Source organism: Juglans regia, chromosome 3 (assembly GCF_001411555.2).
Source record: "Juglans regia cultivar Chandler chromosome 3, Walnut 2.0, whole genome shotgun sequence".
Taxonomy (NCBI): Eukaryota; Viridiplantae; Streptophyta; class Magnoliopsida; order Fagales; family Juglandaceae; genus Juglans; species Juglans regia.
The window spans coordinates 14,965,012-15,037,100 of NC_049903.1; the positions used below are offsets into that span (position 1 = coordinate 14,965,012).

The following is a 72,089-nucleotide window of genomic DNA, read 5'->3' on the forward strand; positions in this document are numbered from 1 at the left end:
TATTTTCCAACTTTAATACTAAACCATTGCACTTCAAATATATAGAAACAAAAATATATATTTATATATGTATATATAAATATATGTTTATATTGTACAAATTGTGTATATATAAATATATACAAGTAAATTTTTTAGACTTGTTCACAAATTATGTATATAAAAACCACATAATTTTTAAATTAAAATCATATTTAGTTTAAATTTACAATTAAGGTTCAAACGTTAATTGCTAATGTTCAAACGTTGGCGCAAACCATTTCACGTTCGAATGTTAATTACTAACATTTAAACGTTGGCTCCAAAACATTTCACGTTCGCACGTATGTAGCCACAATGTTCGAATGTATATGTAACATTCGAACGTAAATTTTCCATACGTTGAAATGTAAAAAAAAATCTCATCTGTTTTTAGTGACGGTTTCTAGAAATCGTCACAGAAAAGGCTTTTTAGTGACGGTTTGGGGACTGTCACAATTTTCAACTGTCACTAAAAAACAATTGTATTGTAGTGATTTATGAGAAATTAAAAAAAGTTATGGGTCCCACATGTAAAGAGGTTTTGAATTGAGATGTGTTTAGTTATTTGAGAGTTTGATATTTGGATGTTAGATTCAACTTAAAATTAGACTGAATTGAATTGTCTAAGTTCCAAACTGGACCTAAAAATACCTTATAAAAATCCGTGTTTGCAATTTTGGGCGGCCAGCCAAAGCCCCCCCAGCATACATTTTGGCAATCTGTCCCTGCTATTACATTGGGACATTTTAATAACTTTAAGACCCATTATTAAAAACCATTGTTTTTATATTGAGCCTTAGAATTTTTAAAAAATGGTATTTTTATTGGTTCCCAACACAATACATTTTACAACGTTGTAAAATAAATTTTGTAAATTAATGATGTTACTTTTATATAATATTTTATAAGAATATATCTCATTTTAAAATAGTATTGTGTAAAGTGTTGTAAAAAGTAATGTGTGTTAATTTATCATTTTTTTTAATTAATATGAGTTAATTGCAAAAACTAGCATTAATTTGTGTACAAATTAATAAACTAATTATAAGATGAATATTGACTGCATGCAACATGATTGGTAAACTTTCCCCCATGGTTTGAAAATCATATTGATATCCCACTGTAGTCCGATATCATCTAGATATGTCCATTTTAGGATTGTTCATCCGACTTGGATTTTTTCCTAGTCCAGTCCAAAATTCGGAAAACTTGATCCAGATTTCGGGCCAGAACAAATCTGAGCTGGAACCCGGATTGCAAAACGCTGGTACATTCGGTACCCTTTTTTTTCAATTTGAATGTTTTATTTATTTATTTATTTATTTATATTCCTTTCTTTGTATATGATATAGGTTCAACCCGGTATTTTTTTTTTTAATTACAATGGTTTGGATTATTCTTAAATATAGGTAGGATGAAAGTGATATAAAGATATTGTGCGTAGGAGCTCTGAATTAGTCTGAATCGTCTGATTAAACAGTCTATAACTTTCTTTATGTAATGTATTGTCACCCTCTAAATCAATCTTTTACAATACTACAAGAGGCCATTAAGATTCAAGAGTCATTACTTGGAAACAACACCATGTGGGTTTTTTCCTTCCCAAAACGGGTACAATGCGCCAATGAATGTGGTATGGGCACATTGGGCAGAGAGTTTGCAAAGTGCTAGAGACTAGAGTCAATGGACAATGGACTAGAGTCAAACGTTTTCACTTGGGACAATGGACAATGAAGATAAGTTGTGCATCTGAAACATCAAAAGATTCAAAACATTGAAACTGGAGAAGAAAAAAAAACCAGGTTCAACCCGGAATATGGAATTCGTGTTTTAAAAATTTTGGATTCATCCGGGTTTCGGCCTGGGTCTGATCCAGGTTACCCCAATTCGAGTTCTGCCCAAGTTTAAAACATGGGTTCTGGTTTGAGTATACCCGAGTTTCTGGGCCAGAACCCGGATGAACAATCCTAGTCCATTTGCAACGAATATTTTTGTGACAATTGTAATTTTGTTGTAAATAATGGGTATTTCCAATGATTTTTTCATCTTTGTAAAAAAAATTTCTTTAATTCGTTACAAATAACAAGTTTTGCCAACAACTAATAGTTGCAACAAAATATGATTAGATGGTAATTGCAACCAAATTTTTCATGAAAAATACTAGCAACTTCATTTATTGTTGCAAACAAAGAGATGGTAATTGTAACAAAGTTTTTTTAACAAATACTAAAAAGACATTTGCAATGATTACATTTAGGGCCCGTTTAGATAGTGAGATGAGATGATCAGATGAGTTGAGATGATTTGTGAATAATAGTGAGATTATTAGTTGAAATTAGATGAAATAAGATAAGGTGAGTATTCAAATGGACCCTTATTATTACAAAAAAATAAGATGGATATTCCAATCAACTACTCCCTCGCAAATAACATGGGGCATTTGTAAGATTAATTAAGAACGGATCGAAGACATTCCGATATAAATTCTATTACATTTTGCAACCTCTTGCCTCCTTGCAAAGTTGGTGGGGGTATTACCAACTACAACACTTTTCTTGCAAATTTGATCATAATATCAACTATAACGAGTCTACGTGCAAATAAGTGTCTTCCATGATCATTATTTCTTTGTATTACAAATGGAAGGTTTTTTCAGGCAAATTCGATTACATTTTCCAGGCTAGCTAATACGCAAATTAGGGGTGTCAAATCGTGTTAACGGGTCGTGTTCGTGTCATGTCAAGGCATGTACATTACATTTAACGGGTCAACACGAACACGACCCGTTAAGGATTTCGTGTCAAAATTCCAAACCCAAACACGACACGGTAAGATAACGGGTTGACACGACACGACCCGTTATGACCCGTTAATGAATAATAAATAAATTGACACGACACGACACGACCCACTCTGTTTCAACCCGTTTACGTTAATGGGTTGAACAGATACGATACGACACGACCCGTTTGACTTAATTGATTTTATATAAATATTTAAATATAAATAATATCTATAAAAAATAAAAAAAATTAACTACAAGTCTAAAATTACAATCTAAACAAATATGATCTACACAATTTATAATAATATTCATTATCAAATATAATAAACAAAATATATAATGTTAATATATTAATGTTACAATCCCAAATATAATAAAAAATTTAAAATACAGATCTAAACAAATTTAGAACTTGAAGAAGAAAGTGGAGCATCCTCCTTGCCCTTTAGGTCTAAGGGTATAAAGGTAAATTTAATTTTCTTAACGGGTTATAACGAGTTGACCCGTTAGTGACCCGTTAAGCAATCGTGTCATAACGGGTCAACCTGTTTTGACCCAAACCCGTTAAGGCTAAACCCTAACCCACTTTTATCGTGTCGTGTTCGTATTGGGTTAACGGGTCGTGTCACATATTGTCACCCCTAACGCAAATGACCTAGGGCATTAGTCCAATCCTTAACACATTACCAGGCATCCATTTGAGATATTCTGCCATCTCTAGTACAAAATTGAGATAGTATGCAAAACCCAAACCACGAAATCTATCTAAGAAATCTAGCAGGAGCAAAACCCATAGAGAACAAAATATGGAGAGAGAGAGAGAGAGAGAGAGCACCTTAGTTGTTGGTAGATGGGGAAAGGGAAATAAGGGAAGTTGCCATTGGAGGAGTTTGCATTCGGACCAAATCGCACTACTAGGCCTACCATTACAAGAACAAGAATAGCTACAAGTACAAGAGGAAGGGGAGAAGATAAGCCTCAGGGAGAAGATGGGGGAAAATGAAAACGAAAGTGAAAACGAAAAAGCATCGCTTGTTATTTTGAATAAAACAAACCGTTTTATTTGTTCCACGTAGACAACGACTGAACCACGATTACCCCATCCAACTGCAAGAAGATTTTTCCTTATTTTTATTTCAAACCTACTTCATTTTTCTCTTCCCCCTTCCCTCGCTCAGACCCATCCCACTTGCCTCCCCCATTTTTTTAGTCCGTTGTAGCTATGTCAGTTGCTGACAACATGGAACCACCCCCACAGACACACCTACTCATTTCCATTTGACATATTCCTCTACTTCACCCCCTTTTAGTCTATTATAGGCACAACTTCAAGCTACCAAAGTAGATAATACTCCTACAAGTGCCACCTCAGGTATACTTCCTCTCTCTCCACTGTTATTTAGACATTTCGACTAGCTTAAACCCATGAGTCTCTCACCTCAATTTCCAAACCCTAACCCATTTGAAATTTTTATTTCTCAACTTCAGATTTGAAATATGTATGAATTTGTTTGGCAGATAATGATTATGTCTCAAACAATCCCTACTCTTGGATTGATGGTGCTTGACTTGGAATATTGATTTCAATATGTTTTGGTCGGAAAATCAGTACTTGGTGTGGGAGCAGTACTTAAGTTGAGAATGAATTGTAGAAATGTTGGTTTCTATATGTTTCAATTCTTGGATTATTGTGTTTGTGATTATGGTGTCCAGACTTAAGACCATATGATAGTATCATAACTTTTCCCTTGTACTAAACTTTAATACCAACAGGTGTACCTCTTTGCAAAGAGAAAAGCTCTCAGTCAAATGGGTTTCAAACCCATCCGACTGGGAGCTTTTCTCCTTTGCAAATGTTATGATATTTGCAACTACACTTATTAATAGCGAGAGCTTTTTCCTCGTAATTGGAAATTGTCTCTGATTTACAATTGTAGAAAGAGAAATTTTCGTTGATTGACCAGCAACTATGGGTGGCAATACATGACATAACCCGCAAACTCAACATAAAATTAATGAGTTTTGATTTTATATAAATGAGTATGATTTTAAAATGAGTTGACCCAATAAGACACGATTAATAAGCGAGTCAATTGCGGGCTAATCTGCAAAACCCGCAATCAACCCATATAACATGAATAAATTGTATTTTTAAATTTATAAATGTTTACTTTTACATGCATTTTTTTATTATTGGAATTTAATATTAATATTAGTATTTGACTACTTAATATGTCAAGCTATTGAACTTCTTTTTCTAATATGTAATTTATTTTATGAAAATATTAATTTTCTTATATATTATTAGTTTAGATATTGATAATAAAACATTTTATCATGAAACCAGTTGTAATTGTCAATGATTTTTTATAGTTATCATTGTATTATATATATATATATATATATATTAATTGAATTAAAAAATAAATATATAAAACAACTCTATCCATTATATGAAACAGGCTGAAACACATTTATAAATAGGTTAAAATGGGTTAAACAGGCTGTAGGTACTGTCCAGGATTATTAAACAAGTTAAGCGAGTCGTATCGTTTCACCTATTATGTAAATTGATGGTATTAGGATTTTGAAGTCTAACTCGTTTAATTAAACGGGTCATACTCAAATTGACCCATATAATCTAATACTCATGACTTGACATGATACGAACACGACCTCTGCAAAGTCGAATTGCCACCCCTACCAACAACATTCTTCTTTTCCTTTTCCCCCTCCCCTATTTCCATTTAAAACTCATTTTATATTTCTGTCTCACTCCCTTCGACGGATCCCCTCCGCTGTTTTCATTTCTCGCCCACTACCTTCATCTGACCCATAAAATTTTGACTGATCAGCCCACTCTTTTTCTTTTCCTCTTCTCATCCCATGTTTTTATTTCAAACCCACTTCACCTTTCTCTTCCCCCATCCCTTGCCCAAACTCTTCCTAGTCGCCTCCCCTATTTTTTTAGTTCGTTGTACCTATGTCAATAGTCGACGACATGGAACCACCCCACCGACGCACCTGCTCATTTCCATTTGATTGATTCCTCTAGTTCCCCCACTTTCAAACTGTTACAGGCATGACTTCAAGCCACTAGGGAAGATAATAGTCCAACAGGCACCACCTCAATAATACTTCCTATTTTGTCATGTGCGTATGGGCTGGGTCATGGTCTGCACAAAAGGCCCAGCTGTTGGTTTATTATTATGTAGTTTAGTTCAAATTGAGCCCAATTAAGGCTGGTTAGTTGGGTCCAATAAATGTACATGAACATCATAATAAGACTTGTTCTTAATTTGTTGGTTCACAGCCAAGTATTTTGGCTTAAGAATAGGTCTTCAGGTTGGGTTGTTAGCTGAATATCACCGTAGTTGGGTTGTTGAATATCAGTGTAGTTATGCTATTTTTATGGATTGAGTCATTGTAATCTGTCATTTGTTATTTCCCAATTGTCTTTAAGTCTTTCATGTTAATGAGAAAAGTATGAAAATAGTTGCAGTCAGTAAACCTTGGAGGTTGTGGATTTCCTCCAATTAATCATTTTCTTCTTCTAAACTTGAACTTGACAATTGATATCAGAGAGAGGTCATTCTAATGGCTAAGGGTGCAGGTACTAGATATTCCCAGCTTGCAGAGTCGTTGGAAACTGTCAAACAAAATCAAGGGCAGTATCAGAAAAATCATAATTCTTTGCAACAAGTGGTGGAGGGGTTGGCCCATCAATTAAAAGTAGTTGCCTCAAATGTGGAGGCATTGGTGCAAATGAAGACTAAGCATGATTTTGGTGAGCCAGAAGGATCTAACCGACAAGTGACTAACCCTTTTTTTAAGATAATGGAGGCATTCAGACTCGCGCAATGCGGTTGGATTTTCCAAAATTTGATGGAGAAGATGGGTGGGTCTATCGAGCTACAATTCTTCAATTACCATCAAACGAATCCACTTCACAGAGTTCTATTGGCATCCTTCCATATGGAAGGGAAGGACTTGGTTTGGTTCCATGACATTAAAGCTGCAGGGGGAATTAGTAGTTGGGTAGGATTTGTACAAGCACTTCAGACAAGGTTTGGATCATCACCTTATGAAGACCCCATGGAAGCTCTCATTCGGCTAAAGCAAACTTCAACAGTGGAGGCTTATAAGAGTCAATCTGAGGCTCTTTCAAATCAACTTAGAGGATTGGTTGAGTCTTACAAACTCAATTCTTTCCTAAATGGGTTGTGGGAAGATATTCGGGTTATGGTACATATGCTTAATCCTACAAATTTACATGTTGCTTTTGGATTAGCAAAAATGCAGGAAGAGAATGTGGATGCTCTAAGAAGAATTGCAAGGCTAGGATCTGTTACTACCTGTTTGGTTATTGGGCCCCCTAGCCCACCCGAAAAAATGGTCATTGTTCCGGTCATAAGATTATCACCTAGCCAAATGAAGGAGCGACAGGATAAGGGATTTTATTATAATTGTGATGACAAATGGGATTTGAGGCACAAGTGCAAATCAGCCCGATTGTTTATTATGGAGTGTGATGAATCAAGTGATTATGAGGTACCCAAATCTGAAGTTGCAGAAGGGAATGCGAGCAAATCTAAAGAGGAAACACCTATAGTGGAGTTAGAACTCTGAATATCCATATTGTGTTACAGCCAGATGCAAAACTAGTTTGTGTAGAACCTTATAGATACCCTTACTTTCAAAAATCTGAAATTGAAAAATTAATCCATGAAATGTTACAATCTGGTATTGTTAGACCTAGCCCAAGTCCATTCTCATCCCGGTCCTATTAGTGAGAAAACATGATGAAAGTTGGAGGTTTTGGGTTGACTATAGGGCCCTTAACATAGAAGCCATTAAGGTTAAATTTCCTATACCTATAGTTGACGAACTTCTTGATGAACTTCATGGATCAACCATCTTTAGTAAACTGGATTTAAGATTAGGATATCACCAAATTAGGGTCCACCCAGAGGATATACCTAAAACAACCTTCTGTACCCATGAAGGCCATTATGAATTTTCGGTAATGCCATTCGGGTTTACCAATGCCCCGGCAACCTTCCAAAGTCTTATGAATGACATCTTTTAACCTTATTTACGAAAGTTTATATTGGCATTTTTTTATGAAATTCTTGTTTATTGCAAAAACCTTTCTGACCATGTTCATCATCTATAAACTGTTTTGGTCATTCTAAAACAACACCAGCTTTTTACAAAAAAAATCTAAGTGTTGTTTTGGATGTGCTGAAATTGAATACCTTGGTCACCTAATCTCAAAAGATGGGGTACGAGCTGATCCTACCAAAATTGAAGCAATGCTTAACTGGCCATTTCCTACCGAACTTAAATCCCTCAGAGGATTCCTAGGTTTAGCTGGATATTACAGAAAATTTATTAAGGGATATGGACTTATAGTAGCCCCTTTAACAACCCTTCTAAAAAAGAATTTCTTCCAATGGACCGAGTTTGCAAAAGGGGTCTTTCAAGATCTTAAATATGTTGTAACTAACCCTCTTGTCTTAGGTTTACCAGATTTTTCTATTCCTTTTACTATATAATGTGGTGCTTCTAGTATTGGTGTTGGAGTTGTATTAATGCAACAGGGCAGGCCATTAGCATATATGAGTTAAGCAATTCAGGGAAAAGCCTTGCAACTATCTACCTACGAGAAGGAGTTGATGACATGGGTCTTAGCAGTAAATAAATGGAGGTCTTATCTTTTAGGACACAACTTTAAGATACAAACGGACCAGGAGAGCCTCAAGTACTTGCTGGAACAAAAAGTGGTCACTCCTCTTCAACAAAAGTGGATTACCAATCTTTTGGGATATGAATTTGTGGTAGAATACATACAAGGAAAGGAAAACAAGGTTGTTGATGCCTTGTCCCGAAAAATGGAAGATCAAAAGGAGGGAAGGCTATCTGCTATTATTGCCCCAGCTAATACTTGGTTGGATCAACTCAAAACCAGTTATGCTACCGATCCTAAATTACAAAAGATTATTAAAAAGCTGGAACAAGGAAGTCTTGAGTCCCAAAATTATAAACAGAGGGATGGATTATTATTTTACAAAGGAAGACTGTACATTCCAGCCGCAAGGGAGTTGAGAGAACAAATTCTTCAGTTGTTGCATAGTAGCCCACAAGGAGGACACTCAGAATTTCACAAGACTCTTCACAAAGCTAAATCTGAGTTTTATTGGGAAGGAATGAGGAAGAAGGTCATAAGTTTTATCAAGGAATGTAATGTATGTCAGCAAAATAAGTCCGAGAATATCCACCCTGCACGATTGCTACAACCATTGTCAATTCCTACCAAGGTATGGACTGGCATTTCCCTTGATTTCATTGAATGATTACCCAACTCTGAAAGCTACAATGTTATTATGGTGGTAATGGATCGGCTGTCTAAGTATGCTCACTTCATTCTTATTTCTCATCCGTACTCTGCCTCCAAGATTGCTTAGGTGTTCCTAGCCAATATTTTTAAATTACATGGGCTGCCTAATTCTATTATTACTTATAAAGATCCTACTTTTACAAGTGCATTTTGGAAGGAACTCTTTAAGCTACAAGGAACCACTTCGAAATTTTCATCAGTTTACCATCCTCAAACGGATGGCCAGACAGAGATTGTCAACAAGATGGTTGAGCAATATCTCAGGTGTTTCTTGGGGGACAAGCCAAAAGGATGGGTTAAATGGCTTCTATTGGTTGAGTGGTGGTATAACACTAACATTCATGCCTCTACCAAATTATCCCCTTTTGAATATGTCTATGGCTACCCACCCCCAAAATTAATTACTTATACGCCAGGAACTACACAACTCCAAGAAGTAGAAAATACCATGAAGACCAGAGATGAAATCATCTGCATCCTTCATGCGAATTTGTAGTTGGCACAAGATAGAATGAATAAATTTGTATATCTTAGAGGATTGAGAGAAGCTTCAAAATTGGAGATTGGGTTTACCTTAGGTTACAACCGTACAAGCAGCAATCGGTGGTGCAAAGAAGGAACTTGAAATTATCTCCCAGATTTTATGGTCCATATCGAGTGTTGGAGAAGATCGATGTTGTTGCTTATCGACGTGAGCTCCCTCCTGAGGCAAAGATACATTCAATGTGTCACGTGTCTTGCTTAAAGGAGAAATTGGGGGAAGGACACCAACTGGTTGTTACTCTTCCACCAATGTACAAGAATTGGGTTATTCAACCGAAACCAAAAGAAATATTGCACAGGAGGCTAGAGAAAAAGAAAAATCATGCGGTGACCGAAGTATTGGTGAAATGGAAGGGGCTCGGTGAGGAGGAAGTATCTTGGGTGGAATATTCTACCTTAGGCAACGAGTTCTCAGACCTTGTGGGCAAGGTCATTTAGGGGAGATAATGTCATGTGCATATGGGCTGGGTCATGGTCTGCACAAAAGGCCCAGCTGTTGGTTTATTGTTATGTAGTCTAGTAGAAATTGAGTCCAGTCAAGGCTGGTTGGTTGGATCCAATAAATGTAAGTGAACATCAGAATAAGACTTGTTCTTAATTTGTTGGTTCACAGCCAAGTATTTTGGCTTAAGAATAGGTTTTCAGGTTGGGTTCTTAACTGAATATTAGCGTAGTTGGGTTGTTAAACATTTCAATATGTTTGGGTTGAAAAATCAGTACTTTGTGTGGGACAGTAATTAAGTTAAGAAGGAATTGTGGAAATGTCGGTTTCTATATGTTTCAATTCATGGATTAAAACATTTGTGATTATGCTGTATGTTTATGGAGGAGGTTGGTTGAGATGTTTATCTTTTATTAAAAATTTTGTTGAGTAGAATATTATAGACTTCTTTGGACAGTTTTTATGCTTCGATAAAAACTATGTAACTTTGTTGGTTCAGTCATGGTTGTGTTTATGGATTATTGCCTTTGTGATTATTATTATTATGGCGTGTGTTTATGGAGGATTTTGCTTTCCTATACAATTTATGTGGTGTGAGGAAGTTGTGACCAAAAGAAAAACATTTGAGTTAAATTTCTTGGATAAATATGTTTAAGCAAAAGAGGGGCATTTAAGAAAACATATTTTGTAAGCAAGATTCTGGTATGTGTGGTAAAGTGAAATGCTACATTTTGGACTATGAATAAAGTTTTAATTGGTACATGATTTCGTTCTTCTTAATGCATTTATTAAAATAGTTGACCAAATGAATGAATAGTTGTGAATTATGATGTACTAAATCATCCATAGTCTTTAATTATGCTTGTCTAGTGGTTTTGTTCATTTTGGTTTCCTAATCTATGAGCTAGAATTCATATATATAATAAATTTTCAATTGTTTATCTTATCAAATAAGGCTAAGAGCAGTTAGCTTACTTGCTAGGGGTTTCATTTATTTTCAAGTGTTTGGTTCCAATTTTAGTTTGGTGGTTTTTCTTATTGATAATTACCTCTAGGTATTGGTTTGAAAGTTGCTGTATTTATTAAGGCTGGCAAAAGAGGTATTGAACCTAACTGGGTTTTCAGGCTGGAGTTTTGCTATGTACAAGCAAGTTTGCGTGCCAATCTGCGTACTAATGTTGTTGCCTTTATATTCTAAATTCAAATTAGTATTGTTTTCAATAAAATCTACTTTGTGACCAATCATATTGAATGGATGCGCGTATTAGTGCGCATAATCACTTACAATTAAATTTTTTCTTTCAAGTTAAGAACAGCTAGCTATGTACTTACTTGCTATGGGGGAAGGGGGGTCAATTTATTTTTAAGTGTTCTTAGAAGTTGGTTCCAATTTTAATTCGGTGGTTTTTCTTATTGATAATTACCTCTACGTAGGTTGGTTTGAAAAAAGTTGTATTTATTAAGGGTGGCAAAAGAAGTATTGAACCTTAAATGGGTTTTCATGCTAAGAACAGCTAGCAATGCACTTACTTGCTATGGGGGGCTTTTCATTTATTTTTAAGTGTTCTTAGAAGTTGGTTTCAATTTTAATTTGGTGGTTTTTCTTATGGATAATTACCTCTACGTAGGTTGGTTTGAAAGTTGTTGTATTTATTAAGGGTGGCAAAAGAAGTACTGAACCTAACTGGGTTTTCAGGCTAAGAACAGCCAGCAATGTACTTACTTGCTCAGGGGGGGTTTTCATTTATTTTTAAGTGTTCTTAGAAGTTGGTTCCAATTTGAATTTGGTGGTTTTTTTTTACTGATAATTACCTCTACGTACGTTGGTTTGAAAGTTGTTGTATTTATTGAGGGTGGCAAAAGAAGTACTGAACTTACTGGGTTTTGAAGCAAGTCAACTTGCCCAGCAAATGCTTGTCTATTTTATCGAAAGATTAGTGTGAATTCAATTAGTTCTAAACAAACTATTGCATAATAATACAGATCATGTATGTACTTCAATAAACTCAACCTTTGAACTTTGGCTTGCACAATTGGCTGAAGTTAGTTCACTACTATATATGGCGCTGGCTTGTTTGGAGAGTGAGATGAGATGAGAATTTTGTGAATAATAGTAAAATAGTTTGTGAATAATAGTGAGATAGTTTGAGTTAAGTCTTTTTTTGAGTTTTTGGAAAGAAGAGAGAAAAAGTTGAATAAAAAATATTATAAAGTTAAAATATTGTAATAATACAGTTTTATAATATTAGTTTTGTTTAGAGATTTGAAAAAGTTGAAATTATTTTTTATTTGAAAATTTGAAAAATATGTAATAATTAGGTTGAAAATTTTGTATTTGAATTATGTTTGGGAATAAGATAGGATGATTTGAAATGAAATCAGATGAAAATTTTGTGTCTTATCTACGACCCCAGACTTGCCCGACTTTTTTTTTTTATACTTTTTTACAATGTTTTTAGGTATATGTTATTGTTTCTAAATTGTGATCAGTTTGATCGAAAGCCTATACATTCACAAAAGTTTACTAGAAATGGTTGTGGGGTGATAGAGGTAGTTTTTGCTGTCGAGAGAGATAGGAAAACAATGATTTTCATATGGAAAATTTTTCTTGAATTGAGGATTGTGACCGACAAGATGTGAACTGATTCCCCTTCAATTTTTGTCTCCAGTCCTGAGCTCCCAATACCAGTAATCTTTGTAGACTCTAATTTGTCCTGAGCTTCCAATAGCAATTTCTTTTGGCCTTAGACTCTAATTTGTTTCTCTTCCATCGATTCCCTTGAAATTTCTCTTTTGCATGCATTTCTAAGAAGGGATAGCATTATATTTGTATGTACTGAGTATAGCTAGAATATCAATAAGCTTTGCAATTTCCGAAGATGGATGTGAATTTTGTTGTGTGGTATCTGACGAGAGCTTTGAATTTGCCACATAATTCTCGGACATAGGTGCATTATTTACCCTCTTTTGTAAGACTTGCAAACGCATATTGTTGACCGAAATGGACTTGCCACATATACATTTTGGAATGCAAAGAGCTTGAATTCTACATGAATAAGATGTAGAGAAAGAAGGGCAAGGGAGTTGGAGTTGCCTAAAATGTTTAGAGGACTATCAATAGAATATTTCTTATAAATATAAATATAGATTCAGAATTTGTTTTTGGTTTTTATTATTACTGAGTTTTGGTTAATTATTATTATTATACATTGTCTTATTGACTATATTTTGTTAGAGTTACAACTGAGTTTTGGCTAAATAATGATTATGAACAAATGATGTGAATATAACTTGTTTTAGAGTATTGAAGAATTGTTCTTATCGATATTCATTTTTTGGTGGGTTTATTGAAAAATTGTTCTTGTACAGGGCATGGGAAAAAGAGAACACCTATATCCACTAACACTATCTAGCTCAAATTCCCCAATCACAGTATGTTATATTATTTAAAAAATTTGTTGGAATGGATGTACTCAATGTTTATTGTCAGAATACATCAAACTCATGCTTGCTAATTATCATTATTATTTTTATGTTAGGACATCCCAAAAACTTTACCAAACTTTGCAAATTACATGTACGGTTACTATGGACCAGTGCTTGCATTGTCACCGAATTTTCTACCATATCCAGATGGCAACCAATATCCAAGCAACATTAAGGTGATGATGCAACTATGTTCTTGTCTTTTTTTTTTTTTTTTATATATAAGTTTGCATTTTTTAGAAGTTTAATTGCTTAATGTTTGCGCTTTAAGCAGAATGCTGGTTACCCATTTTAATATGGGATGAGACCTCCGACTCCTCTCATTACTACAAATTCTACAATGAGCATAATAGTTGGTAAAGAGGATACACCCGATTGTAGGGAAACTGAAGCTCCATGTATCTCCTCTAGAGTTGATGAAGAAAGTAAAGAGGATAGGGCAGATTTACGGGAAACCGACAATGGCCCTGTCGGGAAACCTCAATTAGTGCAAATGGATGGTGATAATATGATTGAGAAGCCAAAGTCAGAGATGGAGTTTAATTCTTTTGAGAAATTAATGAATTATTATAAGCAATATGCTAAGAAATGCAAGTTTGGAATGATGACACAAAAGAGTAAGAGGGGAGAGGATGAGTGTCAGATATATTACTCTTGGTTGTGCCCGTGGTGGGAAAGCCCGGAATAGAACGTTGAATATCACCAAACCATGTCCGACAAGAAAGATGAACTGTAAAGTAAAAATTAATGCCTTAAAAGTCGAGGGAAAAATGCGGTTGACAACAATTCATAATACCCATAATCACGGTCTCAGTTCATAGAAATCTCGTTTATTTCAATGTAATAGAGAAGTGAATGAGTCCGTAAAAAGAGTCCTAGATACAAACGACTTAGCTGGCATCCGAATGAATAAGAGCTTCAGATCTCTTATCATTGACAATATCAATAAAAAAATACTTGCTTAATCTGGAAGTAAAATAAAAAATATAAAAAAAATCTCAATAAAAAATAACTGGAAAAAAAACACATGAAAAAATATATGCTAGAGCCAGCGGTGGCTCTAGCAGTACTCTTATCTAAAAGACTTTAAACCAAATAAACTTTAAAGTTTTAGAAAAATTATATATCATGAAGAAGCTGTAGATGCTCTAATAAAAACTTTACCAATCTATGCAAAAACATTTTGATCACTGCATGCCATCTAGTAAATAGTTTTCTAAGAACAACATTATTAAAAAAATAAAGAAAAAGTGAAAAAGTAACCCTTAGGGTTTGAAACCTCGTTTGTTTTGGAGATGAGATGAGTTGAGATGTATGACAAATAATTTGTGCATTCAACGACTAGACTTGAGGGCCCCTAGATTTTATACATAATTTTATAAATATAGAAAATCTCCCCCCAACCCCAAAAAAAAAAAACAAAAATTATAATCTCCATATACTCTCTAAAACTTTCTAAAATTTCAATATACCTAAAAATGCCTCTCTCTCTTCTTCTTTTTCTTATAGTCCCAAAATTCTATTTAATTTCTATATATTATTTATTTTCAAAAATGTGGCCTCTTCAAAATTAAACTTAAAATTAAGTTTAGAGAAATAATAAGCTTATTAATATGGATCCCATAATTTTTTGTTATATAATATGGAATTCAAAGTAAAAATATAAGAAAATTATTTCAGGTCGATGATCTATATGAAAAATAGTTATGAGATTTTATCATCTAGACTTCATTGAATAAGAAAAAAATTTATTTAAACTTCCAATTATAGCATTATATGTTTAATGTGATACGAAAATATCTAGATTTTGCATGAAAACTGATAAATTAGCTTACATACTAGAATAAAAGATAATATTCTAAAAGATCTCTTGATAGTTCATATGAAGAAAATAAATTCTAAATATTTCATTAGAAAAATAACAATAGATGAATATTATTCCATAAAACATTACCATCAGAATATGAAACATATATTAAGTTTTGTTTTTATAATTTTATTTCTACATGTACATAGCAAATTACGAGACATACTTTTATATGTAATTATGTTTTTATGATTTTTTAATCTCTTTTTAATTTGCATAAGATAAATTATGTTGACAATGTTAGAATGTGCAAATCACTCTCACTCCATTTGAAAAATGTAGGTAAATCTATCTTTCACATAAAAAAATTATTTCTTAATGATAGATCTCACTCTTTTTTCAAAAGAAGTACATAGTGCTTGCACACTTACAACTATTTCTATCATTACTCTTTACATAAATGTGTCACACAAAAGAAAAATTGGGCCTCCATTCAACACAATTGTTGGTTTTGCCATTACCTACAACTTTTTTAACCTAATATTTTTTTATACGGAAAAAATATAATATTTTTAAATTTTTTATAAATATATTTAAATTTTTAAATATTTTTAAATTCATCTTAAATCGATTTCATAAAACTTATTCGATTATTTTAACTCATTATTATTTAAAAAAAAAAAACAATTGCATTCAATCAAAGTCTCTGCCACAGACAGCTAGCTCTCTTGAGAGTTATGATAATGAATAAGAATTTTTCTACTTTTGCACCACTGCCTTGTCCGTACTCACCCAATCCGTTCACGGCACGTCATCCTCAACACAATCTCAGCCTCAAACCCCTCTATTTCCCTTTCAGTACAAACACGAGATGCTCCCCCACCCAAAACTGTCACATCCACCTCTAAGCTGTATTTGTCAAGAGTGCCAGGCTGGCAAAGTGAGATCGGATGCTCCTCCAACGGCCGAAATCTGTAAGCACATGATTATTATTGATAAATTTCAAAACCGTCCCCAAAGTTTGGTTTAATCCCAGCATTCACCCTCAAGTGAAACAAAAATGACAAAAGAAGAGAGAGGGTCATTTGGTTTTTTTTTTTTTTTTTTTTACCTAATCTGGTTTTTGAATTTCAAAAGAGTTCATAATCACCACAAGTTTCCGTTGAGATCCAACAAGGATGAGAATGTTGAAGGATCTTCATGACTATTCATTCTATTGCCCGAGAATGATTTGAGTTTGGTGATAACTTCGTCTTATTGGATTACATATTTATAACTCTTACATTACAATAGACTCCTCTATATTAATGAAGATCTATTGTCCAATTTTACATTTAATATATCACCTTATTTGAAATATTTATCATTCATAACTTTGGCAATCGAGGAGTGAGGTTGTTTCAGCATTTTGCAATATTGCTTTGCAAATATAGCTTTGTTGAAGCATTCAACATCTCTGAAACTTAATCCTCTTTCTTTCTTTTTTTCTTTCTTTTTTAACCTAACTCCTCCAATATACTCTATTTTCATTCTGCTTGTGATCCCACCAGAATTTCGACGTGAGTATAGTGATTTTCTTGCACAACTTCTTGGACAGCTTGAAGAGACTCATTGGAAATTTATGATTGCTTGTATCATAGCTTTGATCAACACTTACTTTCATGCCCGAGACAAAAATTTATTATTCCAACTGTTAACTTCTCTCCTATATTCTTTATTTCCAATATCTAAAGGTATTATACTTAGATCTACTCACATTCCTTTAGCCCAGCTACTCTATGATTTGGCTTCTAAAAACCATAACAATATTTGAGCTGAAGAATATAATAGTCTTTAATTACTTGTTCAAGAACTAACCCGAAGCTTTCTCATATCTACTCAGTAGCCCTTGTATCGTTCCACACTATCAATATGGAAGCAAAGTTAGAATTTGGTAACTATCCTCTTTTGAAAAATAAATTACCCCATGCTAATAACATATGGTACTACTTGGCATCTACATGTTTAACATTTTTCGTATAAAATAATGTGGTTTTAGATCAATTAGTTTCAATTAAAAATAAAATCAAGTCACGTTAATTTATAAGATTAATTTTATTTATTAACCACATATTTTTCATAGCATAATATTATTGAACAAAACTAATTCCGTGGTGTCCAGATGATTGGTGATACATCCAAGTCTATATTAACGGGGCAAGTACTCATTTCCTCTTGGATTAGATTTGGAAAGAATCAATAACATCCCAATGAAAAAGTGTACGAGTTTCCCCCCTTTATACTTGATGTGTAAACTCTTTTGATGATGCAATTTAATTAGACCGAAGTGAAAAGAGGGGATGCAATGTATAGATCAATAACATGGATAAAAGTAATTAAAAAATGTTGTTATTTGAGGAGGAGAAAGGAAGTACAAGTTTATGTTAGAGAGAAGACAAATTCTATTTAGAAAAATTGATGACATGATAATAGCCTGTGATTATTATAGATCAATTATTCAATTTCTTTGCAAATATACCCTTTAGAAGAAAAAACATTGTACAAACACCCACATATAAAGAAGATTGATATAATTGATTAATGGACCGTTTAGGAACATAACTGTATTCAGATATTTTTAAATTTATTTTTTTTTTAAATTTAATAAAATATTTTAATTCAAACTATTTCACTATTATTCACAAATATTATAAAATATTCTTAATATCCAAACGAGTTCTAAATGTTACATACTCCATTAATTGCCTCCAAGCCTATCTTTAATTTGTTACTTTTCTCCAAAGACATTTGGCCAATTTTAATAAGTGCATTGAAAATCTTTATTTTTTCATTTTTTTTTTTAAATAAGATGGTGTGAGAATGGAATAAAGTTTATGAAGATACAAAATATTGACGTGTTGAATTTTTTATAATTAGTTTTTATTGTTAATTATTATAAATTATTAATAAAATAATATTAGATAGAAATTTAAAATTTACAAGTCTCTCGCACGGCAAGAATGCTGGCATATTTTTAGTATCAAAATAAACAAAAATGACGGTGAAACAAACTGAAATAAAATAAATAGAAAAGAGCGAAATCAATAAGGGGAGTGAATGTGAAGGTTTTCTGATTTTGAGGGATAGAGCTTGATATTCGGCTAAACCTTGGGGAGGTTTTTAAAATTTAACTATAAATATATGCGCTTCCCAGTTCCCAATCCATTATTCTCTCCTCCACATACAGAGAGCTGACACTCGACACCGCTCAATCCTCGTACCCAATTACGGCCGGAGGAAACTTCCCCACGACCGAGTGCTGGTTGTGGGCCGTCTTCTTCTGTTGGATTGGTATCACACCTACATTGTGTTTTCTCCGGTTAGTTCTCTTTCGTTCTCTTTTGAGTTTTCAGGTATGTTTGTAGATCTGGGTTGTTCCGTTGTTTGATGTTTCCTTTTCGTTTTACAAGTTTTATTCGAGAAATTTTGTAGATCTGGGTTTTTATCTGTGTCTTTATTTTTCTTTTTCGTTTCGAAGTTTTCTTGGGGAGATTTTTTATTTTCTTGGGGAATTTTGGTTTCATATTGTTTGTTGGGGTGGATTTTTGAATTACATTGTGGGCTTTTGTTCCTGAATGCGTTTTATGCTGCTGCGTGCTCTCTCTCTCTCTCTCTCTCTCTCTCTCTCTCTGTAGGCTGGCTTAGAGGATTTCCCGTTCCCGGAGATGAATAATATTCTATGGGAACCAGCCGTTTGGTTACTGAGAAAACTTGAAAATGGAAGAAGATAAAAATGAGGATTGTATATCTTCTGATTTATATGCTGTGTTGTTTTGGATTCTGAACCTTGGTCGATAAGCAATCAAACATTTTTCTTTTCTTAGAAGAAAATAATTTTCGTGGGGATTTTGGATTGATTTGTGGTTTTGGAGGATGTTTACATTATCGGGGTTTTTTGAAAGGCGTTTGTGGTTTCAGCTAGCTCTTTATTTGGTTGCTGAAAAAGTCTCGGAGAAGGGAAGAAAATAATAAATCTTTAAATTTTGTTGTGTATTTTTTTTTTGGATTTTCTGGTATTTTTACGTTTCAAAATTTAAAAGAAGAAGAAGATTTAGATGAATTTGACATCATAATAAAGAGGCATGATTTGTTTTCACAAGCATATTTGAATTAAGATTTTTAACGTGTTTGATTTGAAAGGCAAAAAGCGTTTTTTATTTTTATTTTGGATAAATCAGCCAGCTGCTACAATCTAAAAAATTATATGAATTGTGCTGTCATGCTAAAATGCTTTAAGTTGACATTTCACCCTTTTTCCTTACCTTTTATGTTCATTTCCCTCCAGCTATCTTTAAAAGCCGACAAGATGGTTGCACAGGAGTTCACCGTTGATTTGAATAAACCCCTCGTCTTCCAGGTACAGTTCCATTTCCGCACAGATTTACCTTGTATGAAAAGAGATAAGTGTCAGCTACCTTAAACATGTTCTTGTTCTTTTCATTGCTTTGGATTTGTAGCTTATCTAATTTTTTGGATGTAGTGTGATAAAAACTTTCCATATCATATTGCCAGAAGTTACCACTTCTCTGTTCTCATCCAATTTTTTCAGTATACAGTAATTTATCTTGTTGATTTTTTAAAATGCCATTGAAGTTCAGGAACCCCCAAAAAATAAAATGATACCACATTTTGACTTAAACATTTGCAATAATTTTCATGTGCTTATTGTTGTGCCGTACATGCTTACTTATGCCAATCTTTCACAGGTCGGCCATCTGGGAGAAGCTTATCAAGAGTGGGTTCATCAACCCATTGTTAGCAAGGAAGGCCCTCGATTCTTTGAAAGTGATTTTTGGGAGGTAAAATATCCTTGTCATAAGAACCTTAGTGCCATTAGGTCTAGGTTCATGACACACATATCTATTTGTTAGTATTGTTTATGCACTTATCTAATCAATAGTTGAATTTTTCATTTTCTGAGAATGTATAGAGCCGCAAATTTGAGTTGTTGCTATTTGAAACAGTTCTTGACCCGCACAGTTTGGTGGGCAGTTCCAACCATTTGGCTGCCAGTTGTATGCTTTTGCATCTCCATGACAATACAAGTGGGCCATACACTTCCTCAGGTAGCTCTGTTGGTGGTAGCTGGCATTTTTGTGTGGACACTTGTCGAGTATACCTTGCACCGTTTCCTTTTCCACATCAAAACGAAGACATACTGGTTAGTTATTACATTACTCTCTCTCTCTCTGACACATTCAGAATTTGTATGATGTTCCAGTATGTTTACCCAACAAAGTTGCATTAATTCAAAATCTGATAGTAATAATTCTGTTTGGCATTTACTTAAGGGGAAACACCATGCATTATCTTCTTCATGGCTGCCATCATAAGCACCCAATGGATGGCTTGAGACTTGTTTTCCCACCTGCTGCAACAGCTATACTTTTGGTACCGGTATGTCTATTCTTTCTTATCCTATACACTTCCATACAAATTCAAGCTGATGCTTTTTTACTTATTAAAATGAGGAAACATAATACTCAAGTCTTGAAGCATCTGACTTAATCTTTTCTGATTCTGTAGACTTTAATGGACAAAATTTACATGAGTTTTATTATCTTTTTCACCTTCTAGATAGGTGTCTATTTTGCACTATGTACTTGAGTTGCTCCTTTTACACTAATCAATGAAGAATTATCCTTTAAAAAGAATCAATATGTGGAAAGAAAAACTTACATGTCCAAAGTGTACAGACTGTAATATATTGTCTTCATTAGCTGGATCGTTTTGGTCTTGTACTTGAAACATTTTATTGTAACCAACTTGTGTACTGATGCTTATTGGTATATATGGCTTAATAATCTAGCATTCTAAACAGTTCCATGTGCCTGTATTAAAACTGGTGGCGAATATATTTATGAATTCCTGGAGGTCAAGATGGGTGATGATTTAGGATTCAAAAATTAAGTTTGGATTTACAGAGACCACCATGTTAGAAAATAAGATTTATGGGTGACCCTCTAGTGTGCAACCTAGTTGTCAAAGGGTGAGCTGGGAATGAGCTATAGAATCGGACATCATTTCTTAGGCTATGCCTATTTTCATATGAATAAAAGCTTTCTTACTTATCCAAAAAAAAAAGAATCAGACATCATATGCTGAGTTCCGGTAGGTTTGAAGGGTTATAGACCCCTGTATTGATGATATTTGACGTCATCAAACAAATTAAATGGGTGGGATCAATATTTAAATGCTACACGCTATGTATATTTATGTGCGTTCATGGTGTACAATCCTTTATTTTGGAAAAGACAATACAAACTTGTGCACTGTTCTGATACTTATTATTCTATGAAGTTCCAGGCAGTAGAGATTTTTAGTTGTGATAAGTTTCCCTCATTTTGCATATTGAGGTTTGTATAAAGTTTCTGTCTACTTATTTGAACTGTTACTTCCCATCACTGCCAGTTCTGGAACTTCGTCAAGCTTATATCTACTCCTACAACCACTCCTGCATTGTTTGGAGGCGGTTTACTGGGTTATGTGATGTATGATTGCACCCATTACTACCTCCACCATGGTCAACCATCGAGCAATGTGCCACGAAATCTCAAGGTAAGAGCAGCTTAGTTCAGATTGCAGACTGGCACAGATATTTAATTATTAAACGTACCAAATATTCCCTGATTAGAATGTCCATGTTGTTCAATCATGTATATATTTTTGGGTGGTCATAAGAATTTAAAGAGGAGTTAGCTGTCAGTGGTGGATATGTAATTACATTAGAAAAGTCATCCACCAAGAGTAGTAAACAATTCGGAATGTAGATACAAGAAGCGTTTGATCTCATCTCATCTCATTTCATCATGACAACTTTCCAAAATTCCCACACAAAATAAAAGAATTTTTTTTTTCAAATTTCAAAACAATAATAATATTAAAAAATAATATTTTATTAAACTTTCAACTCATCTATCTTAACTCATTATTCAAATCGCACCTAAATCTGGAATTTCTACTTCCGGAAATTTTCTTTTCTAGAGTTAGCTAAGGATTGATTTGTTTTCTTTTTTGGCAGAAATACCACTTGAATCATCATTTCCGGGTCCAGAATAAAGGGTTTGGGATCACATCAGCGTTATGGGACAAGGTGTTTGGAACACTTCCTTCATCAAAAACAGCTGAGAAAAGTAGATAATATATGGAATGTAGCATCTATTTCATGGGCTATGAGTAGCTAGTTTCAGGGTATTCAACTAATATATTTTTAAGCGATCTTTCATCTGCTGTGAATTTATTTTGATATTGTGTCTCTTCTTGATGCCTTTACTGTGGTGGAAAGTACCTTATAATTGGGATGTATGTCATCAGGTTTGTTTGTGAAGGGAAAGTTCTCATACTTGTCTAATTACCAATTTGTCTAGATTGCTTGTTCATTGTTCTATGTCCCCCGAGTAATGTAATTTTGATAGCCTGAAATTCTCTCATTGGTTTACAACTTTTAGAAGGAAAGAAAATGCCTTTTTTCTTTTCTTTTCTTTTGTGTGCTTATATGCTCGACTTTCTTTCTTTTTTGATAATATTTTTTTTTTCGGATACATTAATGTTAATATTAATGTTAAATGGAATTTTCCATTTAACACTAATAATATTATCATTATTCACGAATAATATCAAATATTATATAGGGGTTGTCTTATGATTGTTGTTATTATAATTACAGAACATTATTTGTTTTTGTTATCCAAGACTAATTTCAAGCCCATAAACCCACGGTATGTGGGCCTACACCCAACAAGGATGCTGTGAAATTGAGGGACAGAGCTGTGGAATTCCAAATATAAAAGAGAATGACCAGAACAGAGAAATCTAAAGGCAAATCGAGAGAGAAGAGAGGATCCTATTAAAAAGAAAGTAAACAAAAAAACCAGAGGAAGAGTACCATTTGCCCCATTAGTACAGCAAGGAAGTAAAAGGAAAAGAGCATGTCTTTCTAAAGTGTTATGCAAAAAAAAATTCTATTCAATTATTTTTGAGAAAATATAAAAGAACATTGAACTTGTCCAATTATCCCTAACCTTGTACAAGCCTTTTGTAAAAATATGGACCCTATCAATAAAAAGTAAGTTTTTTTTTATATGGTGGAGTTCACTTTTTTTATAAAGGACTTATGCATGACTTATAGATTTGAGGCTTGTATATATCATTTTTCTACTTTCATCTCCTTCAATTTTTAATATTAAGTACATGCCAAGTCAACAATTTCTATTGATGACTGCGGAACTTTTTTTTATAACAGAAATGTTTAAGCTACATACAAATCTTATGTAAGAAATTTTACAAACACTGTCTTATTTTAAAGCGATCCATTATATTATAAAACTCTTTTTATTGTCAAATAAATCTAATGTATTGTATTAAGTGATATCAATATAATTTTTTTTATGTAAAATTTGTGTATAAACTTAACATTTCTTTTTTGATATATTAATTTTATCTTAGAGATTGTTTTGAAACATTTTTTTAGTCCTGATTTGGATAGCAAGAGCCTCTTGTCTCATATCATCTTAATATTTAAATATCATAAATACAAACACTTTTTAATTTCAAATTTTTAACTTTTTTATCTAATCATTGTTTCATTATTACAATTTTCTCAAACTTCCAAATAAAATACAAAAAAAAAAATTCAACTTTTTCAAACTCCAAGATAAAAATTATATTAAAAAATTATATTCTAACAATATTTTTACTTTATAATATTTTTATTTAAAATCTTCTCTCTCCTTTCCTAAAACTCCATAAAGTATCTTAATTTAAATTATTTCACTACTATTAATATATCATCTCTTACTATCCAAATGAGGCCGTAATTTCTAGGATAGTTTGAAAATTAATCATATCCATAGATGGCATTGGCAAAAATAATTTAAAATAATGTTAATTTTATAAGATATATTACAAAAGTACCTCTCATTTTTTTTTATATAACAAGAGTTCCATTAATCAACAAAGCATTACAAATAATGTTTTTCAACCCATATAACAGATTCAATAAACTCAGGGAAAGAACCTTCCCATACACTGATATCATCAATATGTCATGCATACTTTGCCAACTTGTGTGCCCCAACATTACTTATGTGTCCAACATGTTGAATGATGTAGTGGTAAAAGAGCTTCATCAAATCTTGTATCTCCTTGATCATATTTACCATCATAGATCTTGCATAGGCTTCCTTACTCATAATAGTATTGGCCATAATCAGTGAATCGGTCTATATCTCCAACTTTGGTATACCTCTATGCAGACATAGTTATAAACCTCTAAGAATAGCCAACAGTTTAATCTCGAGTGGATCATTAACTGCCATCTCTTTCGTACTAGCTGCTAGCAGGACATCCCCTTTCTCATCTCGAAGTAGATCTCCTACTCCTACTCTTTGTTGGTCAAAGAAAAGAGCACCATCAACATCAGTTTCAAGGATCCAACTAGTGGAGCAATCCACCTGCCATTACTCTTCTTGCCAATACCTTTCACCTGTTTCAGATCAGACCATAAGGCCAATGTTTGATGTACTGCTGCTGTTGGATGAACTTTAGAATCGTCAAACATTTTCTTATTGCGCCTATACCAAAACCCCCATGCAATGACTAGGATTTTCTCAACTTCCTCTTTGCTACCATTTTTTTGTGCTATAGTAACAAACTCTGCAAAATCTATATATCTTGCCTCAGGTTGCAAACCAAGTCCCAAGTCAATCCAACACTGTCTGATTGTTTTGCATTGATAAATTGCATGTATTATGTCTTCTTCCTTAGTACCACAAAAAACACAATTGTCCTCCAACACCACTTGCCTTTTCTTTAAATTGGACTTTGTAGATAACCCATTCCTACAAGCCCTCCAAGCAAAGATTTTAACTTTATTAAGAATCTGTAATTTCCACAATCCACTCCATATCTTCTTTTGTTCTTGTGCAGTTGAGGGCTCACAGCTTCTGGTATCTCTTTGAAGAGAGCTTAACAGCTTGTCGGCACTCTTAACCGTGAAGTTTCCATTTGCTCAGGTTCCCAAACCAGTTTATCAGCATTTTCACTAGGACTCGAAAGAATTTTAAAGACCTCTACTGCCACATGAGGTGGGAGAATTTGGTTCACTTTATCCACATCCCACCAGAAAGTATTCTTATCAATAAGATCCTCAACAGTTTGATGAGTATCCAACATTGCCTCAGGGACACTATACTGTTTATAATTTGGGACCCAATAGTCTGTCCATAATTTAATATCAGATCCATTGCCCACCTTCCAATGACAACCCAACGTCAAACTTTTTATTGTTTCCCAAATACCCTCCATGCATATGAGGGGTTGGACCCCAACTTTGCTTCCAAAAATTCAGTGTTTTATCTTGCTTTATACAATTTATGAAAAAGTGTATTCTCTTCACACATGATTCTCCACCCTTGTTTTGTAAGAAGAGTCATATTAAACAACCTGAGGCCTTTAAAATCCAAACCTCCATCTTTCTTACGTTCACACATTTTTCTCCAACTAACTCAATGAATTATATTCTCTTCTTTCTTTTGCCCTTACCAAAACTTGGCCATCATTCTCTCTAAATTCTTATAAAGACCATATGGTCATTTGAAACAACTCATTGTGTAGGTTGGAATAGACATAGCAACTGCCTTAATCAAAATCTCTTTTCCCCCTTGTGACAACACTTTCTCCTTCTAGCACTTCAATTTCTGCCACACCTTATATTTAATCTTAGAAAGAACTTGATTCTTTGCATGACCAACCACTGGAGGCATCCCCAGGAATCTATCATACTGCTAAAACTGCTGAACTTTCCACAATGCCAGTAGCTCCTCCTATTGAGATCTTGGAACATTCCTGCTAAAAATCACTATTGTCTTAGCCCTATTGACTTGTTGGCTAGAGGCTTGTTTAAATACTTGCAACAAGTGTTGGATCTTCAAGTTCTCTCCCATATCAGCTCTGCAAAATAGGACACAATCATCTGTAAAAGGCTGATGATTGATTCTAGCTGCACCTCTATAAACTTGAATACCTCTGATCTAATTCTCAACAGTAGCTTATTGTAAAAGACATATAAGACCTTTAGTACATAACAAGAATATATAAGAAGATAGAAGATCTCCTTGTCTCAAGCCTCTAGAGGGGATAATGGGTCCTTTGGGCTCACCATTAATAAGAACTGGAAATGAAACTGTTCTAACACAAAGTATGATCAAATCTACCCATTTCTTAGAAAATCCCATAGTAAGCATAGTATGCTCAAGGAAAGGCCAACTAATCCCATCATATGCTTTACTCATATCCAATTTAAGAGACATAAAACCCTTTTTCCCACCCATCTTTCTTTTCACAAAATGAATGAGCTCATAACCAATAAGAACATTATCATTAATAGACGACCCATGAAAAATGCACTTTGAGAGTTACAAATATCATGAGAGAGTAAACCTTTTAGCCTATTTGCAAGAACCTTAGAAATCAACTTGTATATTATATTACAAAGGCTGATAGGTCTATAATCAGCTACATTTACAGGATTTTTTTTTTTCTCTTTGGAATCAAAGTGATAAATATATGATTAATGGCGTGAGGGAAGGAATAAGAATTGAGTGCATTAAGCACAGCAAACATCAGATTTTCCAACAATATGCCAGTATTTTTGGTAAAATATGGGAGCATACCATCATGTCTTAGCGCCTTTGTGAGATTCATTTGATGCAGAGCACATACAACTTCTGTGAAGCTATGCATCAGTTCTTGATTCATTTCCTTAGTTACTCGACCTTCTAATCCTCTCAAAAACTCCAAGTTACCACTAAGATTAGAACCAGTAAACATATCATTGAAATATTGCATAATAACTTGGTCCCTAGCCTCTTAACTTGCCATCTTCCTTCTCTATCATTCACTCCCAGAATCAGATTATTTTCTTTCTTTGTGAAGCTCTTCTGTGAAAACATTTGGTGTTAAGGTCCCCCTCCTTGAGCCATAATGCTTTAGATCTTTGTCTCTGCTTGATTTCTTCATTTTTCCAACCATTTCTATAAACTTTTTCGTGCCTCTCTTTGCATTTTATAGTTATGGCCAAAAGGATCCCGATTCTGAAGTTGTTTTAGCTTTGACCTCGCATTCTTTATATTGGTCTGAATATTCCCAAATGTACTTTTATTCCATATTTGTAACTTCTCACTGCATCTGCCTATTTTCCTTATCATTCCTTGCATATCATCCACTCCTGGTTCACAACTCCAAGAATTTGAAATAACCTATTCATAGCCCTCATTATTAGCCCACATTGCCTCAAATCTAAGAGGCCTCTTCCCTCCACTTGAACCACCTTCATAATTTTGGTATAATACTATTGGGGAGTGATCTGAATGTGCAGCTATTCTGTGCTTAACTCTAGTAATGAGGAACATATTAGACCATCCTTCATTTGTCAGAAATCGATCAATTCTCTCATTGATTCTATGGTGAGCCTCTCTACCATTGCACTATGTATATTTGGAACTTGAATATCCGAGATCAAACAAACCACAATCATCAAGAGCATTTCTAAACTCACCCATCTGTCTCTCATATCTTCCTCTACCACCCATTTTTTCTTGAATATTCAACACTTCATTAAAGTCTCCAAAAATAAGCCAAGTAGCAGGATTTTGTACTTTCAACATATGCATAAGTGCCCAAGACTCATGTCTTCGAGCCACTTCAGGATGTCCATATAACTCTGTTAGAAACCACTCATCACAATCTCTTTTCACACAAGCATGAATATGGTATGTTGAGTAATTTTGAATATGAATTTGGCACTCCTCCTTCCATAGAAGAGCCAAACATCCACTCCTACCAACACTGTCTACTGCCAAACACCCTTCAAACCCTAACTTCATTTTCACAAACTCCATCTTCTGAACTGATAACTTAGTTTCAATAAGAACATTATTTGTGGAACTTCACTTCTGACTATATCATGAAGTGCACGAATTCCGTGTGGGTTCCCAACTTAGAATTTTCATGACTCTAGGCGGGGCTGGGACCCAGCCTCCACCAATATATTTTGGGTAATACTATCTCTGCCACCCTTAGTTTACTTTAAACTTACTTTTAACTACTTACACTCTCGCAAATGTGACTCACTAACAGAACCCTCACCAGCAACTCTTTTCTTAGCAATACCCTTATGAGAGAGTGAAAGATTCTGACCTGTGGCAGGAGCTCTTCTCTTCCAATTTCCACGAGTAGGCTAATCTTGCTTTGTCATGACGTGGGAGTTGAATTGTTCTTCTGAGTAGTTATTAGACTATCTGGAGGGACCTTAAGGCCAGTGCATGGGCCCAAACTAGAGTTAGGATCATGATTGGGCTCATCCCCTAAGCAGCCCAAGTGAGATGAAGACATTTGCATTGGCCCATTTAGGCAAGTATCAATTTCAGCACATAACTTTTCCAAGCTTCCACCCTTATCTGCTTCAAAATCGACCGTTACAACTGTTTTCTTTCCTTTCTCAACTCTTTTCCCCACCAACTCCTTTAATGGCACTATTCCCAGATTTTCCTCCTCATCATCAGCACCAATGCCTTCTTCCATTCGTTCTCCATAATTAGGTCAAGTAACGCCTCCATAAGTAACGTCTTCCATGTTCTTGTCGTTGGCCTTTTGGCCATTGGGAATTGCTTCTTCTTGTTCATCTGTAGTCTGAACTGAATTCTGATCTTCACTCTTTTTTCCATTCTCATCCATAGGATCTGGATTCTGAACTAGAGTACTTCGACACCTTGCATAGACGTTTGATCGAAGCCAAGTGACAAACGGCTTACTGCCACTCCTCTATTTTATGCCTTTTGAGCAGGATAATCTAAAGTGCAAAATACGACCGCAATCAAAACAAACCCTTGGTAGTTTCTCATAACACACTGGTACCTAGACACTTCTTCCATTCACCTTAACCGCATGCCCTCTTGCAATGAGTTTTGTGAGGTCCCTTTTAATTTTCACACATAAACTCTTCCCCCATGCTATTTCATCTTCATCAACATCCACATCTTCCACCTCCCCCGTTGAATTTCCAAGCCACTCTCCAATTTGTCGATTCATGCAAGCCAATGGAAAATTATGCATCTATCCCACAACAATGCATGATTGAAATCCATCTTGTGAGGTTGTGTAAACCCATCAAATGACTTAAGAACAAAGACATGATTGTCAAAAAACCAAGGGCAACCCCCTTCCACCCTTTGTTTGTTAGTATGAGTTTCGAAGATGATAATAAATATGTTCTGTCCCGCTTCTTGAAAATTTGCCGGCTTAGTCAGTTTCCACACCTTAGCCACTGTTGCATCAATTGTAGCTTTTGTTATCACACATTCCATATATACTTTTCCAATTAAACACCTTTCACCCATATGTTGAGCATTCTCACAAGCCTCCCCTCCGATATCAATTGGTATATCTTCCTCCTTTGTCAGGGACTATTATCTCCATTAGCCATCAATTTCTTCCATTTTGCAATGAAATAATACCAACTCCACTCTGAAAATTAGTAGGAACACACTCTTTCACCACCTCTGCGTCAGAGAGCAAGATAGGAGATTCAAAATTACAAGAGTACCTCTTATTTTAAAATAAAGTGTTATGAAAAGTATGGTATATTTATATTTTTTGAGCATTTAAAATGTGGCTACGAATATAAAAGTATTTTTGAAAAAAAGAAAGAGAAATACTTTGTGGGATCCAAAAAATGTTTCGAATAAGATTTTTTTTTTCAAATGATTAAGAAAATATTTTTTAATGATATTATGAATTTTTTATTTTTTTTTAAATATTTATAATGATTAAAAAAATACATAAAAAAAAAATTATACTGTTTAAAACGTTTTTTTACATTCCGAATTCGGTAGCGCAGTACTCAAAAAAAACTTGCTGCACAACAATCGCGGAAGCATCTCTTTTGATAAAAAAATAAAATAACGATCTGCGAAGAGTAGCTTCAAAAGACGGTGCCCGTCCGAGCGGGGTCCAACTATACGTGATTGCGAATATTTTTCGGTCCATTCTGTTGCATTTTCATCTTCGGTTCCTCTGTCTCGCGCTCTCTCCCTCTCAATTTGTAGAAGAGGAAGAAGACGGAGCATAGGAACATGTTGAAGTTTTTGAAGGGAGTAGTGGGTGGATCTAGCACGGGAATTAAAGATCTACCCTACAACATTGGCGACCCTTATCCCTCTGCTTGGGGCTCCTGGACACACTTCCGTGCCACCTCCAAGGTTCCACACCGCATCTCTCTCTCTCTCTCTCTCTCTCTCTCTCTCTCTCTCTCATGCCTACACATATGTGTGTGTTTATTTGTTTAATCAATTCCGTGGTTTTAGTGGCTTTAACGATCTGCTAGGGTCAGGTTTCGTTGATTTGTACCCCTGAAACGTAGTTTCGTTTATGGTGTTTGTTATGTGGTCCACAATTGGATTGAATTCCGCTGGATTTTGTTTCATAGAGTTGATTTTAGAATTCACTAGGAGCTACAGTTCAAAATCAATTCTTGGATCTTATAATTGAATTCTTCCACTTTTTGAAGATAACGTGGCTTAATTACTAAATTGTTTTGCATTTCGCTATGTAATATTGCAAAACTAGAGTTTTTTTGCACCAACTTTGAGATCTGAATTTCACATGAATTATTATGGAGCCGGTATGCACGTAAAAGATTTACAGAGTACTCATGTAAATTTACTATATTCACTTGAAATGATTGTAATAATTTTCTATCTATAGTATTTAGAAAATTAACATTTTAAACCCTAAGAAGTCAAAGTTCCTTTCTGTCTTTTTTGTTCATCATTTTCATCATTTAAGTTGAAGAACTTTCCAAACTGTGGCTTCATTTTCAGGATGATGGGTCTCCAGTGTCTATATTCTCTCTTTCTGGTAGTAATGCCCAAGACGGACATTTAGCTGCTGGTCGAAACGGTGTCAAGCGTCTCCGCACTGTAAGCATTTTATAGCTATGGTGTTAGATTTAATTGAGTGCTTATAAATTTTTATCCCTTACCAGTTTTACTTTTTGATTTGATTTTTCCTTTCTATACAATTTTTTAGGAACATTATGCAATGTAAATGATTTTGTTTTTCAATTTCTGATAGGTTATCTCCCATTCGGTTTTCATTGGTACTCAGGCAGCTAACCCTGCCATTTGTAGAAATCTTTTCATGGAATAGGTGCATTTGGAGGGTGTATGTGATATTCAACTTTATGCTTGTGTCTCAAAACTACATCGAAACAATATTCTGATTGCACCTTAGCAACCCTTTATATGATGTAAATTATGAATTCCATGACTATAGGCTAGATTTGCATTCTCCAAATCTGGATTCAGGGGTTGGGTACTCCTGTTTTCATTGGTTCACAGGTAGTTATTCCTGCCAGTTGTTGAGGTTTTTCATATGCAATTTGAGAGATTACATGTGATGGTAGACAACATAATTCAGATTAGGTGTTAGAGAAGATAGAGCAAAGGCTGGCTGGGTAGAAAATGTTGTATTTGTCTAAAGGGGGTCGGATTACCTTAATAAAGAGTACCCTCTCAAACCTTCCCACATATTTCTTATCATTATTTCCTCTCCCAGCTAGTATCGCCTTATGGATTAAGAAGCTCCAACGAGATTTTCTGTGGAGTGGACTTGGTGACAAGTTTAAGCTTCACTTAGTTGGTTGGGACAAGGTGTGCTCTCCAATGAGGGGTGGCGGGTTGGGGGTTCACAATTTGAGGGTCTTCAATAAGGCTCTCCTTGGGAAATGGCTGTGGAGATATAATTATGAGAGTGAAGCATTATGGAAGGTGGTGATTGATACTAAGGACGGGGGTATAAGGAGGGGCTGGTGCTCTAATGAAGTTAGGGGTATATGGAGTAGGGTTATGGAAGCATATCCGGAAAGGTTGGTGGTCTTTCTCTAGCTACACTAGGTTGTGTTTGGAGGATGGTAACCAAATCAGTTTTTGGCATGATGTTTGGGTTGGAGATATGACTCTTAAGAATGCCTATCCCTCTATTTTCATAATTTCATACGAACAAGATGCTTTGGTGGCGGACTTGAGGGAAATTACTAATGGCTCACAACAATGGAATGTCAGTTTCTTTAGGGAGGCACATGATTGGGAGGTGGGTGTCCTTGTTGAGTTCTTTAACTTGTTATACACCACTGGACTTGTTGATACAGTGGTGGATAAGTTGGTTTGGTCGCCATCCAGCAAAGGAAAATTTTCTGTACGCTCCTTCTATGAGGTTCTCACTACTCAAGCTAGTAATCACTTTCCTTGGAAGAGCATTTGGAGGAGTAAAGCACCTCTTAAGGCTGCTTTTTTTGTTTGAACTGCATTCTCAGGGAAGATTCTAACCGTTGACAATCTAAGGAAACGTGGTCTTATCATTGTTGACTGTGTTGTATGCGCAGAAATAGTGGTGAAACAGTGGAACATTTACTTCTACATTGTGAGCATGCAAGGGCCTCATGGAATTACTTTTTCAGCAAAGTAGTATTACCATGGGTTATGCCTGGGAGGGTGGTTGACCTACTAACTAGGTGGAGAGGGATCACGGGGATACCGCAGATTGAAACTATGTGGAAGATGGTTTCCATTTGTCTACTTTGGTACATTTGGAGTGAAAGGAATGACTGAAATTTTGAGGATCCAGAGCGCTCCTTGGAAGAGTTTAAGAGTTTTTTTTTGAAAGGCTTTATTTATGTGGGCCATTGTTATAGACTTTAATGGTCTCAACTTTCATGATTTTCTTGTAACCGTTTCTAGTTCCTAATTAGGTGTAATAACATGTATACTTCCTATGTACTTGGACTATGCCTATTTCTAGATCAATAAAATATGTTCTTACTTATATTAAAAAAAAGTAGACAACATATTTGAGAGCTCTCAGAGCTTCGTGGAAACAATATTTTAATTGCAATTAAGCCTCCCTATCTATGATATGAATTTTAAGTTCCTTGACTCGAGGTTAGAGTTGCACTCCTTTTTTTTTTAAAGTAAAATTTTATTAATATTAATAGGCCTAGCCAAGTACACTAGATGTGTATAAGAGAAAAAACCTTGCTAGAGTTGTACACTTTTTTGATAGGTAATCAAGAAGTTTTATTCATAAGAAAATAAGGCATAGCCGAAGTATACAGGAAGTATATTTTCTTTGACCTGTTTGGTTGTTTGAGATATTATTGAATCCTACAGAAATCCTTCGTGTATAAACCTTTAGTTCTACAATTTTTTTTTTTTTTGATAATTAATAAGAAGTTTTATTACCAAGAATAGGCATATCCCAAGTACACATGATATATACAAAGGAAATACCTACTACACTCTAGAAAGAAGGAAAACTAAAATAGAAACAGATTCAGTACATTATCATCATTCTTTACAAAGATCTTAGCCCACAAACTCAAAGTAGAAAAGAAAAAATTCCGAAGATCTTCAAAAGAATGCTCTTTGTCTTCAAAACATCTCCCATTCCTTTTCAGCCATAGACACCACATTAATCACAAAGGAATCATTCTCCATCTGGTAGCTACACATTTTCCTTGCCTCAAAACCACTCCAACATGCAAGATTATCCACAACTTCCTTAGGCATAACCTCATATAAACCTGTTCGACCAATAACCTCATTCCACAAAGACTTTGCCACCTCACAATGTAAAAAAAGATGATTTATAGATTCACCATCTTTCTTGCACATGAACACCAATCAGCTATACACAAACCATGTTTTCTAAGGTTATCCGTGGTCAATACCTTCCCTAGAGCAACCACCTAACTGAAGAATGCCACCTTAGTAGGAACCTTCACCCTCCAAATGCTTTTCCAGGGGAATACACAGCCAGAATGACAATTAAGCACCTTATAAAAAGAACTGATTGAAAACCTGAAATTTCTAGCATGGTCCCACAGTAGCCTATCCTCTCTTCCCTGCATCACTTTTAAATCATAAATTCTTCCCAAAAAATTTGAAACAACATTCACTTCCCAGTCATTTGCATCTCTAATAAAGTCAACATTCCATAGAATATTATTATCCGTACATTGAAGATAATTTGCTACAGCAACATTTTGATCCCTTGCAATCCTGTAAAGAGATGAAAAATCTGATTTAAGAGCTGATTCCCCACACCAAATGTCATGCCAAAAGAGAATCCTCTTCCCTTCCCCCACCTTAAATTTAATATGTTTAGAAAACTCCCCCAACCTTTCCTAATAAACTTCCACAAACTTCCACAAACTCACTCCATACGCTCCTCTAACTTTATTAGAACACCAATCCTCCCACCCACTCCTATATTTAACAGCAACAACATTCTTCCATAAAGCATCTCTCTCTTCATGATATCTTCAAAGCCATTTTCCAAGGAGTGCTTTATTAAACAACCTCAAATTTCTCATCCCAAATCCTCTACAAGAAACTAGTTGACAAACCTTGTTCCAACTAACCAAATGAACCTTATTGTCCTCTCCTATTCCTTCCCATAAGAAATTACAATAAATTTTCTCAATTCTTCTAGTAACCCTAGCTGACAAAGGGAAAAGTGAAAGAATACACAAGGCATTTACCAAATACATTGGGCGTATCCATGACAAGCACCTATTATAAAAGGAGAAAAGAATACACAAATCATGAAAAATTTGAAATAGAAAAACCAAAACGAGCACGCGCCCAATGATAGAGGGTTTTGAAAAAGAAATCTTGAAGGGTCACTTCCATCTTTTCCTTATCCCAATAGTCATGCACTATTTTTTTGATGATGAGGAACCTATAGACCGTGCACACATTATTCCTTTTACCCGGTCAAACCCCCAACCCACCTAATGAGCCCTCATCACACAAATCAGGTAAATTATCAAATTTTCATTAATGGAACGTGGCCCTTGGAAACTGTTGGCACCCAAGAGTTTGAACCTTAGAACTAGGGGAGAATACCCCCAAGAAAGCCCTTATTACTTGAGCCAACCCCTAGGGGTTAGTCATACATATTATTGGCTAAATATATGTATCCCTTTTACTACTTATCAAAAAAAATATGTATCCCTTTTACTATAATTAATTACTTGTAGTGACAAACTAACTAATATAATTGCTTAGCATGAAAAAATAATGGAATTGGTGCTGCTGTTGCAGTTATGTTTGTAAAAAGCCTCCCATGGACATCAATCTAAGGGTAATGCAATTGGTTTACCCCTCCTTGTGGTTGAGAGAACTCATGTCTTGTTGTGTCACTTAAAAAATTGAACCCAGCACAACACTCAGTGAACCATTTATTCTGTTAACGTTATTCATATCTTAGAAAATGTGAAAAGAAATTATTCAAAATCTTATAATTTGTTTGATTGCCATTTTTGGGATTTAACCAGTTATTCAATGATAGTATAGGCCTACCCATTTATAGACTTTTTGAGGTTTAAAACCCTCTAAACAAATTTACCTAGGCCATTTACTTTGAGGCATCTCTTTTTATATTGCCAACTGAAGTTGATTCTTCTCATCCTCACTTCTAGCATGGAAAGTGTTGCCAACATGCTGCTAACACCTATCAGAAAATACTTTTGCATTTTTTTAAAATATTCATTAGAAGCGTTTTTCCTCAAGAAGTCTTCGTGGAATGGGTAAGGCAATGGTGATCCTCCTATAAGATCCAAGGTACCCCTAGTTTCATTCTTGCAGGTAAATTGAAAGCTTTAAAAACAGATTGAAAGCTTTGTAATGCGCAGTCCTTTGGAGATATAGGTAACTGCAAGAAGTCACTATTGGAAGAGCTCCATGACCTAGAGAGGGCATAGGAGGGACGAGCCCTTTCATTGGAGGAAGTTGCTCGATGGACAGAACTAGTTTCAGAACTAGAGAGGGTTACCCTATTGGAAGAGATCTTTTGGCTACAAAAGTCTCGAGTGTTGTGGCTAAAAGAAGGAGACCATAGTACGAAATTTTTTCATAGAATGGAAAATTCCCATAGGAGAACCAATGCCATTGAAATGATGAATATTGGCAGAGTTGTTTCCATGGATAGCCCTGAGATCCAACAACATGTCTCTGGTTAGTTTGAGAAGTTGCTTACCGAGCCAATGGGGTGGAGGTTGAAGATTGATGGGCTAGCTTTTGAGTCCATTGAGTAGCAGAATGCTATTTGGCTGGAGAGGTCGTTTGAGGAGGTTGAGGTTCATGAAGTAGTGAGGAAGATGGTAAATGACAAAGCACTGGGACCAGATGGATTTTTTATGGGCTTCTTCCAATCTTGTTGGGAAGTGGTGAAGGAGGACTTAATGAAGGTATTTCATGAATTTCTTTTGGTTGGAAAATTTGAAAAAAGTCTCAATGCCACTTTTATTTCACTAATTCTCAAGAAGGTGGGGGCATCAGAGGTTCGGGATTACCGACCTATTAGCTTTGTGAACGGGGTGTATAAGATTATTTCTAAGGTTCTAGCAAATCGAATGGGAGGAGTGTTGGGGCGGATCATTACAAAACCTCAAAATGCCTTTGTACGGGGAAGACAGATTTTGGACTCAGTACTCATTGCTAACGAATGTCTAGATAGTAGATTAAATCTGGTAAGATAGGTCTCTTGTGTAAGTTGGACATGGAGAAAGCTTATGATCATGTCAATTGGGATTTTTTGCTGTATTTGCTTGGGAGATGTGGTTTTGGGGAGATGTGGTGTACATATATTAGGTGGTGCATATCGACGACACGGTTCTCAATTTTAGTGAATGGTTGCCCAGTTGGTTTTTTCAGCAGCTCCCGAGGTTTAAGGCAAGGAGATCCATTATCTCCACTTCTCTTTGTCACAGTGATGGAGGCGTGTAGTAGAATGATTTCAGCGCTGGTTAACAGGGGGTTCTTGGAGGGATTTTTGGTGGGTGATAGACATCGAGGTACTATTCACATCTCACATTTATTGTTTGCAAATGACACTCTTATTTTCTGCAGGGCAGACCTAAATCAGATTAAGGTACTAATGGCACTACTACTTTGCTTTGAGGTGGTACCGGGATTGAAAGTGAACTTATCCAAGTCAAAATTGGTTCCAGTTGGCAACGTTTGTAACATCCGGATGTTGGCTAATATCCTTGGTTGTTAGGTCTCCTCTCTCCCTATGAATTATCTTGGCCTTCCATTGGGGGCCGTCTCTAGGGCTAAATTTATTTGGGATGCAGTAGTTGAGAAGATAGAACGAAAATTGGCAGGTTGGAAGCGTTTGTATCTCTCGAAGGGTGGAAGGATTACTTTAATCAAAAGTACTCTCTCTAATTTACCTCCATATTACTTATCATTGTTTCCAATTCCTGCAAGTGTGGCAACATTTATTGAGAAACTGCAATGTGATTTCCTGTGGAGTGGCCTTGGGGATGAATTCAAATTCCCTCTGGTTAAGTGGGATAAGGTATGCTCTCCCATCTCTTCTGGCGGTTTGGGAATTAGAAATTTGAGGGTTTTCAATAGGGCCCTACTTGGGAAATGGTTATGGCGATATAATACAGAACATGAAACTTTTTGGAAGTTGGTAATCGACTATAAATATGGAGGATTGATTTTTTTTGGGGGGTGGTTGGGGATTTGGTGCTCTAGGGAGGTAAGTGGGGTCTATGGAGTGGGTATGTGGAAGCACATCAGACAAGGGTGTGAAGTGTTTGTCTGCCATACCAAAATTGTGATGGGAGATGACACAAGAATTAAATTTTGGCATGATATATGGTGTGGAGATAGTGCCCTCAAGCATTCATTCCCTACAATGTTCACACTCGCATGTGAGAAAGAAGCTTCAGTGGCGGACCTCATGGAGACAAACGGTGACTTATTTCAGTGGAATTTGAGTTTCATTTGGGTGGCCCAAGATTGGGAAGCAAGTAATTTTGTAAACTTCTTCCAACTCCTATATTCGATGAGACTGAGATTACAATGAGCTGATGCATTGTGGTGGTCACTTGCCAGAAAAGGAATATTTTCAGTTCGTTCATTCTATAAGGCCCTCACACAATCGCAGAATAATCATTTCCCATGGGGAAGAATTTGGAGAAATAAGACCCCTCCTAGGGCGGCATTTTTTGCATGGACAATATCTCTAGGAAAGATCTTGACGACGGATAATCTACGGAGATGCGGGGTGATAGTGGCGGAATGGTGCTGCATGTGCAACAAAGTGGTGAGACAGTGGATCATCTTCTTCTACACTGAGATCGTTAGAGCGTTATGGATCAATGTATCAGAAGGATAAAATTAGCATGGGTTATGCTTGCAACAGTGGTCGAACTTCTGGCATGTTGGTCGAGTATGGGCGGTGTTCCACAAATTTCAGCTGTGTGGGAGATGATTCCTATATGTATTCTTTGGTGAATTTGGCAGAAGCACAATGACCGGGCCTTCGAAGATAGAGAGAGATCATTGGAGGAGATTAGATCATTGTTTGTTAGTACTTTGTTTCTTTGGGCCAAAGCTGTAGATTTTAACAACCTAGACTTTCATGATTTTCTTATTTCTCTCTCTCCCTCTTAAATAGGTGTTAACTCTTATATACCCTCTGTGTACCTGGGCTAAGCTTATTCTTATTAATAAAATATAATCGTTTACCTATAAAAGAAAAAAATCTATGGAAGTTGATTTTTATTCTGTACCTTCAAGCATATAAATCAGACTTTGCTCTTTTTCCAGGTCAGACATCCCAATATTTTATCATTTCTTCACAGTACTGAGACTGAAACTTTTGATAGTTCTACTACAAAGGTTACCATCTATATTGTCACAGAGCCTGTTATGCCGCTGTCTGAAAAGATCAAGGAACTAGGTTTAGAAGGTACACAGAGGTACGGACAATCTACTCAGCTGGATTTATATAAGCTATTGCCATGTCTACCACTCCAAACAGGATCATCTATTTTTATTTCTTTTCTGCATAGAGAAATGCTTGAGGCACGTGCATTACATGATTGCACATGGATAGTTTCAGGTCTTTTTTTTTTTTGTAAGAAACATAATTCATTCATATGAAATGAAACAAATACAAATGAGTTCAGTTAAAATACATCATCCAAGATCAATTGCAATGCAGCATCCAATAGCATCCTAGACAATAATAAAATCTGGACATTGATGCAACCATTGGACTGTATCTTCCACTAGCCTAGCATGACGAGCAAGCAAGTGGGCAGCCTCATTACCCTGACAACCAACATGAAGAACCTCATAGTCCTGAAATCTTCTGAGTAGGAGCTGAATTTCCATAATTAATGGACCCTGCTTAGTGAGATTAGGTTCTCTGGATTTCATAGCTTCGATAATAGATAAAGAGTCGCCTTCCAATATCAAACTAGATATACCAAAATGATGAATCATCTGTAAACCCCAAAGAGCTGCCAATGCTTCAATATCATCCACTTCAAACACACCCACTTCCTTTCTACTCACAGCCAACAGACTCCACCCTTATTATTCCGTAGAATAACCCCAATTCCAGTGGTTGAAGAATGTCGAAATAAAGCCCCATCAAAATTGAATCTAACCTTACCCAATGGTGGAGGCTTCCAAGAGAGAACTCTCTCCTTATTAAAAATGGACTGGTTTGGTCTAATGGTAATGAAACTTTCCACATACCCAAGGCAATTATCAACAATCTCTTGAAGAACATAATCTGACTTTTCAAAGATGCTAAGATTCCTATATTTCCAAATACCCCAAGAAATAGTGAGTACAAGAGGAACAATAGGGACATTAGCCTCCATTACAGTCCATAACAAGTCCTGAAACTCCATTTCAGCATGCAAAAACTGAAAAACCAAGGGGCATCTAGTTTCCCATAACTGCGAGTAGACAAACACCACCAGAAAACATGATTTCAACTCTCCACATCCTGCTTGCATCGATCACAGATTGCATTGGGTAGAATGTGCTTTCTCATCAAATTCAACTTAGTGGGCAAACAATTAGTACAAGCTCGCCAAGCAAAATTCTTCACTTTGTTTGGTAACTCCAGGTTCCACAATCTCCTCCATAACTCAAGGTTATTTTGTGCACCAGAACTCTCAATTCTACCTTCTTTATCCAACAAATTCATGGCAGAGTGATAGCCTGACTTCACGGTATACACACCACTTCTATTCTTATCCGAAACAAGCTGATCATTAGATCTTAAAATCAAAGGAATCTGAATTATCTGGTCTGCCACATATGTGGGAAAAACAGAACGGATTAATCCCTCCTTCCAGGTACAAGAAGCACTATCAATCAACTCACTAACATTGGAATCCATCTGTAAAAATTGATCGGCAGCAAGAAAATAAGGTAACAAATTTACTGAAACCCAATTATCTTGCCAAATATTAATTGAATCCCCTCTACCAACCTGCCATGTGCAATCTTGATTGAGAATTTTCTTTGCAGTATAAAGACTCCTCCAAACATATGAAGGATTATTAACCAATGTTGATTTCAAAAAAGTTGGGTGAGGGAAATACTTCACCTTAAAAACTTTGAACAATAAAAACTGAGAATCATGCATAAGTCTCCACCTTTGTTTAGCAAGTAAAGATAAATTGAATATTTCCAAGTTTTTAAAACCCATACCTCCATGAAACTGTTGCATTTGGGTAGTGAGGTATTATGAGGTATTCTGTGAATAGTAGTGAAAAAGTAATGATAGAATATTGAATAGAAGTGAATAGTAGTGAAAAGTAATAATAAAATAATGAATAGTAGTGAGGTACTCTCAGAATACCTTAATACCCAAACTAGTAGTTTCACATAATTTATTCCATCCCACCCAATGCATCTTATGTTCTCTGTCACATTGTCCCCACCAAAATCTAGCAAACATATTTTCCAATCCCATACAAAAGGACTTAGGTAACTGAAAACAACTCATAGTATAAGTAGGTAGAGCTTGAACCACTGCCTTTATTAAAATTTCCCTCCTAGCTTGTGAAAGTAGCTTTTCTTTCCATCCTTGCCCTTTTTTTCTAAGCCCTTGTCTTCAACTCCCTAAAAGTAGCATTTCTGGACTGACCTATAAATGATGGGAGCCCCAAATAACGATCATGATGCTGGACAAATTGTACATTCGAAATTTCCTTAATTGCATTGACTTCATTGATCCCGACATTGTTACTAATCAACAATTCTGTTTTATCTAAATTCAGTTGTTGCCCTGAAGCATGTTCATACTATAGTAAAATCTGCCGAAGACACTCATTTTCAGGCTTAGTAGCTTGGCAAAACAATAGACTATCATATACAAAAAACAAGTGTCTGATTGTTAAGAGCACCATTGCACACCTTCACACCTTTAATTAATCTTCTACTTTCAGCATCTTTAATAAGACAAGATAATCCCTCAGCACATAACACAACCAAATAGGGAGATAAACGATCACCTTACCTCAAACCCCTAGATGCTCCAAAAGATGAAGTAGGCAAACCATTAAGGAGAACTTTATAAGAAACTGAACTTATACAAGGTAATTTCAAATCCACCCATTTTTTTACCAAAGCCTAATTTAAGCATGACCTTTTCAAGAAAACACCATTCTACCTTATCATAGGCCTTGCTCATATCAAGCTTCAAAGACATCCCACCCCTCCTATCCCTCCTCCGCTTATGAATATAATGGACAGTCTCAAAAGAAACTAAAACATTATCAGTAATAAGCCTCGCCAAAACAAAAGTACATTGGCTATCAATAATCACTTGTGACAAAATAAGTTTTAGCCTATTAGCAAGAACCGTAACAAGGATCTTATAGACCACATTACACAAACTAGTAGGTCTATAATCAGTAACCTTCTCAGGTTTTTTCTTTTTGGGAATTAGAACAAGTTAAGTTTCATTTAACTCATGAGGAACCTTACCTTGGTGAAGGCAAGACTGCACTGCCTTAACTACCAAATCCCCCACAATATGCCAATATTTCTGAAAGAACACAGGAGGCATCCCATCCTGACCCGGTGCCTTCATAGGTCATTTGGAAAAAAGCTTGCTGCACCTCATCTTGGGAAAATGGCTTCATAAAATCATTATTCATAGTTGCTGAAACTTTAGTCTGTAAAGTGTCAAGTACTAAATTCATACCTGTGGGTTAGAAGTGGTAAACAGTCCTGAAAAATATGACCCGATAACTTCTTCCATATCTAATCCCTTAGTCCACACACTGTGGAATCATCCTTGAGCTGAATTATGGTATTTCGAACCCTCCTTTGTGAAGCCTTGTAATGAAAGAACTTAGAATTCTGATCCCCCAATCCCACGAATGTAACCATAAAGCTCTAGAATGTTGTTTCCACATTAACTCCTCTCTTTCTAATAACAGATTGATGTCATGTCTTATGGATTTCACAGCAGACAAAGAACATGGTAAAGAAGGACAGCCATTAAGCGGTTCAGCTTTCTCCTTTTAACTTTCAATCGAGTCTAAATATTACCAAAATGAGAATCCGTCCATTCAGCTAAGTTACCATGACAATTAGACATACCAGCTGCCAATTTCATAACATTATTAGATTCCCCCCCTTCCCCCTTTTTAGACCAGGAATTAGAAATCACTTCAGCACAACCCTTCAGCCGCTACCCACATTGCTTCAAATCTAAAAGGTTTCTTACTCCTTCTTGGAATACTAACAAAACCAGCAGTGTTGAGGATTAAGCAATTGTGATCAGAATAAGATGTAGGTAAATTACTAAATTACTAACCTTGGGAGATGGAAACAATGTCATCCAATCTATAGTTGCAAAAAACCTGTCAAGCCTTTCCTGGATATGAGCTTCCCCTACCCGCATGTTAGACCATGTAATATCAGAACCTTCCATTGAAAACATCTGAAATTGACAGTAATCTATCACATCCCTAAACTCTTGCATCTGTCCATCCAATCTAACTTGACCTCCCTTCTTCTCCTTATCAAAAACTATCTCATTATAATCCCCAAAACACAACGAAGGACAAGCAGAAAATTTAGATAAATGCTTCAGCAACTGACATTCCTCTTTGCGACGCCCTGTCTCTGGATGGCCATAAACCCCAGTGAACCGCCATGTGCATACCTTATCAGCATCATGAATCCAAGCATCAACATGATGATTTGAATAAGAACTAATTTCTAAATTGATTTCCTTTCTCCAAAACATAACTAGGCCACCACTTCGCCCCTCAGAATCAACAGCAAGACACCCGTAAACCCCAAAGAAAATTTCAAATTGAACATACATCGGGCTAAACATTTGGTTTCCATCACAAAAACCACGTCGGGAGCTTCACTTCGGACTAGATCCCGAAGAAACGAAAACCCCGTGGCCAAGCCCATGGGAGTTCCAACTCATAATTTTCATGGTTCTTGGTGGGGCTGAAACTCAGCCTCCGCTGATAACACTTCCACATCCACCAAAGCATCATCATCAGATTGTTTAACCCTCTTGAAATTGAACAAAGAAGAGGAAGCAGCAGGAGAACTAACCTCAGATTATGTAACTCACATTCGCATATGGGGGCATCAATGCATCGTGATTTCCTTCAAACGTGTAGGGATGACTTGTTTATATTGTAGCTTGCCTGCTATTCTTCTTTTCTTCTATCAATTCAATGTAATTGGTCCAACTCTATCATCGTTTTGTTGATTTATATTTGGGCAGCAGATGCCCAAAGTCTTTTGGTCTCTATATATGATGTCATATGCAAAAAGTAGGATTAGGACAGCTGTTTGAAGCATCATTATCAACTGGTTTGTGGATTTTATTCATCTTGACTTGTTATAATCTGAGTTGGTTACAGGGATGAATATTATGCGTGGGGATTGCACCAGATAGCCAAAGCTGTTAGCTTCTTAAATAATGACTGTAAGCTTGTACGTATCCTAGGATTTGGATTTATATCTCTCTCCCTCACTCACTCTCTCTCTCTTCTCTCTCTCTCTCTCTCTCTCTCTCTCTCTCTCTCTCTCTCTCTCTCTCTCTCTCTCTCTCTCTAGTTATAAACTTCAATTTACTTTTTGAGTCGCTTTTACTACAGGTTCACGGTAATGTAAGTTTGGCAAGTGTTGTTGTCACGCAAACTTTGGATTGGAAGTTGCATGCCTTCGATGTATTGTCTGAGTTTGATGTGAATAATGAAGCATCCACAGTACCAATGCTGGTAATCTTTGTGTTTGGATTTGACCTCTGAGTTTTAATTTCTCCATGACTTAAATGGTTTGTATCATACTATTTCTGTGAACTCAAAACTTCTGCATTTTTCATTCCTGGAACTTAATGTGCTTAGCCTGTTTTGCCACTTATTTTAGTTTACACAAAACCAGCTGCTGTCACTTTTCTGCACTTACTCAGTTTTCAGTCAGGACTTGTCAAACAACATTGGCCAAGTGAAGAAAGCCACTTTTTCTGAAAACATAGCCTGCAAAATATTATTGCGAGGAAATTGACCCCATTCCCCTCTTCAAGACTCGATGAGTACGTTTTAACCTCAAAATCTGGTTCCTAAATGATTTTTACTTCAATTAATGAACTTGGATTTCAGCCTAACCAACCTTAACGAACTTCTCTAAAGTATCCTTATTTGAATCCCTACCTTCAGCAGTGCATCACCAATCTCACCCAACCCACAACTTTGAAAGTATGATTCCTGTAGCCTTTCTATATGTGTGAAGTCTATTCTTAGTTTTCATGGTTCGTGGTGGATTTCATAAAAAATGGCTTAGTGAGAGTTAGTTTGGGATTTTTTTCTCACATATTAATTTATTATATTCCTTTCAGCCATATGCTTGGCTTGTTGGAGCACAATACAAACCAACAGAGTTGTTAAATTCTGACTGGGCCGCGATCAGAAAATCTCCACCATGGGCTATTGATTCTTGGGGCTTGGGTAAGTCTCTCATAGATCCTTTTTTGGGTAGAATAAAGCATGACGGTTTGGTACCTGAGGTGGATTGTAAATTCCCTTTTTGATGTCGCCCTAGCATGATTGTTGGTATACATATCTTTTAATCCTTGTGGTGAGCCCTTATATGTCGAGCTGATCTGTATCAATCAAACTTTGATAGATTACATTTTTTCTTGCATGAACATGTGAAAGGGAGCTGCCATGGTTATGGCAAATGACAATTACTGATCAATGTACTGATAGCAGCTGAGACCAGATTGCTTTGTAGGCTTCTGTTTATATGCCTCTAGTTCTCTAATTTTGAATTATTTGTTCGTCATCATAAATTAATCTTACTGTTAACTTACTTTGATAAGTAAATGATTTATGAAAAAAAAAAAAGAGAGACATCCGAGTATGCAGATCTGTAGATTAGATTCCCTAACGAAGTACAGCCTGAAATTCAATCCTTTATAGAAATCAAGAGAACAAGCCAATAATAAATTATGTAATAAGATTTAACCCGTAGGCTTGTTTCAAGTGGTAAGGGCTTTGGTCTGGGGGGGTATGCTCCCCCAGGTCTCATGTTTAAACCTTGGGTGCAAATAATTTCTAGGGGCCACATCCCATTGGTGAAAAATCTGATGATTTACCAAATTTGGTGATGTGGGTGTGTTACACGGGTCCAAGGTTGAACCAGGTAAAAGACATTGCATTTTCATGGTCTTTGGGGTCCACGTTATCAAAAATAACTTATGTAACAAGATTTTCGATTCAAAGTTTGTTTGAGTCGTTTTATCCGTGTGCACTTGAATTGCATAATATGGAGAAACCAATCTGAACCTCTGCTAATTTATGCAAATTCTACAGCTTCACTAGATGTTTGTATATGTCATGTCTTCTTCCTTAATTATTGCATTTCTTTGGTAGCCTTCTGTAAGTCATCTAAGTTTATTATTATAATTGACAGGCTGTCTTATATATGAACTATTCTCTGGCATGAAGTTAGGCAGAACAGAGGAACTAAAAAACACTGCTTCCATTCCAAAGGTTAGTCTCTTAATTTTTGGGACAAGTAGATTATTGCTTATCTACTTCTGTCAAGATCCCTACTTTTTCCCAATCCCCATTCCCCCTCCACCCAACCTTTACTTTTGGAGTAACATACTTAACTGTGGCTGCTCTAGTGTGCAAGCATTTGGTTGCTCTGATTTGATTTTCATTTGCGTCTATTTATTTTCTTGCCTCACAGTCTCTGCTTCCAGATTATCAGCGGCTTTTGAGCGCTATGCCTTCTCGTAGGTTGAATACATCAAAGCTTATCGAAAATAGTGGTGAGCTCTTAACTGTTTTTAACGGTGTTGCAGAAACTCTAGTCCTAGTAAATGTGGTACGCCTCATGATTGGAGATTTCTCTGCATCATTATGCTATTATAACACCTTATCCTGGATTCTTTTATTTTTCCCAATCTGATAATATATTATCCTGGATACCTGTTTATTATAGTCTAGAGTAGAACTTATGGTAGTTTATTTTGCTCAAAATTGTATCTTCCTTTTATATTTAGAAGTTGGCGTAGAATTTCATGGGATACTTTATTTATATATATGATTATTTTTGTGTCCAGCTTCGGTAGGTCCTATAAACCTCATGTAAAGTTTATTTAAAATCATGTAAAGTTTATCATTTTTGTGTCCAGCTTCGGTAGGTCCTATAAACTCATCTAGTCATCTCTTTTTATGTTTGTGTTTTGTCTCTAATATTTCTGCTGTAGTATTGTTTCTTGGGCTTTCTTTTCTCTTCCATTCTTTTCCTTGTAATATGAGGTCCAATTGATTGGCAGAATATTTCCAAAATAAATTGGTGGACACAATACATTTCATGGAAATTCTAAATTTAAAAGACAGTGTTGAAAAAGATACTTTCTTCCGCAAGCTTCCGAATTTAGCAGAACAGCTTCCTCGCCAAATTGTCTTGAAAAAGGTGACTCAGAAATTCTAATGTGATATGTCAACTTTAAATAATCTATATTTTGAATCCCCATTTATGCTTGTATGTTTTTTCCACAGTTGCTTCCTTTATTAGCTTCTGCCCTTGAATTTGGTTCAGCTGCGGCCCCTGCTTTGACTGCAGTGTTGAAAATGGGTTCTTGGCTTTCAACTGACGAATTCAGTGTCAAGGTCATGCTCTTTCTGTACCTTTACAGTTTCCTTATTTTTTAGACTTTTTTTTAAAGCATGTGGAGCACTTTTTGCTATGTTACCCCGCTCCTTTCTTTCATTGTAGAACTTTTTTTATTCTTTTTTTTTTTTTTTCTTTTTTCTTTCATTGTAGATCTCTTTTTTTTTTTCTTTTTTTCATTTGACTCAAGCTAATTTCTTGCTTTTCTATATAGGTAATGCCAACAATTGTGAAACTCTTTGCCTCCAATGACCGAGCTATAAGAGTTTGTCTTCTGCAGCATATTGATCAATATGGAGAATCATTATCTTCACAAATTGTTGATGAGCAAGTATGCAGTCAATGACAGATTTTAACGACTCTTTCTTATAAATGTGAATTCTAGTTACTTTTCTTCAGGATCCAAGTCCTGATGATATTAGTTAACCAATTATCAATATGAAAATCCTAAAATTCCATTTGGTATTTGCAATTAGGTTTACCCTCATGTTGCTACAGGGTTCTCCGACACATCTGCTTTCCTTCGGGAACTGACTCTCAAATCTATGCTTGTTATATCTCCTAAGGTATGTGTATCATATATTTAGGTTTTAAACTCTTATTTCCTGCTTTTCCTGTGTAATAGATGTATCGATGAAATCCACTGTTCATGCAATGAGAACCCTTTACTATATGAGATTTACCACGACAGTAATGTTGATTCTTATTATTGTTTTGCTTTGTGATGCTCAACATCTTTTCTGGTACTGAATGATGTGAAGATTATATGGTTTAATTTTACCACTATTACTATTTGAAATCAGGCAACAGTTAGCATAGTTGTTCTTTTTTTGTAGGAATCGTTTTTGGCAATTTTTTTCTCAATGTTTCTATTTCACTTTCATTGCAGCTTTCTCAGCGCACTATTTCAGGGTCACTATTGAAATATCTCTCAAAGTTACAGGTAATAGCTTCAACCATTTCCATAGAGATGTGAAGCCTATAAAGATTGGTTATTAATTTATACTTTTAGCACACTGTTTAATTCTTGAAGTTGGCTTTATTGATTATGAAATGCCTCAGTTGAGGTAGTTTAATGCATATTCATAATTTTGATGTGGTGCATTTGGAGGGAAAGAAATGACCGGAATTTTGAGGATCTTGAGAGGCCAGTGGATGATCAAAGGACCATCTTCCTTAATACCCTCTATTTTTGGATGTCTGATTATTGTTGGTTTATTTCTAGTTTTCAGAATTTTCTTGTTTTTTCTTTTTTCGTTTAGATGTATATGAGATACTCTGTGTACTTGGGTAGCACCCATGTTGTTTTTTGAGTACAACCTTCTACTATATCAATACAAATGGAATAGCTTGTTTATACAGAAGTTAAAGTGGGCCCTCCATGATCAATGATCAGAGAAATCAATAGAAAAAATGAAGAGATATTTTAATCCTTAGAACTTGATATTGTTGCCCCAGGCAACAAACTTGCACGAACCGTTTAACCAAGTATTATTAATAAAAATTTTAATTTATAGAATAATTATTTTTCTCTTTATATTCTACTGGTTCTCAATTTTGTAAGTCTTGCAGGTTGATGAAGAGCCAGCGATTAGAACTAACACTACCATTTTGCTTGGGAATATTGCAAGCTACCTAAATGAAGGGGTTAGTATCCGCAAGTTGCAGCTTTAACTGATTCATTGATTTCCTGAGTAACTTGAATGGGTTGTTTCTTTCTTTTTTAAGATAGTACTATTGGTCATTCTCTGATCATTCCTGAGAAGATGTTGTGTTGAATTTCCTTTTGTGAGATTCTCAACTGATGGGTTTGGATCTACAATGCAGACAAGGAAAAGAGTTTTGATTAATGCATTTACAACTCGTGCATTACGCGATACTTTCTCGCCAGCAAGAGGAGCCGGTATATTAGAACTCTATATGATGTTCATCACTTTCACTTAGGTTTTCATAGAGTTCTTGGCACAAAAAAAATTGTGGGTTTTGGGTTCATCTTCCATTCTTTGTGTTGGATGTTTATTAGTTTCAATATCATTTTATCATTTGTTCATTCACCATTAATAATACTGTGCCAGGCATCATGGCTCTTTGTGCCACCAGTTCTTACTATGACATCACTGAGATAGCGACTCGGATTCTTCCAAATGTCGTCGTACTGACGATTGATCCTGACAGGTTAATTATTATGTTTTTTGATAAGTAAAAACACCTTTTATTAACAAAAGAATGGGCAAAATGCCAATTACAAAAAAAGGTTAATTATTATTCAGATGATTTGTCTATTATTTTTTGTTTTTTTCTTGATGTACATATTCTAAATAGTTATCATGAATCAAATTATAGTAGTGAAAGATGGAGGAAACCACTGAATCAAATGCACATTTCTTAGTGCACCAACAGACCACTGGACAGTTACTGGGCAAGAAATTCAAAAACCAGTCGAAGAAATCACGTTGGGAAAGAACATGATAAAAGAAAAAAAATATTTTGATAACCACACACTACATTATAGTTCTTAAAGAACGTTGCTGGTGGATTAGAACACCAACCTAATTTGACGTTTATGCTATTAACATTACACCTGTAACCCCAAGGGGTTGGCCCTAGTGGTGAAGGGTTTGGTCTTGGGATATCACTCCCTTCAAGATCCAAGGTTCAATACCTAGTGGGTGCAAACAATCCTTTGGGGCTCACCCCTGCTGAAAAGCCAGCGATTTAACTTGTTCCGTGTAGGGAAACTTTCGAGGGTGCAGTGCACGGGACCGGGATTTACTTTGCAGGGGTGGGTCCGAAGGGCTCTGCCTTGGAGAGGTTCTCCGACATTAAGAAAAAAAAAAAAAACATTACACCTGTCATCCTGGGACTTTCTATGTCATAGAAGTGTTAGGCTTAAAAAGTTTTGCTTCTATCTGTAGACAGTAAATAACATTTATATTCATAAATCAAGATAAGGCTCAAACATATTATAATTTTCGACACAAACTTGAAATTTTCTTGAAAATATTTTGTCAATTTTCGGTAAGCATCTTGGGGACATTTGATTTTAAAGATATTTGTTTTGAATGATTGTAAAGATGGGGTCTGCTCTTTACTAATTAGACTATTGAATAGTTTGTGTGTGTGTGCGCGCACGCATATTTTTCTTTTATAGGTACTAATGAATTGTTTGTTACTCTGCTCTAAAGCTAGGAGGAAAATGATATTTAAGGCCCAATGTGGATTTTAGAATGAATGAAGAGAGGGGGACGGGATTATTATTCTTTTACATTCTATGAGAGAATTTCCTGGAATGTGATCACTTGTTTAAAAAAAGGATCCTGGAACTTGTTTATGTTTCTTTACCACTAATAAAAAATTGTTTCTTTACCGTGTCATTTGCTACTTTAGGTCTTGTACCATCACACACATATGGACTGTGTTGCCTGACCGAACTATATTACTATAGATTTTTTCTTTATTAAGATGAAAAGTTAAGCAACTCGTATGACATGTGATACACTTAAAAAAAGTGGTCTAGATTAATAAATTAGGGGTCCTGAAAAAATACGCACTTTAGGAAATGAACTTGATCAAGTGTTATTTTGCATCAACCATAGTTCTGTCAAGACATTTCTCATTGTCGATGTATAAGTTGAATTCCTCTGACATTTCAAACCCCCCTTCTTTCTCTCTCTCTCTCTGATCCCTTTGATGCAAATCTCATGGTTGTAGTTTCCTAAGAATGTGTACTTGTATTATTGTTGTACCTTAAAGGTGTTCATCATTTGAGCTATTGAATTGCCTTCTAAAGAAATTAAAATGAACAGTGATGTAAGGTCCAAGGCATTTCAGGCGGTTGATCAATTTTTGCAGATATTGAAGCAATACCAAGAAAAGGTTTGTATGTAAATCCTTCGTTCTTTTGATTTGAAGTACATCTTCTGTTTCTAAAATCTGCATGTAGATATTTGAGAAGAAAAGCATTGCTTGAGTTCATAGCGGCTTATGTTTATGCTCTTTGTCTTCCACTTATTTTGTGAATTAATGTTTCTTCTGTTGACATGTCACCTATGACGGAACACTTGGTAAATTTGTGGTTTGAGACATCATTTTTGTATGGCATTGTAGTACAAATATCTTTGCACCTACACAGGCCTCCCCATCTCACTCTTCCCTTGGTTGACCATAGCACCCTCCAAGCTGTTGTCTTTTGTTCTGAACTCCAGCATCCTCTGTTTGAAGAACAGCCCTTGGTACAAAATGATCTGAGTCTTTTTTAAGTCAGAATGTCTGTGCACAGTTAGTGTTGTCAAAATGTTCCTTGCTTGTTCAAGGAAACCTATCTCTGCTTAACAAAAAGAACAGGTTTTATTTCAATTCTGTGTATGATGCTTAAATGAGTGTGTGGCCATTTACATTATAAAACAGGGTTTCCTGCCTTAGCCTTTATGCTATGATGTGGGTTTTATTTTAAATGTTATCATAGATGATTTTCTTGGCAAAATGTAGAAAGGTACATATTTTATTTGACTTGGTGGCTCGTGCATTTCTAGTGGTGCTTTTGATATCAAAAGAAAGTTTTATTTCTATCCTGTTCCTTCTCTTCATTTCTTTTTGTCTCTCTTCTTTGTTTCGTTTGTTTTTGTTAGAGGACATGTTTGTAATTAGTATAAGTGTGTGAGGGTATAAGTGTCAATTGTATGTAGTGCATATATATGTTTGTACATCAATATGAAATGGATAAGATCTTTCCCATATGTATCTACATGGTATCAGAGAGTAGTGTACGTTGGATAGATCTCAGTAGTGTATGGTGGTTCACACCCAAATCGATATGGTGGTTCCCTTTGAAGGGCCTTCGTCGCCGGCAAAAGGTTGAAGCCCTGAGTGTTTGGTTGCAGGTATAAGCTATCCAATCCTTGAGTTTGAATAGCCAAAACCTGGAGTAAGAATGTATTCCTTTTTTTTTTTTTGATAAGTTGGAGTAAGAGTGTATTCCTATCCAGAATAACACCTATTTGGTAACACGTATACGGTATTCTTATCCTCGTTTAGGATAGCTTATTCCTGTTTCAGCTTAGTTTTAAACCGGTACCGGTCCAGACCCGAAACACAGCCGATACAGACCCGAAACAACCAGGTTCAGACCCAAAACAGGCCGGTTCAGCCCGATATAGACCCGAAACATCCTGATTCAGATCCGAAACAGATCGATTCAGGCCGATACAGGACCGAAATTATGGTATTTGAGTTGTTTTTCGGGTACTTTGGCTAAGTATCTACATTTTCAGATTGTGTTTATCGGATTTTTCAAGTTGAATTGTGTTTTTTCTCAAATATTGTGTGGAGTTTCTCAGATATGACAACTAAATTTGAGTCATAGTTATATGATGCGGTTACCTCTTATGTTGCTCCTCGTGGGTATGGAAGTTGAGGTGGTAGAGGTGCACGTGGGGGACATGATGCCAAAGGTAATCGCACTCGAGGTCGAGAACCTCGTAAGTGCACCCATTGTGGTCACACTAACCATTCGGTGGACTGTTGTTGGGATCTACATGGTAGATCATCTGGGTCTGCTAATCAAGCCATTTGCTAAGATGCTACATCATAGTCAACTAGCTCTAACTCAGTTATGATTAGTATATCGAAGGATGAGTATGAGTGGCTTTTGGGTCACACACGGGCTTCATCCTCCACAGCTACTTACCCACTCAGGTATAGCCTCCGCATGTCTTGCCTCGTCCACTCAAGATCTGTGGATCATTGATTCAAGAGCTAATGAACATCTGACTGGTCTATCCTCTGTCTTATCTAAGTTAGATACTGTAACATCTCCAAAAAGTGTTACCCTCTCTAATGGTTCTCTTGCTAAAGTTACAGGCATTGGATCCACTAAGCTCACTGACTCTATATCCTTGTCATCTGTTCTATATGCTCCTAGTTGTCTCTTTAGTTTGCTGTCCATCAGTAAAATTACTCAAAGTCTTCAATGTTCAATAACATTTTGTGTCTTTCAGGATCTCAAGATGGAAACAAGATTGGTACGGGGCATGAAGCCGATGGCCTATATTATCTTGATGTTAAACAGTCACCTATTCGAGCCCTTACATCCACATCATCTGCTTATGAATGGCATTATCGTCTTGGTCATCCCTCTCTTTTCTTTTTAAAGCGTCAGATTAGGAATCTAGGAAATGTGTTTCCCTTTCCTTGTGAAGCATGTCAAATTAGTAAACATTACCGTGTGTCATTTATACCTCGAGTTGATAAACGAGCCTCGAGTCCTTTTGAATTGGTTCACTCTGATATATGGGGACCAATTAACATTGAATCAAACACATTTTAGTATTTTGTCACATTTATTTATGACTACTCTCGTGTGACATGGGTGTTTTTTATGAAGGCAAGATCTGAACTTGTTTCCATATTTAAAGTGTTTTGGAAAGAAATTAAAACTCAATTTAACATAAGGGTTCAGATTTTGCGTTCTGATAATGCTAGAGAATATCTATCTAGTGCATTTGCTACTTACTTAAGTAACAAAGGAATTGTTCATCAAACTTCATATTCTTATACACCCCAACAGAATGGGGTGACTGAACTTAAAAATCATCATTTGTTAGATGTAATCCGAGCACTTTTACCGCACATGCCTGTTCCTAAACAATTTTGGAGTGATGGTGTTCTTACTGCTTGTCACCTTATTAACCGTATGCCTTCATCAGTTCTCGATGGTTCATTTCCTTTCTCCATCTTTTTTCCTTCATCTCCACCATTTACCCTTCCTCCAAAAATTTTTGGGTGTGTTTGCTATGTTCATGACCTTGGCCCAGGTTTTGATAAGCTTCATCCACGTTCTACCAAGTGTTTTTTTGTTGGCTATTCTCAGACTCAAAAAGGATATCGTTGTTATAGTCCTGTTCTTAGACGCTACTTCACGAGTGCTGATGTTACCTTTTTTGAGTCCATACCCTATTTCTCTGACATAGCTTCAAGTGTTGAGTGTGATCCTTTACCATTACCTAATCTTACACTTTCCCTCCTGTCGCTAGTCCTCCACCTCCACCCCCTCCCCTAGTTCCTTTACAGGTTTACTCGCGGCTACCGGCTTCCATGCCTTCACCAACCGTGTCTCCATCTTCGGATCTTGAATTACCTAGTACTTCAGACTCTCCACATATTGCTCTCTGCAAAGGTACTCGATCTTGTGTTATTCAACATCCGATTAATCAATTTGTCTCATATCATGTCTTATCTCCTTCATTTTCAAAAATTTCTATTCCTAAGATAGTTCAGGATGTTTTATCTAATTTGGGATGGAGGACAACTATGAAAGATAAAATGGATGCCCTTCACCATAATGAGACATGGGATTTTGTTCCACTACCACCTGGTAAGCAACTTGTTGGCTGTAAATGGGTATATACAATCAAATTTCATCCTGATGGTTTTGTGGAACGTCTGAAAAGCCCGCTTGGTTGCTAAGGGTTACACTCAAACATATGACATTGATTACAAGGAGACTTTCTCCCCGGTTGCCAAAATCTCCTCTGTTCGAGTGTTGATCTATCTTGCTGCTAATTTAGACTGGCCCTTATTTCAGCTGCATTTCTATATGGCGACTTGCATGAAGAATTTTATATGGAGCAACCACCTGGGTTTGTTGTTCAGGGGGAGTATCGAGGTACTATATGCAAGTTAAAAAAGACATTATATAGTATGAGACAATCTCCTCAATCATGGTTTGGGAAGTTTTCTGATGTTGTATTGGCATTTGGTCTCCATAGATGCCAAACAGATCATTCGGTATTTCACCTACATAGTGATTCAGGTCACATTTTGTTGGTTGTATATGTGGACGACATTGTAGTTACTAGGAGTGACTCTGCTGGAATTGCTAGGCTGAAACAGTGTTTACATGATCAGTTTCAGATAAAAGACTCGGGCAAGCTTAGATATTTCCTTGGAATTGAAGTCAGTAGATCTAAATAGGGTATCAACCTATCTCAGAGGAAATATGTACTTGATCTTCTGGAAGGAACCGGCATGCTGGGTGCACGACCTATTGACACCCTTATGGACCCAAGTCGTAAATTCTTGAAAGAGGAAGGGGAGTTGTTTGGAAATCTAGGTAGGTATCAAAGACTATCACTAGACCAGACATCTCTTATGCAGTGAGTATACTGAGTCAATTTTTACAAACGCCTAGGGTCTCACATTGGGATGCGGTAATTCATATTCTTTGTTATCTTAAGTGAGCACCTGGCCTTGGATTACTGTATCGACCAAATGGACATCTTAGGGTTGAAGCTTTTTCAGATGCTGATTGGGCATGATCCCCTTCAGATAGAAGATCTATTACTAGATATTGTATCTTTATAGGAGGTAACTTGGTTACATGGAAGAGTAAGAAACAAGCAGTAGTAGCCCGATCTAGTGCAGAAGCTGAATATAGGGCAATGACTCACACTACTAGTGAGCTGATATGGTTGCAACACTTCCTTCAAGAGATTGTGATAATCAAGCCGAAGTACATATTGCCTCTAATCCTGTGTTCCATGAGAGGACTAAGCATATAAAGATTGATTGTCACTTCATTTGAGATAAGATACTAAGTGGTGACATTGCTACACCTTTTGTGAAGTCTGGCGATCAACTCGCAGATGTATTTACTAAGTCTTTGTGTTGGAGTCGGTTAAAACTTATTTGTTTCAAGCTAGGTTTATATGATATATATGCCCCAGCTTGAGGGGAAGTAATAGATGACATGTTTGTAATTAGTATAAGTGTGTGAGGGTATAAGTGTCAATTGTATGTAGTGTATATATATGTTTGTACATCAATATGAAATGGATAAGATCTTTCCCATATGTATCTACAGTTTTATTTTTAGTCTGAAATGGTTGAATCGTCAGGCTAAGAAGGCTTTGATAAATTTCAATGATGAACATGTTTCATTCCGTTTCTTTCGTTCCTAGCGTTTAATGTTGATTTTTTATCCCACTGGTCCCTTTTAGGAAAATTCAGGAGATACCACTGGAGCTGCAGGTGGAATGTCATCGATTCCAGCGAATGCTAGTTTACTCGGGTGAGTTATATGGAATTCTTAGTGTATACTTGTGTGTGTATGTTTGTATGCACGTGTTCTTTACATTCAAAGGAATATACGTGGTTAGGTTAATTGGAGGCAATTAGTTTAGTTAGAATGATTCTGGGCGGGTGTCTTTTATGTGAGACTGGGAAGTAAAGGGGCATGGGTGAAGCCATCTCGTGTAATTAGCGTCTTTTTTTGGAATCTTCTACTTTATCTTGCCGATCCTAAGTGTAACTTGCAATTGGGATTTTGTCTTATAAAATCAAAAATTATTTTTTCAGAGACCATAGGATATCCAGACGTCCAAACATGCCCATATTTAGTAATCTCAATTGCTTTCAGATAGTTCTATTGAGATCTTACCCGATTCCATTCTTCCATACTTGGTTCTCAACTAGGGATAGTAGAAAATTCATATTTAACTTACTATTGTCTTGAAACGTGCGTAAACTATACAGATGGGCCATGAGCTCCTTGACTCTCAAAGGCAAACCTTCTGAACAAGCTTCTGCAACTTTGAGCGTACCTCTAACTTCAACTTCTTCCAATGCCAGCTCAGGTAGGCATATCGATAGCATTTTTCATTCTACTTTATCAGCTTATTGTAAATCTGGGCTATGTGATCTCTTGTTTTACTCTAGCACACCTCTAGGCAGTTGAATATGCTTGCCTTGAATGTCAATAATTTTTCTAAAATTTGGCAGAAAAGATACTTATTATGGCTATTAATAGAGCCATAAAGCTGGTTTTATGCAACTTTGTTAATTGGATAGCGTATAGATCTTTGTCATATTGTCAATATATATATATATAACTGATATGTCTATATGTACAAGATACAGCCTTGTGTGTCTATCTTTTGCTAATTATTAAGGATGAGGGTAAAAATGAAATGTATTGGTTGATCATTTGGGATATGCATGTGGATGTAGGCTCCTTTTATAGTGTTGTTGAAAGAAAAGGGGGGTGGGTCCGCCGAGAAAGGCTTGCTTTATGCATAGTACATTTCTAAGAAGAGGATAGAGCAAATATATTTATCATTTTTATTCTGGAAGTTATATTTGCACCCTCTGCACTAGTATTAGATGGTGCAGTCAATTTATTCCTACTTCCTCTGTATGCATATTTTGACACGGATGCATTTATTTATTATCTTTTTTTTTATCAAAAAATGCATGGATGCATTTATTCAACTAGGCATCTCAATAATATTAATTTTCTGCCACAATCCTAGTGATGGATACACCAAGTACAGCACCTGTCCATGAGCATTCCACCTCAGATTTTGCTGATCAACCTGTACCTGAATCCCCTACATCAACGGATGGTTGGGGAGAGCTTGAAAATGGAATTGATGAAGCAAATGAAGCTGACAAGAATGGGTGGGATGATATCGAACCCCTTGAAGAGCTAAAGCCATCTCCAGCTCTTGCAAACATTCAAGCAGCTCAAAAGCGGCCTGTCTCACAACCTGCTTTGCAGCCAAAACAAGGTAGATTATCCATTCAACTAGCCAGCAAAATTTGGTGGGAAGTGGATTTGAGAGTTGAGCCGCTGACCCAAATGTCAAGCAATTGGTCTGTGAACTGAAAATTTATAATGGAATTTCAATAAGCATGCTTTCCACTTGTGTCGCCAAAACATCTGCAAAGGCTGATCAATTGATGAATTTGGTGTAGAGTTGTTTGTTGTCTCCTAGTCCAGCTTTGAATACGATGGTTGGTGGTAGGGAATCTAATGACTGTTAGAAGTTTGAACTAAGATGCTCCATTAAGCTTCTGTCATTTGGCATGTCTTATATGGACTAAATCAATTGAAATCTGGTCAAGGATTGTCATTTTTAACTTGGATGTTCTGTTAATTGCACAAGACTGTGTTTCTTCTCTAGATTAATAGCAGCTTAGGTCAGAGATCTGCCATGTTTCTGAAATTCACATGTTAAACGAATTGAGCAAAATATTTCCTTTGGAGCGGGTAATAAATCTGCCATGTATTACATTTTCTTTTGGCATTATAGCTGTGTCTTGTCACTCAAAATATACAAATTAGCAACTAAAGTATAAAATATACAATTGCATAATCTATTTATTTAATAAGTAACTGTTGTAGAATGTTTATAGCTACTGTTATTTTCTTCTATCTATTTTCTCATTTCGACTTGAAGAAAATTCTTCTTGTCACCTGTGCACATATATTCAAGCATCAATCCTTCCCCATATATACAATTTTCTGTTTACAATTGTTTATTGTCTAATTTTTCATTCAAGAAGGCTCTCAACGTTTTTTTTTTTTTTTTTTGTTTCCCTATAGTTGCAAGTACACAGCCAAAGATTACAGCCAAGGTCACCAAACACGATGATGATGATTTGTGGGATTCCATAGCTGCACCTGCTCCTAGAACAGCATCAAAACCTTTAAATGTGAAAAGAGCTGGGACAGGCGGTGATGATGATCTCTGGAATGCCATTGCTGCTCCCGCACCTGTAACCAGAGCCCAGCCTCTGGCTGCTGGTAGAGGCCGAGCAAAGCCTGCTTCGCAAAGTTTGGGTGCACAGAGAAAAAACCGGACATCCTAATCTGGCATGGGAATTACAGAACAGACAAAAGAGTGAGAGAATTAGATTTGTACATTTTTTTTTTATTGTTCTAGTGACTGACCTTCACATCATTATAAAACCGATCCATGTCACTGTGAGTTGTATTTGCAGTCTGCTGTGAGTGTTGAGACTATATTATTTGATTTGTCATATTGTTCTTTTCCTTTTTTTTTTTTTTTTTCCGGGTTGTGTAGAAGGGGGGGTGGGGTCGGTGGGGGTGTTCAAAATTCAAATAGATGCCAAGCAAGCCAAGGAGTTACACAAGAAGAGGCAGGTTATTGGCAGGTTATATGCAGCAATATGTAATTTAGATTTTTGCTGAGTTGACAGTCTAAAACCGTCAAGCTTCAAAGCTTTTGATTTGTTGAGAAGTTTGATATGAGGAAGTAAACTGTTCCTATATATAGCGAAGAATTGGTATTGAAGCAATTGCAGAATAGTTGAATTTGATTTTGGTTACAATTAGTAGCAGCTGGGTTCCAATCTGAACTTCTAATCCAAGTGGATGGTGGTGGCAGTCGGGTGGGCGACCTCCAGATAGCCCAATCCGGCCACCATAAATAAAGGTGGCTTCCTTGGGCGAGGGCCACCTCTGCACTGCTCTCACGAGTTTAGTGGCCCCAATTTGACCCCTTGGATGATATCTATCCATAGAGGCGGTAGGGGGGTCGCCCATTGAGACTCCTTGTAGCATTGGCAAGTTTAAATTTTGGCTAGAATTTTAAGTTTTGACAATAGTATTAAGCTTTGGTTAGGTAAATCTATATTGGACTAGTCATCTTAAAGTTAAAATAATAATATAATATTATATATTTTAATAATATTTTACACAAAAAAAATTTGTAATATTTTGCAAATATACTTCATATATTAATTAATAATTTAGTTTTAATTTTATAATTTAATTATTATTAATGAAATAGAATAAAGTAGAAAATAACGGATTATTTATCAAAATTGAAATGGATAATATAGATTTTAAAATAATTAGATAATATAATGGCAGTTGGAAATGATTAAAATATTACTTTGGTGAGTGAATAGTGTCTAGCCAAAGATGACTAAGAGCATTAGCATTGGCTTTATCAAAATCTTCAAAATTTGATGAAAAGTACATATTTTCCATAAATTCAAAATCTCTCTATTAATAATCTCACATTGGATTAACTATTGGATTCATCAAAATATAATATAATATTATTTTTTTAATAATAATATTTTTAATTTTTCTTTTTCATATTTTACAATTACATTAACCATATGTACATTAATAGTTTCATTTGATATTTAAATTATTGTTTCCCAACAAATTTGTTTTTCTCAGCCTAATTACCCAACAAACACATTTCACAAACTAATTTTCAAATCCAAACTAATAGTCTCTTGTATTTTGTAATAAAATAATAGGATAGACTTATGAATAGTGAATCTTTAAATATGAAGATTAAACGAAATTTCCTGTAGTTCAAAGCTTGAGTTTTGAGTTTATCGAATCCAATGCCAGCGTCTTAACTCTCAATCTATTCAAATTTTAGACTTTTCTTCATTTTACCGAATCCGTTGCCAATGCTCTAAGGAGCTTAATTTACTGTAGCTCTTATGTTGAGTTTTATTGATTTGGCTAGTCCAATGTAGAAGATTTTACTCATGTCTAGCTAAAATATGAAGATGCATTAGCATTTGGTTAGTCTAATGCCAATGGCTAGGCGGTAAATACATTTTTTTGTTAATTTTTAAGTTTATATCTTCTAATATTAACTGTTTTTATATTTTTATTGTATTATGTTTATATTTTTAATTGTTAAGGTTTTTTTAATTGGCTGTTTCTTAGTTTATTTTCTCAATTCAATTTAAGTTTTTTTTTTTTTATAATTTTAGTAATTCTCTACTTAGTTAACAACTAATTTTAATCTCTTGTCCATTTCTTAATTTTATTTGTTTTTATCATATTTATTTTACTATGTTGATTTATTTTTTAAATATATTTTTGGCATGGCATGCTGACTAAGTAATTTTAATTTTTTAAATCGTGATTGTGCACTTTTAGTACGTTTCATCACTATTAGTTTCAAGTTGTCAAGCGGGCGCGACTTCAGCATTTCGCGTCATATAATTACCTCATGGACTTTTTTAATAGAGCAATACTAGATATTATCACGGGTTGTATAAGTGATGCGTATTTAAAAAAAAAAAAAGAATAAAATTTATTATTAAAAAATTAATTTTTTTATGTAGATTTCATATTTACTTATTTTAAAAAAAAAATACGCGGCGCTTATACATTATATAATTGTACATATTATTTATCTTTTTAACAATAGGCAAAATCTCGAGGATCAATGAATGAATTTATCTTAATATTTAACCGTTAAATATATTGTGAGTGTGAAAAATCATGTTAACAACTATAAATGAGCAAAAATGAACGTATTAAATTTATCATTTTTCAAAAACTATAAAGATTTTACTTAACATTATAACAAAACTGGTCTAAAGTTTATTTTTCTCCGTCTTCAGTAATTGAATAATAATCATGACTCTCTCTCGCTGATATTCTTACCTGCCATTTAATTTCTAAAATAAGTGAAACTGTCTATTTTTTTAATACTAGAAAGAAGTGAGATTTTTGCATGTTAAACATATGAATACTTCGATTTTTTTTTAATTTAATTTTATTATTTATAATCATGAATTTCTTGATTAAATATACTGATGCAATTTCTAGTGATGCCTTCCACGTACTCTACCAACATGTATTCATAGCAAAAGTCTCATAAAACTCGGTGGAGGATGCCTCCGATAGTTAAGTTAGAGAGTGAATCACTTTTCTTCATAATCAAAACCAGAATTCCCTTATAATGTACATGGTAGGTATAGGGTTGAGGTGTTTTATTGTGGTGTTACCAATTCGAGGTTCTCATTCTTCGTGCTTAGTTAGGAATGTTTCCTTCTTGAGTTTGATTTTGCTACTGATAGTATCCTTCTATAGCGAGTATCTTACTGTCGACAGTGTCCTTCAAGTGCAAATATCTTGCCACTAATAATTTCTTTCTAGCTCAAGTATCTCACTTGAACTTATCTCTGTGTATCTTGAAGTTGTAGGGATACGGTTGATTGAGCTTTCCTACCGAGCATGACGTCTTCCTAGGCTTTACTTTGAGCCTATGCAGTAGGGGTGGGCTCCAACTCATGTAGTCGGAGGTCATCATGTACTCCGACTCCGACTCCGATTGGAGTCGGAGTTCGACTCTGATCGGAGTGTGATTGGGCCAAGGCCCAATTCTGAATCCCTAGACCCACTTCCAAAGGCCCAACGCCTAATTCTGAATCCCTAGGCCCACTTCCGAAGGCCCAACGTCCATTATGATATTTGAGCTTCTGAAATACTGTAAAAAAAAATACCAACACCCTAGGTGTGCTTCCAATTTTCAAAATATGTTGTAAAAGATAATTAGAAGATTTAAATACAATGACTAAATTACATACATTACAAAACCAAAGAGAAGTAAATGCACAATGACAAACACAATATAAATAAAAAATGCAAAGAAGCTCCAACATCCAACACAATCACAACCAGACATTAATGAAACAACCAAAGTCCTCAACCAATTTACATTGTAAAATGTAATAATTTATCAAAATAAAAGAAAAAACTACAAATTAGTAATTATAAATTGAAAATAATTTCCAATTTTTCATCACTATTAGCCATTCAGCTTCTAATCCCAAGCATCCTACATTGTTATGGAAATTAAAAAAAATTAGAACTAAAGCATTATTTAGAACTAACAAAAACAAATAAAGTTTTTTTGCTAATGGTATTTCATTTCTCACCAATAAAGGGGATTCTCTATCCCATAGTGCGTCTGTCTCAGTCATCCATAATTATGCTAGGGTTCACAATTAGGTCTACAAAATCATAAAAATTAATAGTTAACTAATTAAAACATTAAGAATATTTAAATAATCATTTAAAAACATATAAAGTTACCCGATTCAATCCTATAGCTCTCGGCGTCAACGGTGTCTAGTCCAATAAGTGTTTTACTTAGCCAGTTCTGTGTGCAAATGAGGGCCTCCATGGTTATTGGTGCCAATGAATTCCGATAAGCATCCAACACGCGACTTTTAGTGCTAAACGCCAACTCAGAGTCAATCATAGTGACAAGAATGGCTAATATATCTCGAGCTATTCGAGAAATGCTGGAAACTTGGTGGAATTAACCTTCTACCAAGTTAATAAATGAAATGCATTACTAGGTGTCTCAATATCTTACATAAAATAATGCTCAACCCCAGACCTACACTGCATAATATTTCTTGATGCACGATTTTGATGATACTGCCACATCAAAATAGATGAACTATGTGCATGTGTGTCATCTAAAAAAGATGTTGAGCTGGTTGAGAGTGAGGAGCTACCACCTGCGGTTGAAGACTGACTAATGTTGTTGTAGTGGCTATATAAGTCATCAATATCACTTTTAGCTCTCTAATAAACTCTTCAACCTTCTCTTCCCCGAGAACGTCCATAATCCAAAATTTTGTAATGACTAACTTATATTGGGGGTCAACGATCGCAGCTATAAATAATAATCTATTTATCTTCTCAACATTCCCCCAATATTTATCATATTGGGATTTCATCCTCGTAGCCATAACAAATAACAAGCCCACAGTGTTAAGACAACTTTGTTGCAAGTGGTCATGAAGCCCCGAGAGCTCGTCGAAGTATAAGTTCGCAGTAGAATATTTGAATCCAGATATCCGCAGAATTATGTCATAAAACAACTTCAAAAATTCAATAAAATACCTCACATTGACCTAATCAATTGTGTCCGGCGCAATGAGCCCATTCTCCTATTTACTGACTTCAGCAAAACATACCTCAGTCCCCTATCCTCGACCTCCATCCTCTCAAACGCTCTTTGGTATTTTTGCGCTACATCCAACATCATGTATGTAAAGTTTCATCGAGTCGGAATATCCAAGCACAACATATTAGAACATTGGATCTCAAACTGTTTGGCTATTGCCTTAAACTTGTCAAGCTTTTGTGGAGAAGCGCTCACATATCTCATAAGGTTGCAGACTTCAGTAATAGAATCATTAACCTCCTTCAACCCCTCAACAACTATGAGGTTGATGATATGAGTACAACATCGAACATGGATAAACTTGTGCTCACGAATAATATCCTCTTTTACCGTCGTATTCTGCCTACACTAATCGATTACAGTGTTATTAAAACTGGTATTATCATTTGTGATACAAAACATTTTTCTAATTTCTCAATCTTTTATACAATTACTATCTCCACCATAATGGATGAACCCCTGTGATCAACAACTTCTCTGCTGAATGAAAATATTTTGATTTATTGCCCATTTGTGGACCCTTGATATTTTTTTATGGAAATCCATTTGCATTAAAATAACACGTTGGAAAGGACTAGAGGCACTTACTATATATAAGAATCATATCGTTTTAGTCCTAAAAAAAGAATAGGTCTAAAAAGGGGGATAAAAATTATGTGATTAAAAAGTCAAGTCATGACTAATTAATACTTAAGCTCCATCATGAAGACAATATCAAAATGATATCTTGGTGTGATAAAAATGATGGGGATGTAACTCTTGGAGTTTAATGGCATGCTAATAGTTTAAGGATTTAGTGCCATGATGGGGGTGTAAATCTTGTCAGTGGCTATATGGTCTTTGATTAACTTCTTGGTGTGTTTATCATCCAAAGCAATAATATCATGGTCCATGGTTTCTGCCTAACCATGATTGAGGTGTGGTTTACATGTTTTTTCCCATGCTCAAACCTAAATGTTATTTTCATACTACCTAACTATTGTTTTTGTGAATATAGTTTTATTCTCTAAAACATAAAAAATAGGGCCAATTACCTAGTAAATTGAAATCTTATGTCAAGGGAAATTTGCCAATCATAGTTACTCTAGTATAATAGCTGTAAACAGTCAATCGAATTTCAATATGGCTAACTTAAATACTAAACAACTAATAAACTTTCAATATGGCTAAATTTTTCAATATGGAAAACTTCAATTCTGATATGGCAACTTATTTGTAAATCAAATTTTAATATACATGGCCATTATACACGGTATCGGAATTGGGTGAAAAGTCCCAAAAATTTTCAAACCCTAAAAATCAAAATTCCACAATAGGGCAACAAAATTAGGTAGCCTTCAAACAACAAAATCAACCGGATCATTAAATTAGATTTACAATGAAGTCATGGCAACAAAATCTCCAAAATTTGGAACCCTAAAATTTGAAATCATAAAAAATAAACACCAATTGTGAATCAAATGAGGAGGTGGTAATATACTTATGTTGTCGCAAAGGCTGATAGGAAGTATTCTATGGTGGGCATGGGCTCGTGATGATGACAAATGGCACAGAACGACGTACGAGAAGAGAGAAACAGAAAGAGAATAGAAAAGTTGCGAAAGAGTAAGGGGTCTTGCATTTTGGACCCCTGTGTGAATAAAATGACGTCGTTCCACTTGAAATAGAGTGGCGTCATTTAGTTAGGTTTTTTTAAAAAAATTCAGATTGTTTTACATCTAATTTTTTTTAAAAAAAAAGTCAGAGTTCGGAGTCGGAATTAAGAGCTCAAATGCCTCCAAACTCCAATTCCAACTCCGATATACATTCTCGGAGGAACTCGGACATACATTCTCAGAGGAACTACGACTCTTACTCTGAGTTCTGAATACTCCAACTCCGTTAGAGTCAGAATCGGAGCATTGGTCGGTAGGAGTCGGAACCGGCAGAGGATTTGCACAACCCTAGTATGCGGTGTGTATGGCGTTATTTTATTCTTTGATCGTCCACTATCACATGAATCTCTTATAACTTTGCCTTTGCTTGCCAACTAGCCTTTCCTCGCCAAACATATATACATTCAGGCCCAATAGTTACTCCTCAAGTTCTTGTCACATGTGCGTCCTTTTTCATGCTATGCACAATTTGTCTCCTTATGCGTTTTTCTTGCTTGACAGTTTGTCGGACACCCTTACACCTATCTCATCATGCAACATGAAATTCGATGTCTTGTCTGACAGATATCATTCTCGTCTCTTCATGCAACGTGAAATGCGGGATTTTGTTTGGCGTACTCTCCCTTACTTCGCCGTGTGGCGTCATTCTCTTGGCTCGCCTCCTACATCCTTATGTCGTCCCCTATCTTTCTTTAACCACAATTATTTTTCTTTCCTTACTTATTTTCTGCATTTGGCTATATCTCCTCATTTCTAGTTTTTCTTCATCTTCGAGTTCTTCTATCCTCTAGCTCTTTGCACTTCTCCTGCCTTTATGGCTCCTAAAAACCCTTCTCATAATACTTCTCGTTCTTCTTGTCTATGTTGGTCACTGGACGGCTCTCACAGAATTTACTCCTCTTGACTTGTTCCTTTCGAGGGGAGCCGATGGACTGCTACCACCACCCAAGTATAACTGGACTTCATTAAGGAGTGGTAGGACATTCCTGAGTTGGTGAGATTGATCCTTCCCGACTCTCGCAGCGACATTGTCAACTTAGAGGGGGGCATCAAACATGTTAGGTTGTACATTGGCATGTTCTTGATCAGTTTGAGGCTCCCCTTTTGTCGTTTGGTTTGCGATATTTTTAACTACCTGGGCATGACTTCAACTTATTTATTGCCTAACGCTTGGAGGATCTTCTTATTCTATTTCATTGTTTGGAGGCAAGCCCTAGAGGCGACGGGGGAAAAGAACTTTGACTTTACTGCCCAAGATTTCTTTTACATCCACAGTGTGAGGTTGCACAATGGGAATCAATGAAGTTTCCATTTGCATACAGGTTATCGAGTCATCCACCTAGAATCTCGCTACTCGGTTGGGAATTCACTATTGGCGAGGTAGTTCGTCACAAATTTCCTTTCAAGGCCTTTTGGCATTTTATCCCTAATAGTCGTAGCTTTGAAGTGGACCCTACCAAAGGGGAGGGGGGGAGATGACGCATCTAGATCTTATCTACTCCTATGTAAGGGAGAACCCAGATTCTCTCAGTTAAGAGGTTGTCCTTATCCGAGAGTACGTTGATTGCTTTTTTGTCTTGCTTGACTGGTCATGCATTGTGGACCATCAAGTCCGGGCTCATTGGGTACAAGATTCATTTGTGAGCACAAGAGGTCTGCCCCTATCTCTTCGAATGCTAAGGGAAATAGACCTTGTGTAGAGGGCAATGAAACCTGTGGCAGTTCATGAGCTCGTCGCGACCTCGCTTGGCTAGAGAAGACCACACAAAGTTCTCGAACTCCTGCCATCTTTCCCTTTGGGCATCAAAGAGAGACTCCAAGCTCACCACCACCGTTGCACTCCGATCGCCTCGTGGACGTGATTGGCAATGGGGCTCAGGATATGGACTCATTGCTAGATTCCAACTTCTTTGGCATGATTCCTAAGTTCTTCTCGAGCTCATTTCTTGATGCACGTCCAATAATTTTGGGTCGTTGTCATCTTCTTCAGCTTCAAATAAATTTGTTGAGGTGTTGGAAGTTGTCGAATAAAAGCTTGATCTAAGCATTCCTAAGATCACGATAGGGAGTACTGAAGGTGCTGTCCACCTACTTGCATCCATGGGAAAACTTGCGGCTTTGGCCAAGGGAGTCCCTTCTGCCACTGGTGAGATTGTTGCGGGGGTTGGTAACCTCCTTAGAGGGTGCACCCACGCTTGTCGTTGTCTTTGGGGAGGAAGTCCCTGTGGTGGTTGTTGTTATTGACTCAGCCAACACCTCGTGGGGCAAAGATGCTTATGCCAAGCCATTGAGGGCTCAACTTATGGTTCCCTCACTAAACAAAAGAATGTCCTCCCATATTGAATGTCCTTTGAGGATGGCCTCGTTGGTGGACCTGCCGAGCAAGCATAACTCCCTCACCTGAGGTAGTTTCTTATGGGCCTAGTCCTAGTTTAGAGGCTTCTGGTTCCTCCTAGGTTATGCCCATTGCTGAATAGCTAGGGAACTTGACCAGTTCTCCCTAATACGTAACTTTGCTACTAGTGTGTTGTAATTGCCTATTATAACTAACCTAGGTCATTTATTGCAGGATTTATTTTCTTTGGCTCAATGGGTCGCTCGACGTCAATTGGGCCTAGAGGAGCATGTGCAGTCTTCTTGCTTGTTAATGGAAGGACCGTGTCTAAAGCGATAGGGGAGAAGAAATAATGGGAGGAGGCTTACTCCCAATTAGGTGCCCACTAAAAGGTGAAGATTGCCACGCTAAAGGCCAAGGTGTCAGACCTTCAACGTATTTTGGCCTCAAAGGGATCTTCATTGGTAAAGACCCAAGGTGACCTGGACCGAGCCTTGGCGCAGGAGGGGGGGCCCCTCCAAACTACATAGTTTTTGGAGTATGAGTTGGCTATTGGGCGTCAATTCAATGGCGAGTTGTGAGTTGAATTGGAAGAGGCAGTGAGAGTTGCTCCCGAGCTGAATTGCTTTGCCTATGCAAAGAGAATTTTAAAAGCTGAGTCTCACCAATAACTTCATATTGATCTTGACACTACCCAGGGGTAGGTGGTGCAAGTTGATACTAACCAGCTAACTATTAGGGAGGAACTTCACAAGGTAGACAAGCTCTATATGAAGTTATTTGAGATTACTGAAACATGGTGAAAGAAGTTCACAAAGGCTAACAAATATGTCAGCAAACTTGATGCCCAACTCTTGTCATCGATTTACAAGGTAATTCGTCTTTCTCCCTAGCTATCTGTGACCCTTCAAGTTCACAATTAGGTGTGGGGTATTAGGTATAACCTTGATTTTTGGATCCTGTGAAGGTTCTTGCTAGCTCATCTTGAAGAAGACTTATGGTCCTTGGAGTTGCATAATGTCTTTCTCGACGCAGCGGACTTGGCCATCTTGGATTCTCTAGAAGCCAAAGTGATGTCTGACGCCTTCGCTTCCTCCTTCTCTTGATGGCGGCCTGAAAACTTAGCCTCGGGGCTAGCTCCTTCTTTTGTTTGAATTAGTTACAATGTTATTCAACATATATTTTGTAATGGACTTATGTAAGGGATATACCTTGTTATAGATATATTTTGTGACTAATGGTTGTTGTGGGTTTTATTTCACGTTAATTGCTACTCTTATTTTTGCCATTTTTTTTTCTACTATTTTTACCTCGCTGGTTCCCTTGATCACAATGGTTGCCAAAAACTAAGCCTAGCAAAAAACTAAGCCTACACTTTGCTAGGCTTGGTCTTTGGATGCGAGTTGGTCACCAAGGTGCGTGTCAGCCTTGGTCATCAAGCTTTGGATGCAAGTTGGTTGCCAAGGCGAGTGTTACCCTTAGTTGCCGAAGCTCAGCCTGTGTTTTGCTAGAAACTATTGATGCAATTTCTAGTGATATCTTCCACGTACTCTACTAACATGGAAATAGAGCAGAAGTCTCAGGGAAGCTGATGGAGGATGCCTCCGATAGTTAAGTTAGAGATGTAATCACTTCTCTTCGTAATCAAACTAGAATCCCCTTAGAACGTACCTAGTAGGATATTTATGAATATTGAGATGTTCTACTGTGGTTTTACCCTTTCGGGGGCTCAACTATTGGTGCCTATTTTGCTATGTTTCCTTCTTGAGCTCGATTTTGCCAATGATAGCGTCTTTCTAATGCGAGCATCTCATTGCTAATAATATCCTTCCAGTGTGAGTATCTCGTTTGGACTTGTATCTATGAATCTTGACCTTATAGGAATGTGGTCGATTGAGCTTCCCTATTGAGCACGATGTCTTATTGGGCTTTACTTTGGGCCTGTGCGGTGTGTATGACGTCATTCTATTATTTGATCGCTAGCTATCACGTGAATCCCTTGTGACTTTTTCTTTGCCTGCCATCTAGCAAATCCTCTCCAAACATATATATTCATGCCCAACAAAATCAATATGCAATTTTATTTTCAAAAATTACAAAATAATACGCTTTGAAAAAGCTTTCAAGATCACTTCTTTTGATTATTTGTAAAACACGTTTTGAGTAATTTAAGATTTATTTAAATAAAAAAATAAATAAAAGGGTAAGTCGAATTGATCATCCAAACCTTGGAAGTTTACAACCCTCGTAGCTGTGGCTAACACGCACACCAATAGCAAAGCGTGTGACCATTTAGAATAGAACCCTGGGTACAGGGTTCTAGTCTGCCTCATCTATCACTGCTTCTTGTGCTCTTTAGAGATCTTAGGGTTTAGGGTTTTTGTCTCTTATTATTACGTCATTCAATGGGGCATCTCATCAACAAATTCATTCCAGCACCATGAAAAACCCAGTAACTCTCTCACTGTCCCCGTTTTCTTGCTGAGAAACTTTAGGAAAGAAAATTTACAGAAAACAACATTTCGAAACATTACGCTTCTTTATCACCCTAAATATTTTGTTAATATATTTTTGTGGCTTTTAGACTTGTTTCTTTGTTTGAAATTGTTTCCCAAAGTCGCGAACTTGTAGAAATGGCGGCGGATTTGGCAGGAAAGCTCGAGGCGGAGAATCCCTGCTGTAAAGCGGTATGTTTTTCGCTCATGTGTGTGTGCGTGTGTGTGTGTGTTTAATGCGTTTTTATTTAATGCTTTTCTGGAAACCTCTTAGTTTTGACCTAAAACAAAATCTTGGTCTTCAGTGGAGGGAGAAATACTCGAATCTTGAAAAGAAGAGGTATGCGCTGCGGCAAGCGGTGAACATCCTTACACCACAAATCGATACATTTCAAACTGAGAATGCCAATCTCAAGAAAGGTTAGTGGGTTAAATTTTGATTTTATTCAGTCAGTTCCAAAGTGGGTTCAATTGTAGATGAGATAATTGGGCTGGAGATAGGTGCTCATGTGAAGCTTATTCTGTTATGAACCCAGTAGAAATAGAACAATAAAAATGCAGAATACTAGAGGTAGATTGTGATGAAAACCAGATTCATTCCATTCATACTACTGTGTTTGTACTGAGGGTGTACCCCAACCTCCAAGAAGAACACTCAGGACACTTAAGATTTTCCAGAATAAATCCCTTCTCTCAGCTCCCGCTCCCTTTTACATTCCCTCAGCACCCACAATGTAACCACCTCAGCAGACAAAGGACAAAGATAAAATGACTCCAGACAACATAAGGAAAATAACAGACAGATAATTGAAAGGCTGGCACAAAACGCACAGCTTTACTCAACCCAAACAACTTTAATAAAATGAACGCAGTGTTTGATTAATTTTTCCCAAACGACATTGTCTCTTTCCTAGCTTCAAATGGCAACGTAATGAGATTCAACTTCTTCTTCACTTCCATCCTTCGGCAGACCACTGCAATAGCTTCACTTCATCCCCTACCCCAACTCAACCAGTTAGGTTTCTAACATATTCTGGGGTCTACTGACTTTTGATTTCAACCTAAATGTGTTTGATTTATTTACATGTTTTATACTTTTTTGTTTCCTTTCTATGAATAATTTCAAGATAGAGTGATATAGCTATGGCATATAAATATTATGGCATGATATCGCACTCATTCATGTCAAAGACAATGATGTGCGTGTGATAAGAGATATGAAGCATTTTTTCTGTCTTAGACCAATGTATATGGCTTTGCTGATTCTTTGATCAATAAAATTTGTTTACTTATCAAAAAAAAAAAAAAAGATATGAAGCGTCTGGACATGCCACTAGGCAAGTGAGTCTTGACATTATATGGTATAAAATTTCTAGGATAGAAATAAATAGAAAAAATCAGAAATACCGGCAGGCCAAAAAGGAAAAAATGAGCAAAATTTTATGAAAAGTACTTATGAAACAAGTCTTTATGCCTT

At 36.1% G+C, this 72,089-nt stretch overlaps 3 protein-coding genes across 9 annotated transcripts in view; all 3 read left to right on the plus strand.

Annotated features, from left to right (window-relative positions):
- The first annotated feature begins 18,682 nt into the window (after positions 1-18,682).
- Positions 18,683-23,000, plus strand: LOC108990500 (dihydroceramide fatty acyl 2-hydroxylase FAH1-like). 2 transcript variants are annotated; one of them, XM_035688152.1, is made up of 8 exons: positions 18,688-18,842; positions 19,159-19,265; positions 19,809-19,880; positions 20,230-20,322; positions 20,488-20,684; positions 20,815-20,920; positions 21,935-22,081; positions 22,545-23,000. In XM_035688152.1, the coding sequence occupies exons 2-8, from the start codon at positions 19,257-19,259 to the stop codon at positions 22,662-22,664; spliced, it is 744 nt and encodes a 247-aa protein (XP_035544045.1). In that variant the 5' UTR covers positions 18,688-18,842; positions 19,159-19,256; the 3' UTR covers positions 22,665-23,000. The 2 variants fall into 2 exon arrangements, with proteins under 2 accessions (XP_018820037.1, XP_035544045.1); XM_018964492.2 differs by lacking the exon at positions 19,159-19,265 and having other exon boundaries at positions 18,683-18,842; positions 22,545-22,999.
- Positions 23,001-30,433: 7,433 nt separating this feature from the next.
- LOC108981444 (probable inactive serine/threonine-protein kinase scy1) lies at positions 30,434-59,426 on the plus strand. Its single transcript, XM_018952621.2, has 21 exons — positions 30,434-30,780; positions 31,402-31,500; positions 39,211-39,362; positions 44,313-44,385; positions 44,550-44,672; positions 45,290-45,398; positions 46,366-46,445; positions 46,648-46,729; positions 47,240-47,379; positions 47,466-47,576; positions 47,792-47,908; positions 48,054-48,143; positions 48,467-48,520; positions 49,150-49,224; positions 49,405-49,480; positions 49,653-49,752; positions 51,384-51,453; positions 56,574-56,644; positions 57,109-57,209; positions 57,885-58,142; positions 58,961-59,426. Exons 1-21 carry the CDS (start codon positions 30,655-30,657, stop codon positions 59,224-59,226), a joined length of 2,373 nt encoding a protein of 790 aa, XP_018808166.1. The 5' UTR covers positions 30,434-30,654; the 3' UTR covers positions 59,227-59,426.
- Positions 59,427-70,420: 10,994 nt separating this feature from the next.
- Positions 70,421-72,089, plus strand: part of LOC108981441 — a 12,449-nt gene continuing 10,780 nt past the window's right edge. For 3 of the 6 annotated variants that reach the window (XR_001994559.2, XR_001994560.2, XM_018952617.2), the window contains exons 1-2: positions 70,424-70,804; positions 70,918-71,032. Coding sequence is in view for 3 of the 6 variants with exons in the window: in XM_018952617.2 (XP_018808162.2) it covers positions 70,751-70,804; positions 70,918-71,032 (169 nt within the window). In the remaining 3 variants the exon portion in view is untranslated. Of the gene's footprint in view, positions 70,805-70,917; positions 71,033-72,089 lie in introns of all 6 variants that reach the window. The other 3 variants (XM_018952618.2, XM_035688154.1, XR_001994558.2) reach the window with 2 other exon arrangements.

Excerpts from the sequence above, each read along its gene's own strand:
- LOC108990500 (XM_035688152.1), top strand. Across the intron at positions 20,685-20,814 it reads ATCAAAACGAAGACATACTG|GGGAAACACCATGCATTATC; the intron begins GTTAGTTATTAC and ends CATTTACTTAAG. Across the intron at positions 22,082-22,544 it reads ATGTGCCACGAAATCTCAAG|AAATACCACTTGAATCATCA; the intron begins GTAAGAGCAGCT and ends CTTTTTTGGCAG.
- LOC108981444 (XM_018952621.2), top strand. The coding sequence starts at position 30,655 with ATGTTGAAGTTTTTGAAGGGAGTAGTGGGTGGATCTAGCACGGGAATT. Across the intron at positions 48,521-49,149 it reads AATATCTCTCAAAGTTACAG|GTTGATGAAGAGCCAGCGAT; the intron begins GTAATAGCTTCA and ends TAAGTCTTGCAG. Across the intron at positions 51,454-56,573 it reads TGAAGCAATACCAAGAAAAG|GAAAATTCAGGAGATACCAC; the intron begins GTTTGTATGTAA and ends GGTCCCTTTTAG.